Raw genomic sequence first — 72,089 nt, 5'->3', positions numbered from 1 at the left:
TTTAAATATGATATTATTTTATCTGTTAAACGTGTAATAAAAATACTATCTAGGGTGCAATCTTAATAAATAAGTCATTATTCGTCTTTCTTTCATACCGGTACTCATCCGGGTTGGGGATGAACACGTCAACAAAATCAGGATTAGAGATGAAACTGAAGGTCACTTGACTGATTCTTTGTACGTATTAAATCTACATACAAGCCGTGTTAAAATAGAAGACCTGTGAAATTTTGAACTGCATTTTTGTAGAATAAGACCATCTTTATTTGTATCGTAACTATAAATTCTTAAATCATAGACATTTTTTATAAATTAAGAGCGTGTGTCGTGTGGTATTTCTTTCTCCCGTTGCAACGCATGGGCCCTTTTGCTAGTTCAAATTTATAGAAAGTCATGCAACTATATAAATGATGTATCCACACACATTACCCGACTACTACATAAGCACATGTCATTAGACTATCAAAATTTGACTCGTTTAACTTACATGCTAACTATGAAGAAGATCATCCACGGTTGCTCTTGCCCTTAAATGCATTTTGTTTTCCTTCTCGCGAAAGAATCTTTCGAAAACTTACTATGGATTGAGTCGGATCTGCTCATCGTCATAGCTGTCCGACTTGTCGATGTCCTTCTTTTCCTCCTTGAGGGGTAGTCCGGCCTAATATTTACTGCACAACTTTATTTTTATAGGCGTTGTTCCAACTGCAGGTTTTTATTGGACATCAACAATTTTTCTTCAAGTGAATGACCTAAGGTTTATCAATCCGTGTGAGATGTAAGATGAAGATGACCTCTCTCAAACAACCCTGCAATCAAATACAAAAAATATCTTGTGTCTCCAACACACTCGATACAATGGTAAATTGTATAGGTGCACTATCTCGACGAAGAGATGGTAATACAAGTGTAATATGGATGGTAGAAATAGATTTTTGTAATCTAAAAATTTTAAATCAGAAAAGAAACAAACAGTAAACAACGAGAAAAATGTTATGTCGATGCTTGGAAAGGAGGCCTATGATTCATTCTTTCACTAGTGCAACATCTCACCAATGCTAGCATAATTGAATCATATAATCACCCCTCAACATATAACGAAGAATCACTTCAAAGTTCCTATCTAACGGACAAAATAAGATGAAACTATTGTAGGTAGTAGAACCACCTCAAAGTTATCATTTCCCATCAATCTATTGAGACATCCATTTAAGTGTCAGAAACAACCCTAGAGTTCGTACTAGAATAACACCTATGATATGCATCGATCAACTCTAATGTCACCTAGATACTCCAATCTCACCACAAGTATGTGTGAGTTTACTATTCTACATGCATCAAACAATTTCAGATTCATCATATTCAATCCATGCAAAGAACCTCAAAGACTACCCCCAAGATTTCCATCGGAAAAAGTAGGACAAGAACGTGTATCAACCCATATGCATAGATCACCCCCAATGTCAAGAGGGGAATCCGCAAGTTGATTATCATAACATACATCAAGTGAATCAATAGAACACCCCATTGCCACCACACCACATGCAAGATGCTGCCTCTTGAGCTTGCGTTGGTTTTTCCCTTGAAGAGGAAAGGGTGATGCAGCACAGGAACAACAAGTATTTCCCTCAGTTTGAGAACCAAGGTATCAATCCAGTAGGAGAATCGTGTCAAGTCCAGAGTACCTACGCAAACACAAAAGAGCTTGCACCCAACGCTATAAAGGGGTTGTCAATCCCTTCAAGATTGATTGCAAAGTGAGATATGAAGGCGGAAAGTGCAACGAAGTAAAAGTGTAAGGCTGGAAATATGGTGTGAAGTAGACCCGGGGGCATGTTCACTAGAGGCTTCTCTCAAAATAGCAAATAATACAGTGGGTGAACAAATTACTGTCGAGCAATTGATAGAACCGCGCAAAGTCATGACGATATCTAAGGCAATGATCATGCATATAGGCATCACGTCCGAGACAAGTAGACCGATACTTTCTGCATCTACTACTATTACTCCACACATCGACCGCTATCCAGTATGCATCTAGTGTATTGAGTTCATGACGAACAGAGTAACGCCTTAAGCAAGATGACATGATGTAGAGGGATAAACTCAAACCAATGATGAAAACCCCATCTTTTTACCCTTGATGGCAACAACACGATGCGTGCCTCGCTACCCCTTCTGTCACTGGGTGAGGTCACCGCACGGTATGAACCCAAAACAAAGCACTTCCCCCATTGCAAGAATCATAGATCAAGTTGGCCAAACAAAACCCACAATTCAAAGAGAATTACAAGGATATGAAATCATGCATATAATAGATCAGAAGAAACTCAAATAAGATTTATAGATAATCTGATCACAAATCTACAATTCATCGGATCTCGGCAAATACACCGCAAAGAAGATTACATTGGATAGATCTCCATGAAGATCATGGAGAACTTTGTATTGAAGATCCAAAAGAGAGAAGAAGCCATCTAGCTACTAGCTATGGACCCGAAGGTCTATGGTGAACTACTCAGGCATCATCGGAAAGGTCATGGTGTTGATGAAGAAGCCCTCCGTGTAGGAATCCCCCCGCCGGCAGGGCACCAGAACGTGCCCCAGATGGGATCTTGCGGCGGCGGAAAAGTATTTTCGTGGATCTCTCGCACAGTTTTGGATTTTTTCTGAATTTATAGGCGGAAGAGGTAGGGCCGACGTGCCACAGGGGGCCCACAAGCCTGCTAGGCGCGGGGCCCCCTGGCCGCGCCTAGGAGGCTTGTGGGGTCCCTTGGTGGCCCTGCCATGGTTCTCAAGTCTCGTGCGTATCTTCTGTTCCGGAAAAAATCTTTTCGGAAATTTTATTTCATTTGGACACCATTTAAAATCCTCCGTGAAAAGGGTCAAAAACACGGAAAAAACAGGAACTGGCACTTGGCACTGATTTAATAAGTTAGTCCCAAAAAAGATATAAAAGGCATACAAAACATCCAAAGTTTGACAAGATAATAGCATGGAACCATAAAAAATTATAGATACGTTGGAGACGTATCAAGCTTCCCCAAGCTTAACTCCTGCTCGTCCTCGAGTAGGGAAGTGATAAAGACTGAATTTTTGATGTGGAATGCTACCTAGCATAGTTGTCCTTTGTAACTTCTTTCATGTGACATGAATGTTCAGATCCATAAGATTCAAAACAATAGTTTTCTATTGACATGAAAACAATAATACTTCAAGCAAACTAGCAAGGTAATCATGAACTTTCGGAATAACAAGGCCAAAGAAAGTTATCCCTACAAAATCATATAGTATGGCTATGATCCATCATCCCCACACAACTAATTTAAATCATGCACAACCTCGGTATTGGCCAAGTAATTGTTTTTGCACTCTTACTTTCTCAAACCTTTTTCAACTATCACGCAATACATGAGCATGAGCCATGGATATAACACTATAGGTGGAATAGAGTGTGGTGGTGGTTGTGAGACAAAAAGGAGGAGATGGTCACATTGACTCGGCGTATCAAAGGGCTATGGAGATGCCCATTAATAGATATCAATGTGAATGAGTAGGGATTGCCATACAAAGGATGCACTAGAGCTATAAGTATGTGAAAGCTCAAAAGGAGAACTAGTGGGTGTGCATCCAACTTGCTTGCTCACGAAGACCTAGGGCAATTTGAGGAAGCCCATCATTGGAATATACAAGCCAAGTTATATAGTAAAGATTCTCACTAGTATATGGTGGTGAAAAAATGAGAGGCTCTCAATCATGAAGAATATGGTGCTATTATGAAGCACAAGTGTGGAAAAAGATAGTAGCATTGTCCCTTCTCTTTTTTTTATTTTTTTATTTGGGCTCTTTGGCCTCTTTTTCTCTCTCTTTTTTTTATTGTGGGCAACTTTGGCCTCTTTTTTTGTATTTCCTCACATGGGACAATGCTCTAATAATGACGATCATCACACTTTTATTTACTCATAGCTCAAAGCTCAGAACGATGATGACTCTATAGGAAATGCCTCCGGCAGTGTACCGGGATGTGCAACGATCTAGCTTGGCGTATGACGTTGAAACATCTCGCTAGCTATCTTACGATCATGCAATGACAATATAAGAGTGATGACACAAGTCATGAGACAGAACGGTGGGAGTTGCATGGCAATATATCTCGGAATGGCTATGAAAATGCCATAGTAGGTAGGTATGGTGGCTGTTTTGAGGAAGGCATATGGTGGGTTGGTGCATCGGCGAAAATTGCGCGGTACTAGAGAGGCTAGTAATGGTGAAAGGTGAAAGTGCATCTATACCATGGACTCAGATTAGTCATGAAGAACTCACATACTTGTTGCAAAAGTTTTTATTAGTAATCGAAACAAAGTGCTAAACGCATACTCCTAGGGGAAGGGTTGGTAGGTGTTAACCATCGCGCGATCCCAACCGCAACAGAAAGGATGACAATCAATAGATCAATTATGCTCCGACTTCCTAACATAGCGGTTCACCATACGTGCATGTTACGGGAATCACTAACTTCAACACAAGTATTTCTAGATTCACAACACCCTACTAACATAACTCTTAATATTACCAAATCCACGTCTCAAAACTAATTGAGAGGAATCAAACTTCTCTTCGTACTCAACGCACATGAAGATGGAAGTTTTTGTATCCTCTTTGGGTACCTATCACCTTTGGGACTACTTTCATAGCACAAGCCTGATACGTCTCCAACGTATCTATAATTTTTGGTGGTTCGATGCTATTATCTTGTCAACTTTAGATGTTTTATATGCATTAATATGCTATTTTATATCTTTTTTGGGACTAACCTATTAACTCAGTGCCAAGTGCCAGTTTCTGTTTTTTCCGTGTTTTTGGCCCATTTTCAGATGCAGTCCAAATGGAATGAAACTTTACGATGATTTTTTTGGGCCAAAAGAGACCCCTGAAGCTTTGGAAGAAGGCCAGAAGAGCCACGAGGGAGTCACAAGCCCTGACGCCGCCACCACCCCCCTAGGTGGCGCAGGGCAGGCTTGTGACCTCCTCGTGGGTCCAACCAACGTAATTCCACCACCATAAATTCCTATAAATTCAGAAACCCCCATAAAGAAACCTAGATCGGAAGTTCCGCCGCCGCAAGCCTCTGTAGCCACCAAAAACCAATCTGGAGCCCGTTTCGGCAACCTGCCGGAGGGGGAATCCATCTCCGGTGGCCATCTTCATCATCCCGGCGATCCCCATGACGAGGAGGGAGTAGTTCTCCCTCGGGGCTGAGGGTATGTACCAGTAGCTATGTGTTTGATCTCTCTCTCGTGTTCTTGAGTTGTCTTAATCTCGATGTACCATGGGCTTTGCTACTATAGTTGGATCTTATGATATTCTTCCCCCTCTCCCTCTTGTAATGAATTGAGTTTCCCCTTTGGAGTTATCTTATCGGATTGAGTCTTTGAGAACACTTGATGTATGTCTTGCACGTGTCTATTGATGTTTGCTGTGTATCCCTGGCAATTGTGCCAGAAATACTCCTACTACGGCACGTTGGTATTCCCTCAAAGCGCAAAGGTCGATGTAGCACAGCAACAGTAAGTATTTCCCTCAGTTTGAGAACCAAGGAATCAATCCGGTGGAAGAGTATCTCACTAACCTGCACAAACACAAAATCTTGCACCCAATGCTATGAAGGGGTTGTCAATCCCTTATAGATTGTTTGCCAAGTGAGAACTGAAAGTAACAAAGTAACAAAGCAAAGTAAAAGCAGAGTTGTAAACGATGGATGTGAATAGACCCGGGGCCATAGTGTTTACTAGTGGCTTCTCTCATGAAAGCAAGTAGACGGTGGGTGAACAAATTACTGCCGAGAAATTGATAGAACTATGCAGAGTCGTGACGATATATATGCAATGATTATTTCTATAGGCATCACGTCCGAAACAAGTAGACCGATACTGTCTGCATCTACTACTATTACTCCACACGTCGACCGCTATCCAGCATGCATCTAGTGTATTAAGTCCATAAGAACAGAGTAACGCCTTAAGCAAGATGACATGATGTAGAGGGATAATCTCAAACCAATGATAAAACCCCATCTTTTTACCCTTGATGGCAACTGCTTGATGTGTGCCTTGCTGCCCCTACTGTCACTGGGAAAGGTCACCACATGGCAGAACCCAAAACCAAGCACTTCTCCCATTGCAAGAATCATAGATCTAGTTAGCCAAACAAAACCCAAGACTCGGAGAGACTTACAAGGATATCAAATCATGCATATAAGAAATCAGCAAAGACTCAAATATATATCATAGATAATCTGATCACAAGTCCACAATTCATCGGATCTCGACAAACACATCGCCAAAGAAGATTACATCGGATAGATCTCCATGAAGATCATGGAGAACTTTGTATTGAAGATCCAAGAGAGAGAAGAAGCCATCTAGCTACTAACTACGGACCCGTAGGTCTGAAGTGAACTACTCACGAGTCATTGGAGGGGCGATGATGATAATGAAGAAGCCCTCCACCTCCAAATTCCCCTCTGACAGGGCGCCGGGAAGGGTCTCCAGATGAGATCTCGCGGAAACGGAAGCTTGCGGCTGCGGAAAAGTATTTTCGAGGCTCCCCTGATTTTTTGCGGAATATTTGGGAATATATAGTCGCAAAACCTAGGTCAGGAGGCGGCCAGGGAAGCCACAAGCTTGCCCACCGCCACCTCCCCCCTGGTGGCGTGGTGCAAGCTTGTGGGCTCCCAGGGGCCACCTGGCCTGGCCCAAAGGTTCCTTGGTCTTCTTACGTTCGGGAAAAAATCATTTCGGGGATTTTATTCCGTTTGGACTCCGTTCCAAAATCAGATCTGAAAAGAGTCAAAAACACGGAAAAACAGGAACTGACACTTGGCACTGAATCAATAAGTTAGTCCCCAAAAAGATATAAAAAAAGGTACATAAAACATACAAAGAAGACAAGATAACAGCGTGAAACCATCGAAAATTATAGATACGTTTGAGACGTATCAAGCATCCCCAAGCTTAACTCCTCCTCGTCCTCGAGTAGGGAAGTGATAAGAATGAATTTTTGATGCTTTCATGCTACCTAGCATAGGTGTCCTTTGTAATTCCTCTTATGTGACGTGAATGTTCAGATCCATTAGATTCAAAACAATAGTTTGCTATTGACGTGGAAACAATAATAATTCAAGCAAACTAGCAAAGTAATCATGAACTTTCAAAATAACTAGGCCAAAAGAAAGTTATCCCTACAAAAGCATATAGTCTGGCTATGCTCTATCATCATTGCACAACGAATTTAAATCATGCACAACCCCGGTATTGGCCAAGTAATTGTTTCACACCTTTACTTTCTCAAACGTTTTCAACTCTCACGCAATACAAGAGCGTGAGCCATGGTTATAGCACTATAGATGGTGTGGAATGTGGAGGAGGTTGCAGGACAAAAAGCAGAAGATAGTCACATTAACTAGGCATATCAATGAGTTGTGGAGATGCTCATCAATAGATATCAATGTGAGTGAGTAGGGATTGCCATACAACTGATGCACTAGAGCTACAAGTATGTGAAAGCTCTTAGAGAAAACTAGTGGGTGTGCATCCAACTTGCTTGCTCACGAAGACCTAAGGCAATTTTGAGGAAGCCTATCATTGGAATATACAAGCCAAGTTATATAATGATAATTTCCCACTAGCTATATGGTGGTGACAAAACGAGAGACTCTCAATCATGAAGATCATGGTGCTCAAAATGCACAAGTGTGGAAAAAGTGGTAGCATTGTCCCTTCTCTCCTTTTCTCTCATTTTTTTGGTGGGCTCTTTGGCCTCTTTTTTTATGGGCTTCTTTGGCCTCTTTTATTTCCTCACATGGGATAATGCTCCAATAATGATGATCATCACACTTTCAACTCAAAACTTGGAGCAATTATAACTCTATATGGAATGCCTTCGGTAGTGTACCATGCCAACGATCTAGCATGGCATAGACATCAATGGAAACATCATGCTAGCTATCTTACGATCATGAAAGGCAAGTAGACATGGTGGCACATGTCATGGTGGTAGTTGCATGGCAATATATCTCAAAATGGCTTTGAAAAGGCCATAGTAGGTAGGTATGGTGACTCTTTTGAGGGAGGCTAATGGTGGGTTTTGTGCACCGGCGAAAGTTGCACGACACTAAGAAGATAGTGATGGTGGAAGGTGAAAGTGCATCTAAACCATGGACTCAACATTAGTCATGAAGAACTCATATACTTGTTGCAAAAGTTTTATTAGTAATCGAAACAAAGCATTCAACGCATACTCCTAGGGGAAGGGTTGGTAGGTAGAAACCATCGCGCGATCCCGACCGCCACGCAAAGGATGACCTCAATATACTAATCATGCTCAGATTTCATCACATAGCGGTTCACCATACGTGCATGCTACGGGAATCACTAACTTCAACACGAGTATTTCTAGATCCACAACACCTTACTAGCATGACTTCAATATTACCATAACCACAACTCAAAACTAATTGAGATGAATCAAACTTCTCTAACTATTCAATGCACATGAAGGTGGAAGTTTTCGTATCCCTTTGAATAACTACCCCTTTTGAGACTACTTTCAAAGCATAGATCAACTACCAAGCCACGCACCGCTGCGCTCTAAAAGATATAAGTGAAGCACATAGAGCAAAAGTATCTAGCTCAAAAGATATAAGTGAAGCACATGTGAGCTGAATTGTCTACCAAAAGATATAAGTGAAGCTCGACAAAATCACGGTGTGTGCATGTCTCTCTCTCTAGGTGTGCAGCAAGGATGATTGTGACACAACAAAAAATAAAAGACTCCTACGATACAAGACGCTCCAAGCAAAAACACATAACATGTGGTGAATAAAAATATAGCCCCAAGTAACGTTACCGATGGATTGAAGACGAGAGAGGGGATGCCTTCCCGGGGCATCCCCAAGCTTAGGCTTTTACGGCATCCTTGAATCTCTTGGGGTGCCTTGGGCATCCCGAACCTTGAGCTCTTGCCACTCTTTATATTTTTGTCCATAAGAACTTCACCCAAAACTTGAAAACTTCACAACACGAAACTTAAACAGAAACTCGTGATAACATTAGTACAAGAAAGCAAACCACCACTTACTTAGGTACTGTAGCAAACTTAAATTCTACTTGTGCTGATGTTGGGTTACTGTACTTTCAATCTTCCATGGCTAATACCCCCCTATACTATCCATAGTTTCATCAAAATAAGTAACCAACACAACTAAAACAAAATCTGTTAACAGCAGACCAGTCTATAGCAATCTGTATGTTTCGTATACCTGTGTTACTTCACAAATTCTGAAAATTTCCCACATAAGCAAAAAGAATCAACTCAAAAGCTCTTACAGAAAAAAAAATGAAAATGCTTTTCGTGAGCAGCAAGTTTCTGTCTTTCCCAGCATGACCAAACGATCATCCTCAAGACTAATCATAACGGTTTTGCTTGGCACAAACGCAAAAAGAAACACAAAAAACACAAAAAACACAATAATAACAGAATTATGAAAGTGTGGTAAACACAAAATAGAAAGAAAAATGATAAATTCGTTGGGTTGCCTCCCAACAAGCGCTTTTGTTTAACGCCCTTAGCTAGGCATTCAATGATGCTCTCACAAAAGACAAGAGTTGAAGCACGACGAGAGCATCATAAAGCATGTGAAGATCACATCTAAGTCTAACATACTTCCTATGTATAGGCATTTTATAGGAAAACAAATTGGCAAGACAACCAATAGTTGCCCTATGGAAGGAAGAAGAAAAAGACAAAAGCAATCTCAACATAACGAGAGGTGATTTGGTAACATGAAAGTTTCTACCAAAACATTTTCCTCTCTCATAGCAATTACATGTGGGATCAAATTCAAATTCAACAATATAGCTATCCCATAGGATATTGTTTTCATGATCCACATGCATGCAAAGTTGACGCTCTTCAAAAATAGTGGGATTATCATCAAATAAAGTCATGACTTCTCCAATCCCACTTTCAGTATTGTTGCAAATATCATATTCATCATGAGGTTTGAACAAATTTTCAAGATCATAAGAAAGATCATCACCCCAATCATGATTATTGCAACAAGTAGTGGACAAAGAAAAACTAGCATCCCCAAGCTTGGGGTTTTGCATAATTTTAGCATGATTATCACTAATAGAATTTATAGTGAAACCATTGCAATCATGCTTTTCATCCAAGGAGCCCTCGTGAATCACTTCATGAATTTCTTCCTCACAATTTTCAGATTCACGCACATTACGCAAAACTCCAAAGGAATAGACAATTTCCCTCAACTCAATAGCAATTTGTTCCACACGAGTGGGTCTCTTAAAGAGACTAGCAAGTGGATGAGGATCCATATCACTAGATTTTGAGAAAGCGAAGATGCAAGCACATTGAAGGCACATGGCACACGAGCGAACAGAAAGCAAGCGAGAGAAAAGGGCGAACGAAAAAGGCAAAGGAGAAAGGCAAATGTGAAGTGGGGGAGAGGAAAACGAGAGGCAAATGGCAACAAAAGTAAATGCAAGAGAAGAGCTTGTGAGACCTACTTGGATAGATCTTGATTTCTCCTCCCCGGCAACGGCGCCAGAAATAGGCGTGTTGTTGGGAGAATATTCTTCACGATACTCCTCGGCAAGCGATCCTCTTCCCCGACAACGGTGCCAGGAATACTTCTGATGTTTGTTGTGTATCCCTGGCAATTGTGCCAGAAATACTCCTACTACGGCACGTTGGTATTCCCTCGAAGCGGAAAGGGTGATGTAGCACAACGACGGTAAGTATTTCCCTCAGTTTGAGAACCAAGGTATCAATCCGGCGGAAGAGTATCTCACTAACCTGCACAAACACAAAAGCTTGCACCCAACGCTATGAAGGGGTTGTCAATCCCTTATAGATTGTTTGCCAAGTGAGAACTAAAAGTAACAAAGTAACAAAGCAAAGTAAAAGCGGAGTTGTAAACGATGGATGTGAATAGACCCGGGGCCGTAGTGTTTACTAGTGGCTTCTCTCATGAAAGCAAGTAGACGGTGGGTGAACAAATTACTGCCGAGCAATTGATAGAACTGTGCAGAGTCGTGACGATATCTATGCAATGATTATTTCTATAGGCATCACGTCCGAAACAAGTAGACCGATACTTTTTGCATCTACTACTATTACTCCACACGTCGACCGCTATCCAGCATGCATCTAGTGTATTAAGTCCATAAGAACAGAGTAACGCCTTAAGCAAGATGACATGAAGTAGGGGGGTAATCTTAAACCAATGATAAAAACCCCATCTTTCTACCTTTGATGGAAACTGCTTGATGTGTGCCTTGCTGCCCCTACTGTCACTCGGAAAGGTCACCACATGGCAGAACCCAAAACCAAGCACTTCTCCCATTGCAAGAATCATAGATCTAGTTGGCCAAACAAAACCCAAGACTCGGAGAGACTTACAAGGATATCAAATCATGCATATAAGAAATCAACAAAGACTCAAATATATATCATAGATAATCTGATCACAAGTCCACAATTCATCGGATCTCGACAAACACACCGCCAAAGAAGATTACATCGGATAGATCTCCATGAAGATCATGGAGAACTTTGTATTGAAGATCCAAGAGAGAGAAGAAGCCAGCTAGCTACTAACTAGGGACCCGTAGGTCTGAAGTGAACTACTCACGAGTCATTGGAGGGGCGATGATGATGATGAAGAAGCCCTACACCTCCAAATTCCCCTCCGGCAGGGCGCTCGGAAGGGTCTCCAGATGAGATCTCGCGGAAACGGAAGTTTGCGGCGGCGGAAAAGTATTTTCGAGGCTCCCCTGATTTTTTGCGGAATATTTGGGAATATATAGGCGCAAAACCTAGGTCAGGAGGCGGCCAGGGAAGCCACAAGCTTGCCCACCGCCGCCTCCCCCCTGGTGGCGTGGTGCAAGCTTGTGGGCTCCCAGGGGCCCACCTGGTCTGGCCCAAAGGTTCCCTGGTCTTCTTTTGTTCGGAAAAAAATCATTTCGGGGATTTTATTCCGTTTGGACTCCGTTCCAAAATCAGATCTGAAAAGAATCAAAAACACGAAAAAACAGGAACTGACACTTGGCACTGAATCAATAAGTTAGTCCCCAAAAAGATATAAAAAAGGTACATAAAACATACAAAGAAGACAAGATAACATCGTGAAACCATCAAAATTTATAGATACGTTTGAGACGTATCATCTATATGTTGTGATCAACTTGCGGGTTTGTGACAATTGGGAACCTATGCCTATGGGTTGGCACACGTGGATTCATATGAGTACTTGATGTATGTTTTGGTGATCAACTTGCGGGTTCATGACATTGGTAACCTATGCACAGGGGTTGGCACACGTTTTGACTCTCTGGTAGAAACTTTGGGGCACTCTTTTAAGTTCTATGTGTTGGTTCAATAGATGATTCTGAGATTATGTGATGCATATCGTATAATCATGCCCACGGATACTTGAGGTGAAAATGGAGTATCTAGGTGACATTAGGGTCTTGGTTGATATGTATCTTAAGGTGTTATTCTAGTACGAACTCTATGATAGATCGATCAGAAAGAATAACTTTGTGGTGGTTTCCTACCCGACAATAATCTCTTCGTTTGTTCCCCGCTATTAGTGACTTTGGAGTAACTCTTTGTTGCATGTTTAGGGCTAGTTATATGATCCAATTATGCTATCATTGTTGAGAGAACTTCACTAGTGAAAGTATGAACCCTAGGCCTTGTTTCCACGCATTGCAATACCGTTCGTGCTCACTTTTACCATTTGTTACCTTGCTGTTTTTGTAATTTCAGATTACAAAAACTTATATCTACCATCCATACTTGATACGTCTCAAACGTATCTATAATTTTTGATGGTTTCACGCTGTTATGTTGCCTTCTTTGTATGTTTTATGTATCTTTTTATATCTTTTTTGGGACTAACTTGTTGATTCAGTGCCAAGTGCGAGTTCCTGTTTTTTCGTGTTTTTTACTCTTTTCAGATCTGATTTTGGAACGGAGTCCAAACGGAAGAAAAACCCCGAAATGATTTTTTCCCCGAATGGAAGAAGTCCAGGGGGCTTTTGGGCCAAGCCAGGTAGGTTCCAAAGAGCCCACAAGTCCCCACTCCGCCACCAGGGGAGGCGGCGGTGGGCAGGCTTGTGGCCTCCCTGGCCGCCCCCTGACCTAGGTCTTGCGCCTATATATTCCCAAATATTCCGCAAAAAATCAGGGGAGCCTCGAAAATACTTTTCCGCCGCCGCAAGCTTCCGTTTCCGCGAGATCTCATCTGGAGACCCTTCCCAGCACCCTGCCGGAGGGGACTTTGGAGTTGGAGGGCTTCTTCATCATCATCATGGCCCCTCCAATGACTCGTGAGTAGTTCACTCAGACCTACGGGTCCGTAGTTAGTAGCTAGATGGCTTCTTCTCTGTCTTGGATCTTCAATACAAAGTTCTCCATGATCTTCATGGAGATCTATCCGATGTAATCTTCTTTGGCGGTGTGTTTTTCGAGATCTGATGAATTGTGGACTTGTGATCAGATTATCTATGATATATATTTGAGTCTTTGCTGATTTCTTATATGCATGATTTGATATCCTTGTAAATCTCTCCGAGTCTTGGGTTTTGTTTGGCCAACTAGATCTATGATTCTTGCAATGGGAGAAGTGTTTGGTTTTGGGTTCTGACATGTGGTGACCTTTCCCAGTGACAGTAGGGGCAGCAAGGCACACATCAAGCAGTTGCCATCAAGGGCAAAAGGATGGGGTTTTTATCATTGGTTTGAGATTATCCCTCTACATCATGTCATCTTGCTTAAGGCGTTACTCTGTTCTTATGGACTCAATACACTAGATGCATGCTGGATAGCGGTCGACGCATGGAGTAATAGTAGTAGATGCAGAAAGTATCGGTCTACTTGTTTCGGATGTGATGCCTATAGAAATAATCATTGCATAGATATCGTCACGACTCTCCACAGTTCTATCAATTTCTCGACAGTAATTTGTTCACCCACCGTCTACTTGCTTTCATGAGAGAAGCCACTAGTAAACACTACGTCGCCCGGGTCTATTCACATTCATCGTTTACATCTCCGCTTTTACTTTGCTTTGTTACTTTGTTGCTTTCAGTTATCACTTGGCAAACAATCTATAAGGGATTTACAACCCCTTCATAGCGTTGGGTGCAAGCTTTTGTGTTTGTGCAGGATCTTGAGATACTCTTCCGCCGGATTGATACCTTGGTTCTCAAACTGAGGGAAATACTTACCGTCGTTGTGCTACATCACCCTTTCCACTTCAAGGGAACACCAACGCAAGGCTCCAAGGCCACGGGGGAAATCCTTTGCATACTTGCCTAGGAAGTCCCTTAAGGCGTAGCCGCAGCTGAAGGATTCCTGATGCCGTCGACACAACTATTTCTGGCGCCATTGCAAGGGATACACAGCAGTAATCAGAAGTATTTCTCGCGCCATTGCCGGGGAGGAGAAATCAAGATCTATCCAAGTAGGTCTCACAAACTCTTCTCTTGCATTTACTTTTGTTGTCAGTTGCCTCTCGTTTTCCTCTCCTCCACTTCACATTTGCCGTTTTCATTCGCCTTTCTCCTTCTCCATTTTCTCTTGCCGGTTTCTTGCTTGCTTGTGTGCTTGTTTGTTTGTTGAAGACATCATGTCTGAAAACACCAAACTTTGCGACTTCTCGAGCACTAATAATAATGATTTTATTAGTACTCTGATTGCTCCCGCCACTGGTGCGGAATCGTATGAAATCAACGCAGCTTTGTTGAATCTTGTTATGAAAGAGCAATTCTCCGGCCTTCCTAGTGAAGATGTCGCATCCCATCTCAATACCTTCATTGAGCTTTGTGACATGCAAATGAAAAGAGATGTGGATAATGACTTGATTAAGTTGAAACTTTTTTCCTTTCTCGTTGCGAGATCGCGCAAAAACTTGGTTTTCTTCTTTACCTAAAAATAGTATTGATTCTTGGGATAGGTGCAAAGATGCTTACATATCCAAGTATTTTCCGCCGGCTAAGATCATCTCCTTACGTAACAATATCATGAATTTCAAGCAACTTGATCATGAACACGTTGCACAATCTTGGGAGAGGATGAAGCTTATGATTAGAAATTGTCCTGCTCATGGCTTGAGTTTGTGGATGATTATACAAATCTTTTACGCTGGCTTGAATTTCGCTTCTCACAATATCTTGGACTCCGCCTCAGGTGGAACGTTCATGGAAATCACGTTAGTAGACGCTACAAAACTCCTAGACAATATCATGACCAACTACTCTCAGTGGCACACTGAACGGTCGCCTGCTAGCAAAAAGGTGCATGCTATAGAAGAGATTAACTCGCTTAGTGCTAAGATGGACGAGTTGATGAATTGGTTGCTAGTAGAAACGCTACCATAGATCCTAATGACATGCCACTATCTTCTTTGATTGAGAGTAGCAACGCTAGTTTGGACGTGAATTTTGTTGGTAGGAACAATTTTCGCAACAACAATGCTTTTAGAGGAAACTATGTTCCTAGGCCTTTTCCTAGAACTCCTCTAACAATTATGGCAATTCCTACAGCAACACTTATGTAAATCATAACAAATTACCCTCTGATCTAGAGAGTAATATCAAGGAGTTCATCAACTCTCAAAAGATTTTCAATGCGTCCATAGAGGAAAAACTACTCAAAATAGATGATTTGGCTAAGAGCGTTGATAGGATGTCTTGTGATATTGATGCTTTGAAAGTTAGATGCGCTCCTCCCAAGATCAACTTGGATGAAACTTTGAAAGCTATGCGTATCTCCATGAATGAGAGCAAAGAAAGAACCGCCCAAATTCGCGCTAGACATGAATGGTTTAAAAGGGTGCGTTCTATTGATGCAAATCTCGAAGATCTTAAAGTGCTTGGTGTGTCTCCTCTTGAATCTTTGTTTTCGCGTGTCAAACCTACTCATGGAGGGGCTGGATATGAATCCACTTTGGTTGAAAAATGCCCCAATGATTCAGAATGCACCTATCTTGATGACAAAGGTGTGGAGAGTGGAGTAGAAGAAGTCAAAATTTTGGATAGTAATGAAACTCCCACTTTGGATTTCAAGGAATTCAATTATGATAATTGCTCCTTGTTTGAATGCATTTCTTTGATGTAATCCATTGCAAACTCTCCACATGCTTATAGCCAAAGTAAAGCCTTTACCACGCATATGTAGATGTTATGATGAAATCTCTTGAAGAGAAGCTCGAACTAGAAGTCTCGATACCTAGAAAACTTCATGATGAGTGGGAACCTACTATCAAAATCAAGATCAAAAACTATGAGTGTAATGCTTTGTGTGATTTGGGTGCTAGTGTTTCCGCGATTCCAAAGTCTTTATGTGATATTCTTGGTTTTCATGAGATTGAAGAGTGTTCTCTTAATTTGCATCTTGCGGATTCTACCGTCAAGAAGCCCATGGGGAGGATCGATGATGTTTTTATTATTTCAAATAAGAACTATGTACCCGTGGATTTCATTGTACTTGACATAGATTGCAATCCTTCATGTCCAACTATTCTTGGTAGACCTTTCCTAAGGACTATTGGTGCTATCATCGATATGAAGGAAGGGAATATTAGATTTCAATTTCCCTTAAAGAAGGGCATGGAGCACTTTCCTAGAAATAAAATAAGATTTCCTTATGAATCTATGATGAGGGCTGCCTATCGTTTGAGCACCAAAGATGACTATACGTGATTCCATCACTTTCGCCTAGCTAAGGGCGTTAAAAAAAAGCGCTTGTTGGGAGGCAACCCAACGAATCTATCCTTTTTTCTTTCTGTTTTGTGTTTTTCACACTTTCATAATTCTGTTATGATTGTGTTTTTTGTGTTTCTTTTTGCGTTTGTGCCAAGCAAAACCGTTATGATTAGTCTTGGGGATGATCGTTTGGTCATGCTGGGAAAGACAGAAACTTTCTGCTCACAAAAAGAATTTTCATTTTTTTTCTGTAAGAGCTTTTGAGTTGATTTTTTTTTCTGCTGATTGCTACGCAAATTCTTCAGACTGTCATAATTTTTCAGAATTTTTGAAGTACCAGAGGTATACGAAACATACAGATTGCTACAGACTGGTCTGCTGTTCACACATTCTGTTTTTGTTGTGTTAGTTGCTTATTTTGATGAAACTATGGATAGTATCGGGGGGTATTAGCCATGGAAGATTGAAAGTACAGTAACCCAACATCAGCACAAGTAGAATTTAAGTTTGCTACAGTACCTAAGGAAGTGGTGGTTTGCTTTCTTGTACTAATGTTATCACGAGTTTCTGTTTAAGTTTCGTGTTGTGAAGTTTTCAAGTTTTGGGTGAAGTTCTTATGGACAAAAAGATAAAGAGTGGCAAGAGCTCAAGCTTCGGGATGCCCAAGGCACCCCAAGAGATTCAAGGATGCCGTAAAAGCCTAAGCTTGGGGATGCCCCGGGAAGGCATCCCCTCTCTCGTCTTCAATCCATCGGTAACGTTACTTGGGGCTATATTTTTATTCACCACATGTTATGTGTTTTTGCTTGGAGCGTCTTGTATCGTAGGAGTCTTTTATTTTTGTTGTGTCACAATCATCCTTGCTGCACACCTAGAGAGAGAGACATGCACACACCGTGATTTTGTCGAGCTTCATTTATATCTTTTGATATACAATTCATCTCACATGTGCTTCACTTATATATTTTGAGCTAGATACTTTTGCTCTATGTGCTTCACTTATATCTTTTAGAGCGCAGCGGTGCGTGTCTTGGTAGTTGATCTATGCATTGAAAGTAGTCTCAAAAGGGGTAGTTATCCAAAGGGATACGAAAACTTCCACCTTCATGTGCATTGAATAGTTAGAGAAGTTTGATTCATCTCAATTAGTTTTGAGTTGTGGTTATGGTAATATTGAAGTTATGCTCGTAAGGTGTTGTGTATCTAGAAATACTTGTGTTGAAGTTAGTGATTCCCGTAGCATGCACGTATGGTGAACCGCTATGTGATGAAGTCTGAGCATGATTAGTATATTGATTGCCATCCTTTGCGTGGCGGTTGGGATCGCGCGATGGTTTATACCGACCAACCCTTCCTCTAGGAGTATGCGTTGAATGCTTTGTTTCGATTACTAATAAAACTTTTACAACAAGTATATAAGTTCTTCATGACTAATGTTGAGTCCATGGTTTAGATGCACTTTCACCTTCCACCATCACTATCTTCTTAGTGTCGTGCAACTTTCGCCGGTGCACAATACCCACCATTAGCCTCCCTCAAAACAGTCACCATACCTACCTATTATGGCTTTTTCAAAGTCATTCCGAGATATATTGCCATGCAACTACCACCATGATATGTGCCACCACGTCTACATTGTCGTTGCATGATCGTAAGATAGATAGCATGATGTTTCCATTGATGTCTATGCCATGCTAGATCATTGCCACGGTACTCTACCGAAGGCATTCCATATAGAGTCATAGTTGCTCTAAGTTTTGAGTTGAAAGTGTGATGATCATCATTATTGGAGCATTGTCCCATGTGAGGAAATAAAAGAGGCCAAAGAAGCCCATAAAAAAATGAGGCCAAAGAGCCCACCAAAATAAAAAAAATGAGGGAAAAAGAGAGAAGGGACAATGCTACCACTTTTTCCACACTTGTGCATTTTGAGCACCATGATCTTCATGATAGAGAGTCTCTCTTTTTGTCACCACCATATAGCTAGTGGGAAATTATCATTATATAACTTGGCTTGTATTCCAATGATAGGCTTGCTCAAAATTGCCTTAGGTCTTCGTGAGCAAGCAAGTTGGATGCACACCCACTAGTTTTCTTTAAGAGCTTTAACATACTTGTAGCTCTAGTGCATCATTTGTATGGCAATCCCTACTCATTCACATTGATATCTATTGATGAGCATCTCCAGAGCTCATGGATATGCCTAGTTAATGTGACTATCTTCTCCTTTTTGTCTTGCAACCTCCATCTCATTGCACACCATCTATAGTGCTATAACCATGGCTCACGCTCATGTATTGCGTGAGGGTTGAAAATGTTTGAGGAAGTAAAGGTGTGAAACAATTACTTGGCCAATACTGGGGTTGTGCATGATTTAAATTCGTTGTGCAATGATGATAGAGCATAGCCAGACTATATGCTTTTGTAGGGATAACTTTCTTTTGGCCTTGTTATTTTGAAAGTTCATGATTACTTTGCTAGTTTGCTTGAATTATTATTGTCTCCACGTCAGTAGAAAACTATTGTTTTGAATCTAATGGATCTGAACATTCACGTCACATAAGAGGAATTACAAAGAACACCTATGCTAGGTAGCACGAAAGCATCAAAAATTCATTCTTATCACTTCCCTACTCGAGGACGAGCAGGAGTTAAGCTTGGGGATGCTTGATACGTCTCAAACGTATCTATAATTTTTGATGGTTTCACGCTGTTATCTTGCCTTCTTTGTATGTTTTATGTACCTTTTTATATCTTTTTTGGGACTAACTGATTGATTCAGTGCCAAGTGCCAGTTACTGTTTTTTCGTGTTTTTGACTCTTTTCACATCTGATTTTGGAACGGAGTCCAAACGTAATAAAATCCACGAAATGATTATTTCCCGAACGGAAGAAGTCCAAGGCTTTTGGACCAAGCCAGGTGGGCTCCACGGAGCCCACAAGCGCCCACTCCGCCACCAGGGGGAGGCGGCGGTGAGCAGGCTCGTGGCCTCCCTGGCCGCCCCCTGACCTAGGTCTTGCGCCTATATGTTCTCAAATATTCCGCAAAAAATCAGGGGAGCCTCGAAAATACTTTTCCGCCGCCGCAAACTTCCGTTTCCGCGAGATCTCATCTGGAGACCCTTCCCGGCACCCTGCCGGAGGGGACTTTGGAGTTGGAGGGCTTCTTCATCATCATCATCGTCCCTCCAATGACTCGTGAGTAGTTCACTTCAGACCTACGGGTCCGTAGTTAGTAGCTAGATGGCTTCTTATCTCTCTTGGATCTTCAATGCAAAGTTCTCCATGATCTTTATGGAGATCTATCCGATGTAATCTTCTTTGGCGGTGTGTTTGTCGAGATCCGATGAATTGTGGACTTGTGATCAGATTATCTATGATATATATTTGAGTCTTTGCTGATTTCTTATATGCATGATTTGATATCCTTGTAAGTCTCTCCGAGTCTTGGGTTTTGTTTGGCCAACTAGATCTATGATTCTTGCAATGGGAGAAGTGTTTGGTTTTGGGTTCTGCCATGTGGTGACCTTTCCGAGTGACAGTAGGGGCAGCAAGGCACACATCAAGCAGTTGCCATCAAGGGCAAAAGGATGGGGTTTTTATCATTGGTTTGAGATTATCCCTCTACATCATGTCATCTTGCTTAAGGCGTTACTCTGTTCTTATGGACTCAATACACTAGATGCATGCTGGATAGCGGTCGACGCGTGGAGTAATAGTAGTAGATGCAGAAAGTATCGGTCTACTTGTTTTGGACGTGATGCCTATAGAAATAATCATTGCATAGATATCCTCACGACTCTACACAGTTCTATCAATTTCTCGACAGTAATTTGTTCACCCACCGTCTACTTGCTTTCATGAGAGAAGCCACTAGTAAACACTACGGCCCCCGGATTTATTCACATCCATTGTTTACATCTCCGCTTTTACTTTGCTTTGTTACTTTGTTGCTTTCAGTTCTTACTTGGCAAACAATCTATAAGGGATTGGCAACCCCTTCATAGCGTTGGGTGCAAGCTTTTGTGTTTGTGCAGGATCTTGAGATACTCTTCCGCCGGATTGATACCTTGGTTCTCAAACTGAGGGAAATACTTACCGTCGTTGTGCTACATCACCCTTTCCGCTTCGAGGAAACACCAACGCAAGGCTCCAAGTCCACGGGGGAAATCCTTTGCATACTTGCCTAGGAAGTCCCTTAAGGCGTAGCCGCAGCTGAAGGATTCCTGGTGCCGCCGACACAACTATTTCTGGCGCCATTGCAAGGGATACACAACAGCGAGACCCACATGCTGATCATGTCAAAGTAAAGATGGTCGCTAGTCCTCCGCTCAAATTATGTCATGTACCACATATGGTGCACCGTGAGGCTCAGCCAGCCCGGTGGGAGGCGCTCCCGGCAGGCTGGGCAGCGCTAAACATTGATGGGTCATTTTCAACTCAAGATGGTATGGGCGGAGCAGGTATGGTACTCAGGGATGAAACCGGTGCAATCATCTATTCATCCTGTCGTGAGCTTAGACATTGTGGGTGTGCACTTGAGTCTGAAATTGCTGCATGTATGGAAGGGATTTTTCTTGCAACCGAGTGGACTACCATGTCGATTGTCATCCAAACAGATTGTTTGGATGTTGTCAAACTGATTACGGGTACTGATGATGACAGATCAGTTAATACAATGATGGTGCAAGAGATCAGATCATACCTCTTGCAGGAAGATAGGGACTTTTTAGTCAAGCATGTTAGACGGGAACAAAACTCAGTTAGTCATTTTTTAGCAAATTTTGGTAGAATAAAGAAGCGCACAGTCGTGTGGTTTCGGTGAGGATCAGATGAGATGTCTAATCTTTGTAAGGCAGACTTGATAGTCGCTTGATTAATAAGTTCTCTTTCACCTCGGAAAAAAAAAACTACCTTTGGTCTTGCCGCGTTTGGACAAATCTCGGTGTAACATGTGCGGTGCCGATTTTACAGTTCACACTAATCCACTTTCGAGTCATCTTGGATGCGACAATTTTATTTGCCGACATTTGCCGACTTGGAAGGAACGCATGTAGATTGGGTGCGCACTCTGTCACAGTCGCAGACACTCTAATCGACAGGATTAGACTTGCCTACATTGCGCTATCTCGTCAATATTCTTTCTTTCTTTTTCACCTTGTGAGTTTTGCCCGGATGCATGCATCTATATATCTCGAGATCTTATGGAGTTACTGTACAAATAACGGCCGAATGAGGCCAGCCTGGCTAGATGTCGAATGCCATAAACTCTGACGGTCTCTCAGTCTGTCATTTTTATTTAAGTTAAATATTAAAAAATACCTAGATTTTTTATAAATACTAGAGTATAACCCGCACGTTGCGGACGGAATTAGTTGATGACAATTTGGCTTGCCGATATGATAAGAAAAAATGAAAATACATGACTTGTTATATTTGATTGATTATGTATAGTTGTAACAATAACTTTTAATGTAAGTACAATAATTGAATGGAAAGTATTTTTGATGCATGTTTAAATATTATGATGGGTTTTTCCCCATGCATAATTGCATGTTTTTTTTGCGCAAATAAGGAGATTTATTCCAATAATATAGAGTTACAATCTTCAGCAATCATCATGGTAATGCATGGAGGCGGTCTACCTATCCAACAAGTAGTACTATCTCCATTTCTACCAAAGTTTACCAAACAATGGGCAACTTTATTTTGCTCTCTACTAATCTTAATAAAAGAAACCTTCCTATTCAAAAGAAAATTTTTAATATCAGAAACTAAAAGACCATACGCATATCTATCAAAAGTAACAGCATCAACCATCTTAATTGCAGACGCACAATCCGATTGCACCACCACTGGTAACGAAGAATGAGTAGCGGTGCACCTTATCTCAATCATAATTATATGATGAGGTGACATACTTACAAGTTGAGATAAATAAGTTACTAACGATGACTCCTTATATAGGATTTGTATTCTATATTTTCAAAATATTTTCATGGCATATACTTCTATAAGTTTTGGAGAATAATACTAAAGTTGCATGATGGCATGTTTTAGTGCTTGTAGTCGTTGTAAGGTGGTTTAGGAATTTGAATGTATTTTTTATGATTTCTTTGTGTGTTGTACCGACATGATTAAAGATGAATACTGGAAGTTTTCTCATAAAAAATGCATGTAAAACATTTATATTTAGAAGGTGGGAAAGTCCGCCGCTACACGCCAATGTTTTACCAGTTTTTCATCCAAAAAATCAATAAGCTTATCAGGAGACGAGAAAAATTTCTAAAAGAGAAAAGTTTTTCGGACAATCATCTCAGATAACTCTTGTCTTCGGAAGGAACAATGCGTTAGATGGCTAATGAAGATGGTTATATTAGATTATATTACCCTCTATCTACTAAAATCGTAAATCCAACCCACCAAAATACTGGAAATCTCATGGTTCATTTGTAGTCCGACATTGTCATTGAGTAGGAGAGACACCAACATGGTGTCTTAATCTCTCGGGCGCAAGACATTCCTAGTCGGGGAGGAGAACGGACGTTTGGAGGCCGAGCTTCATGGAATTTCAAATTTCAATTTTTTTAGTTTAAAAGATATTTGAAAAAAATTATAAGTAAAGGAGGATGTTATGTGTATCTTTGTAAAATTTTAGGATAAAATATCTTAAAATACGATCTACACAAAAAGACAAATTCATGGCTTGTAATGATGAATAATATAATGTCTTAAAAAGCTCCGGATTTGTTTTTTGTACAGCCTTCATTTTAACATATTTTTTCTGAAAATTTACACACATGTGTGTTACGCCCTCACTTATCTCTTTATTTTTTTAGAATTTTTTAAAATAGAAAAAATATGAATTTTCATAAATTTTGAATTTTGAATTTAAAGGCCTCCATGGAGGCCGAGCTCCAAAAGCAATTTCTGGTCGGGGTGACACTATTCTATTCCTCTCTCCAAATGGCTCCCTAGGCGGCGTACAGGCCTTCTCGTTCAGACGATATAGAACACGCATAGAAGGGATTACACACTTCACACACACACACATTGCTAAGGGCATCTTCAGAGCGGACGCGGTCGGGACTGCACGGTCTAGACATCTAAAGTGGACCTGTATCGATCCGTCAAGCGGTTCAGACGTATTTTTTTCAGCAAATGCATGACAAACATGGAATGGCTTTGTGAGAGTATGAACAGTTGCAACGCAAGACTCTAACACACCTGGCCCACCAAAACGCTTCCCGGACCCGTGCCTTCTTCCTCCCATTTTCTTTGCTTTAGTTTTTCTCTCTTGCCATCGTCGCCGCTCCACCACCCCGGCCGCCACGCCACATTACTGTCGAAACTCGACGAGCCCGCCACCTTCAGTTGTACTACCGGGCTCAACGTCGCTTCTCCTCTGCCACTGTTCCACACATCTCCTTCGATCATCGTGCAAGTAACATTCTCTCCTACGATGCTCATCATGCCCGCAACTATTCCTTGGATTGCCTGAGCTATTTCTTTGCCGTTCTTCTTTGAAGTAATGTACTCGGATATGGAGTATATATCTGAGCATTATGTTGATTTGTCTGATGGCTTGTCTGACGAGAAGGACTACACGGATGAGACAACAATGATGCAGGCGATGCTTGCACACACGGAGCATGTGGAGGAGCATGTTGTCAATTTCAAGGGATCGCTCAAGGATTCCGAGTGCTCAACTGCAAGCGGGCACGCGGCCATTTGAGGTTGATCGACGACTACTTTTCCCCCAATGCCCTCTTCGCTCGTAACTTTTGTCGGCGCTTTCGGTTGTACAAAAAAATCTTCCATCGTCTCTATCGTGGCACCCGGTCCTTTGATGACTACTTCATCTTGAAGAAGGACGTCATGGGAAGGATTGGTTTCTCTGTTTATCATAAGTATACGGTCGCACTACGGATTCTTGCATATGGCACGACCACTGATTCGTGGCACGAGTACCAGCGGATGTCCAAGAGCACACGTGGAGATGCCATGGTCAGGTTTGCAACTGTCATGGTCAAGGTGTTTGGACCTTGGTACCTAAGAGAACCAGCTGTGACAGACAACAAGAGGCTCTTGGCAATCTCGGAAGCAAGAGGGTGGCTAAGTATGCCCGAATCACTTTACTCCATGCATTGAAAATGGAAGAACTACCCAAAAGACTTTACATGGACAATATCAGGGTCATGTTAGGAAGCCCACCGTCATTCTTGAAGCAGTTGCATCACATAATCTTCGGATTTGACATGCCCTGGTCTCATAATCAATGGCGGAGTTTGAGCCAAAAACAAGGGGCATGGGCTTGAGGGGGGCAACCTCATGATTTTCAACTGATTTGTAGTGAAAATAGGCCTAATATAAATGGATATAGGCTTATTTTTTTTTGAGCGGGTGGGGGGAGGGCATGGCCCAGATTGTCCCCCACCAAGCTCAACCACTGCTCATAGTGGCAACTGCTACATCGATCACCATTATTTGCTAGACTACTGAAGAAAAAGTTCCTCCATGCCACAATACCTTTAGTGGGCATGAGTACACCATGGGATACTATATGGTTGACGGTATCTATACTCCTTGTGATACCTTTGTGAACATAATCTCTAACCCAGTTGGTTAAAAAAGTCTCACTTTTTTCTAAGACTAAAAAAGTCTCACTTTTTTCTAAGACAAGAAGCAGCTAGAAAGAATGTTGAGAGGGCTTTTGGAGTTCAGCACACACATTTTGCAATTGTTCGTTGACCTACTAAACAATGAGATCCGGTAACCTTGTGGGGGTGATGACATATTGTGTGATCATGCAAAACTTGATTGTGGAGGATGATGGTGAGGATGTTGTTGCAGATCTTCAATTTGAGAACATGGATGACCCTATCAAATCCCGACCCGAATCCGGCAAAATTTGAAGAGTTTGTTCAAATGCATCAACAAATTCGTCATCGAGCAAGTGAAGGGTGGTCTAATTGTGCATGTGTGAGCGCTTAAAGGGGATAAAAATGTTGGAGTGTAATATTTGTAACTTTTTTAAAATTAAAATTAGTGATGCCTTTGAACATTTGAACTATTTTCGACTATATATGCGACTATATCAACATGCGGACCTTAAAAAAATATAGGTTCGAACATATGCGACTAGCTTTGGATGGTCGACTCCGGCATCGTGTCTGCGGACTTAACCCTCCCCCACCACCCCACCCCACCCCCTCCGACCCCTTCGCGCCGTCCACGGACGGATACTAGGGAAAATTTGTGAGTCAGCGTTGAAGATGCCCTTATCTCATTTAGTTGTGCTACTTCCACACTATCCTATATTGATTACAACATGATTGCCCGTATGATGGAGGAGGCTTGTGGAATGATGTCTCTTGTGAACCTACTCCGGGTGAAGGGCGATAATATTTTTGTTTCATATGTGAATTTTTCTTTCTTTTGATAAGAGATATTTCATTGAATTGATATATCAAGATGATACAACCGTATCGTAAGGATGCCTAGCCTATGCATAGCACGATGCACGGCCAACAAGTCCAGCACACTCAAAAGAAAACATCGGTTTACAACAATAATAAATTAGTTAAATCTAAGGTGGGATAGATCCTAGCCGGATATTACACCGCCATCCATGGAGGAAGAAAATCTCTCTCGCCGTATGATGCATACCGGTAGACGCCATTACAAAAAAGTCTCTGTCCTCCGACCTCTACATGGTAGACCAAGTATGTAGTCATCGGATACTTGCATGAATGAGATGAAACACATTTATTGATAAACCACATCATTCTTACTAAGCCACAACACCTAGCATAAAGCAGCCACACCCACGATAATATGTGCAAAAAATTATTTATCAATACCTAATCAATTGCCGAACATGTTACATGCATTATGTAAAGGGTATAAATTTGAAGCTACTTGAACTATGGCCCACGGTGCACCAACAAACTTACACTCGAAAATAAATGTTTAATAGACTCGTCATGTTGGTAAAAACACATATCTTGCTGCCTTGCCAAAATGTGGATATGCTAGATATGTCTAGTTTCTCATGTGTGATTTTGTGTGTTAGCGCACTTGACATGATGCTTTCCTCGATGATTTCTCGGATCCGGCTTATCCAAAAATTGCTTAATAATCCAGGAAGTTGTAGCCCGCACAGGTAACCACTCGAGGTTTGACGCCCGATATACCTTAAGGAGACATATTATCTACTTTAACTAGGATAACACTTCCCTTAACAGCAATACATTTGTGACGATTTTATCAATCTACTCAATAAATGTTATACAAATGTGTACGGTGAAGTACCTAGTGTGCCCTTGCATATGTATTGTGCTTTGTTTCAAAAATAGACTACCGAGACGTTTAGGTCCGCACAGGTAACATATTGGATTCATGAGGAAGTGTTGCTTCTGACTATTTTTCATGGAACACATCCCTTGTTTAGTTTGTGCCCAAGTTCCTACTCCCTCCGTTTCCAAATATAAGACATTTTAAAGATTGCAATATGAACTACATACGGATGTACATAGACATATTTTAGAGTATAGATTCACTCATTTTGCTCCGCATGTAGTCTTCTAGTGGAATCTCTAAAAGGTCTTATATTTTGAAACGGAGGGAGTAATTTCTAATCCATGCCAGTTCAGCTGGTTTCGATTTTGTGAAGTGGCGCATCAGAAAACGCAACCCCCTCCGTTCCCTATTACAATATGTTTTATCATTTTCTAATTCAAATGTATTTTGACATATTTTAGTGTGATTGGTCATTCATATTATTTCGTATATAATCTATATTAAAATACAAAACTTCTTTTATTTGTGAACGGAAGGAGTGCTTTGGAAACCATCAAGGCCGAAACAAATGCTAGGAATCTGAAACGACTCTTTTTTCTGTGAACCAAGCATGTCCTACCATTTTTTCTTCTTGAGCTCAGACTCTGAGTTTGTTGGCTTCCACGAATCTTAGCACAACTTTTGTGATATAGATTGAATCTACTTCCAATTCATCTTGGATACGGCAAAACTTCTTATTTTACATGGATGCGGCAAAACTTTACTTGCCGGCAGAGTGAAAACAACTACAACTGATGGGCAGGTTTAGACTTACACTACACTATCTTGTTAATCATTTTCCTTTCTTTTCTGCTTTTAACAAATGACAATGACAGAATGCGACTAGCATCTACTCTTCTACCTCTAGAGTTACTACGGCAGAGTGGTAAAAGTGTCACCAGAATTAGACAACATGTGATTCAGTATGTGTATATCTGGTCTAGTGCTACAATAGTCAGCTAGGGCCGGTGGTAGCTTTTGCTTTCTTAAGTTCAGGGCGTTTTCATTGTGGCTCATCAAAAGGTTCTTATCAAATGTCCGCGGACACGTATGGATGTGTTCGTAGACATCCCAGCCAATCAACCGTGTTCCTCAAGGAGCTATGACTAACACTGGATCAGACAAACCGAGAGAAAAAAAAATGATGAGCGAGAGAGGCGTGGGATGTGGCGAGACATGGTCCGGCTGGAAGAATGTTTGAACTTCCGAGAGCTCCCCTCGGTGTAGTGACCGTTTACAGGACTTTTGGCCCTTTCCAGTGCACCGGTGCTAAGGATGTCACGTAGGTAAAAAAAAATGATGTGACGAAGCAATTAAAGCAAAAAAGATACCATCATGGTTACCTCAGGAAAAAAGATGTTAAGAACGTAAACTTATGTAAAATCACTACCAACCAATGCATGAAGAAGTTTATTAATTATTAAACAATTTCATAAAAAAAAAGCTTAGCAACAAAAACTAAACACTTATGAATTGGTTAGACTAGTTGTTAAAGTTTTTAATTATATTTAACACCTTATCTAAACATCGTCGCATTGAAAGATGCCTTAGACATCTAAACCAGTTCACAAACATTCAATGAATAGCATTGAAGGCCTAAAATATCTGGATCGTCAAGTATATACAGTTTTAGCGACCCACAACGTTAGACATGTCCTCAGACTTCGAGTTCGTTGGCTCCCGAATTTTCACACGTCACGCTAATGTAATTTTCCATCATCTTCTTTTTCTTTTGAGGATTAATTTTCAGTCATCTTGGATGTTGCAACTTTTATATTTTACATGGATCAGTCGATGCGGCAATCTTTTCTTTTTGACATGAACATAGCAGCTCCATTTGCCGGCAAAGTGAACGCAACTACAACTAAGCGGCAGGGTTAGACTTACACTACCGTCTCGTCAATATTTCTTCTTTCTTTACACCTTTTGGCAAACGACAATCTTTCTTCTTTCTTGACACCTTTTGGCAAACGACAGGATGCGCCTAAGCATCTACTCTACCTTCCAAAGTTAATTACCACCGGCAGAGAAAAAAGTGTCACCCTAATTAGAGAACGTGCGATTTAGCACGTCCGATCTAGTGCTCGCTTTCCCTTTCCCTTTTTGCGCCTTGTTGTCGACGGGAAAGGCGTGCGTACACAGGTTGATTAATCCGGGCGGCACCGGCGCACCGCCGCTGGAAAAAGTGGCCTCGCCCGGTCACGCTCCACCCCAAGCCCGACGGCACCGGCATACAAGATCTTCCGGAGATTCCGGCCGGAGTGGACCGGATCTCCGGTGAGTGCCACTACTTTCCGCCCATGCGCGCGACGGGGACGGGAGGAACCAAAGACCAAAACGTGCTACCTACGACATATATATAGACACCGATCACATGCCGCACGGTTCATGATCCGAGCAAGCTGCACCGCACAAACTCTCGCCCAAACGGTGCCGCTCCACGTGCCCCCCCCTAGCTCACAAATGTGATACGGTTCCAACGCGGCTCATGGTGCACCGGGGTGGACATTTTTACTGTTTTGATTAGCATATGATTTTATCCTACTTTAAAAGGAGTTTCGGATCCGGCTATTTTTGAAACACCAGTAACCGTGACGTTTCGGTCACACCGGAGACGCTACAATCTCCGGCATCTGGCCCTTAGGTCAGTTTGTTTTATAGGCCAAGTGTCAAATTGTAGACGTTATGATCCTTGGTGTTTTGGTCCAAGACCACCTCAGTTTCTTTCTCCCTCCGTTACTAAATGTAAGTCTTTTTTAAAAAATTACTGTGGACTATATAATGATGCATATAGACATGATTTAGCGTGTAGGTATATTCATTTTGTTTTATATGTAATCTACAGTAAAATCGCTATAAAGACTTATATTTAGAAGCGGAGGGAGTATGTGTGCATGCATGTGCCAAGCGGAAATGGACTAAACCACCATAATGCATGTGATGTTTTAGATGTGGCCATAATGTAAAGTATTTGGTATCTTGCACGTGACCCTGGTGTATTGTGGTGAAAGATTGCTGTAGCTTCCCGGTGTACAGTGTACTGTAAAAAAACAGTATATAAATTGTAGAGCTATTGAGGAACATTGAGGGATCACACTTAAGTGTCCTCTTCCATAATCGTACACCCTATAATCAAATATTCGAATTCAAAAAATTACATGCAACGTAAAACTTAGTCTAGTTTCACCGATGCTCGTTCGTTTTCAAAGTAAGTATCCATGTCCGCTTGCCGTGAGAGACCCGCAAGTCAAGATTCGGCCGTCGGCTCTTACCTTGGGGTTAACGCGTTACCGAAGGGGTTGCGTCATGAACAAGCGCCTCCAACTGGTGGATCCAAGTGCAATTTGCGAGGACATTATGGACTCCCATCGAAACGTACCCGATCGTAGTAGATGAAATCCTCACATGAGTGGCGGAGAGCAATGTGGATGGTCCTCTCCTCCTCGGGCGGCATGGGATGAGGTCTCGGTCCATAGAACGGGAGAGGTTAGATTCAGATATGCTGTCGCCATGCTGGAGAGGCGAGAGACCGTTGGATGTGTGCTTGGGGACGAAGTGGAGTAGAGTGAAATGAAATCTCTAGGTCTTGGACCGGGATATGGAAAGGGACAAATATATGTGAGGCCGGATGGACTAGCTTAAGCCGAATGCGATGTAGCAACATACCAGATATTTCCATGTTCATCCGAGATATGAATTAAAATATAAAGGGTGTCAGTCAGTTTAACACATGTAGTTTTTTTTTGAAATGTCTATCTAGTTAAAAGTCTTTTGACCAATCAATGGTGGGTCAGTCTGCCCAGGGTATAAGAGAGCCCGAAAACGCACTGCCTACGATATATAGACATCTATCACATGCGGCACGCTCAGATCACTTGCAATGCATTGATGTTAAGATGAGGTGCTAAGCACATTAAATAGTTTAGTAATTATAGTTCTTAATGCATAATTGTTTAGCTTATTGTACTTTCTCCGTCACGGTTTAGAAGGAACAGTTAAACTTGCGTGGGTTTTCAAAATAGACAAAGTTTAAGGCACGAAAGCAATTACTTCTATTAATTAGTACTAGTACTATTAATGCATGCGTCCTACTAATTTGCTGCTCACGCATTGGTACTAGTATTTTCTCAGTTGATTAGGCGCATTAACATCTACACCTACTACATCTCACAACCAATCGATGACTATCTTGGTCCCAGAGATTTTTCAAGTGTACCTTCTAAACCGTGACATGCATTGATGCAACTAAAGTTGTGCATGCATTGATGCATTTCTTTTATTTAATTGTTTTACCTGGGTTCACGCTTAGCATTATTTTTTTCTAGGATTACCACATTCATATCTTTCTTATTAATTAGGTTATCACATCATATTTTTTTACCTATGTGACAGTTTTAACATCTGTACGAGGTGAAGCATTGGGAGTAGCCTTGTGCACCGCGCAATGCTTGCCGAAACAGTGCCACTACTCCACGTGCCCATCCTAGCTCACAAACGGTCCATGGCGCACCCGGCAAAGGAGGATCGGTGTCGATCAGTACTCGGTGACGGACAGCTCTGAGTCGAGTCAAGTCAAGAGCTATCTATCTAGCTAGCTAGATGAGCACCGCGCATGGGCTGTACTAGATATGTGTGGAGCTCCACGTACGAACGACTGCGACGGACCTGGGTGCGCATGTAGCTAGGAGTACAAAGATAGGTGCGAGCCGGGGCCCATGCATGCGAGTGACCATGCAGCAGAGGCCTACTGTAGATCGTATTGGCTGGAGCGTCTGGTTATTGGACGTACACGTAGGTACGAACTAGTGCGATGAGGTGGCCAGATAAGCACGCACGCACGCACGCACGTGGTCGTGACCGCTGAAAGGGAAAAAGCACGCACGTGCTACTGAATCGGTCGGTCCAGCAGCGTACGTGCCCTCGCCCGTGCCGATGGATGGGTGAAGACGAGACTCGGTCGTGGTATCGCTCTCTTCCACCAAGTCAGACGATGGGGACGCGCACGCGTAGCAATCCAGAACGATCGCCACAGGTCATGTAGACGCGCTTGACCGTCACGCAGCTTTCGGTCCACCCTCCGACTTCTGTTTTGTCGAAACCAATTAGTTTTTTTTTTTTATCAAATGTCGAAACCAATTCGGTTGGCAGTTACTAGGCGCCTGTGCATGGGCCTAAAATTTCGGTCGGCCGAGTGTGATCCGTCGGATGCGATCCGCATGGGCCATTGGATCAGACAAAAAACGGTTTGCCCTTGAGCTTCTCCTTCCTAGCACTGGCCCCGCATCTCGTGCAGCACCACACCGCCCTTCGCTCCATGCTACTCCCTCCCTTCCTAAATATAAGTCTTTCTAAAGGTTTAACTAATGGACTACATACGGATGTATATAGACATAATTTAGAATATAGATTCATTCATTTTGCTTCGTATGTAGACACCTAGTGAAATATCTTAAAAGACTTATATTTAGGTACGGGGGGAGTAGATAGTTGTTCTGCTCGTCGCTACGCTCGTTGTCATTGCCGTGGCTCGCTGCAACCCATCATCAACATTTCGCTGCGTGTGAAACAGTGTCGGGGTTTCATGAATGGATGTAGCAAAAATGTCGTTCATAGAAGCAAGAAATCAGTATCGTTGCAGCTCCTCGTGGCGATGGTCGCAGCTCTGGGGCAACGGCCGCAGCTTTTGATACCGCTGATCGCCGGTGGAAGCACCTTTGACGACGCCCCTCGCAAAAGATTTTTACTCTCCCTAAGAGCATCTCTAGTGGATGGTGTATATGGAGGTGGATGGTAAATATACACGTTGCTAGTAGAAAAATGCCTCCCAGTGGAACGTGTATACGGACGTGGAAGTTATACACGTCCATCCACGAGGCTACTCGTCGTGCAAATAAACACGAGCTAGCCACGCTCGTGGGTGCGGGGCGGGGTGCGCGGCGCTGTGCGGGGCGGGCTGCGCGACGGCGGGGCGGGCTGCGCGGCGCCGTGCGGGGCGGGGTGCGCGACGGCGGGGCGGGGTGCGCGGCGCCGTGCGGGGCGGGGTGCGCGGCGCCGTGCAGGGCGGGCTGCGCGACGGCGGGGCGGGGTGCGCGGCGCCGTGCAGGGCGGGCTGCGCGACGGCGGGGCGGGGTGCGCGGCGGCGGGGTGCGCCGCGCCGTGCGGGGCGGGGTGCGCGGCGGCGGGGTGCGCGGCGCTGTCCGGGGGCGCTGTCTCGGGCGAGCGGGGCGTCCGGCGCGCGCGCCGGGCTCCGATCCGCGCGGCCCGGGCGGGCCCTTCCTCCGGCCGCCGCCCGCCGGTCCGCCGCCGCCTCCTCCTCCCTGAGAAGCAAGGCCGGGGCTCCCTGTGCCCGGACGCCCGCCCGTCCCGCCCACGCCGCCTGCGGCCCGGCCGCGCCGTCCTCACCCCAGTTTGGCCGGATCTCCTGCTGCAGGGCTTCGGGTACTCGTCGGAGACGAGGTTGGGACCGTCGCTGTGGTGGTCCACCGGTCACCCTAGAGATGGGAATGGAACGAGGGAGGCACCCTCGAGTCCATGGACATCTTGGATGCCACGGGGAAGGCTGCCGGCGACGAGGGAGACGGCTGCAATGCGGCGAAGCTCGGGGAAAAGAATGAGGGGAATATACACGTCCTAATTTACACGTTCTACTGAAAAACTAGACGTGTATAATTTCCACGCCGTGTATATGGACGTGTATATGAACATATACACGTCTAAATATACACCATCCACTAGAGATGCTCTAAGGTGTGTTGATAGTACTAAAATAGTTGTCCGGTTGTAGCAAAAGAGTGTATCGGCTCCAGGAAAAAAACCTCGCCGCTCATGAACGTCCTCATCATTGTAGCAAAAATGTTAACCAGTTGTAGCTTCGGTGGATGATTGTTGCAGCAAAAAAACGACGTTGTTGTGGCAAAAACAATATCAACGTTGGCCCGAGACTGTGTATGGTGGTAGCAAACCCGGTCGCCAATAGTAGCAAAAAATGCCATGGTTTGCAGCCAAAAAAGAACATTGTTGCCGGTCGTCGAGGTCGCAACATCTTCACGAATGATGTAGCAAAGAAAATATCACCGCCGCCCGTAGTAGCAAATGAAGCAACTGGTAGTAGAAAAATGAAACATTGGTTCCAGCAAACAAAGACCGCGGCAAAACCAACTTTGGTTCCAACAAAAAGGTGTATCGGTTGTAACATCCCTTGTTATCGGATGTAGCACCTGACACGACGGTTGCGGCATTCAATAAAAAAAGGTGAAGCTCTTTATGGGCACATCCATGGTGACTGTTGCATCAAGGCCACCACAAAGATGACTGAAAAAATGGCGTCCCTGTCGCATCGGTCCAGTGCGCCGTCTCCAGCGCCGACGTCCGACCCATGAAGACATCCCTCGTCGTCTTCGGCGGCTATGGTGACTCGGTGCGTGCCAGGTAAGAGGAATCAGGCTCGTGCATGGTCAGGGGAGATGACGATGGTGTGGAGGCGAAGATGCCAAAGGAAACGAGCGGCGAAGGTTCATGTGCGAAGCAATAAGGTTTGACCCCTTTTGGGGTGCATGCATAAGAGCAAGTACAATAAGGTACAGTCAGCAGGCTGTAAGGATTAAAATACTATATTTCTGCTGAGTTGGATGAGAGAGAAGAGGAGAGAGAAGGTAAGCGGGCTCTTCGTGAAGAGCCAGCTCTAGCACGTGCTCCTAGGTGCTTTGTGAGAATGAAACATGGGCCATATATGATAAAAGTAATACTCTTTTATAGCTAATTATTGTACAAGCTAACTATAAGGTGGGCTATAAGACTGCTTATAGCCAGCTGTTGGCTATACTATTAACCATGCTCTAACCGCATGATCTGTTTGGATCCAATGTAGCGCTTCGACAGAAGACTCGACCGGATTGCCTGGTACAAACGTTCCCCAATCAGGTTTCGGTATTTAAAAACAATGAGCTCATAAATCCATGGACCCAGTAATAAGTAAACCAGTGGTGGTCCGTAATGAACAGTAAAATTTTATAAAATAAATTGAAATGCAAAAAATATGATATATGTTTTTGGTCACACACATGTTTGAACATTCTACAACCGTACAAATTTGCATGTAAAAATGACAACCGATGTTCTCGTGACAGAAAAACAAAACTGGTATTCTAAAATGCTCATTTTTGAAGCACTCTCGGGTGTTTGCTTTCTTTTACCAAAGCATCACGAATGGGATCTTTCCACGAAAGCAACACCTAATATAATCATGTATTGTGGTAACATCATTATAAAATTATAATTCGGCATTAGCTATGGCAAGCTAACATATTTTTAATATCCCTACACCACTATATAGTAACAATAAAATACAAACACAAGCAGTTAAAGACAACTATAACATCAATCACTTAAAACGGAGAAATATGTAAATATCTAAATTCACCCATACTTCTGTAACTACAACTATTCTGAAACATTACCACATAACATATAACTCAATAATTAATGTATTCGGGGTCACGACAAATGTTTGCGGGTATCCTTGGAGGCATCGTTGTGGGTCCTATGATCCTCTCTATGTGCCACAGCTTCGTGTGAAAACCCTAGCCCCTCTCGGGCTCGGCAGCCGCTGAAATTTTGGAGCTGACGAGCTAACCAATAAGTATATTGCGAAGAAAATTTTCATAAGTTTTCACAATTTCTAAATGTTTTTTTTTTTGTGTGTGAGTTCATCCAATGATCTCATCTAAAAGCCAGAGTGTAAGCCTGTTAGGGGCTGCTTGTACAAAAAAATACGTCATTGTTTGAGAAATTTCCAGGAAACACCGTAGGGTCACAGACAACAAAACAGCTGCATACTTTAACCCCCTAACCTGCTTACGACGCAAGTCAAGCATGTAAGTAAAACCACCTCATGCCTGCATTTATTTATGTTAAAAAAAGAGTACGTGAAAGCATCGAAATGCTAACAGCAATAAACTAGAGCCTGACAGATCACTTAATCAATCGAGCATCTAGAGTTGAAACGGGTATAGTATAGTATCTTCTCTCTCCTTGACTTTGTGGCAACAAGCTACTAGTAGCTTAGCTTGTCAGGCAAAAGATAATGTTGGTTTACCAACCGATTGTGTGTCGATGGGTACAATGACAGTGTATCCTTGCATTTCGTTCGCTTTCGTTCACCGCTGGCGAGGCATCACCACTTCACTGGAGACAATATGGTGATCGCCTCACGTCATCGGCGTAGATGTCGCTCGTCCCTAGCTAGTGACATCGGATGCGTAGTACGTTCATGGTGATGGAATATGCTCCCTGATCTCGAGGATATCTACGCTGACGAGATTTGTCAAGCTCAGAGAAGGTTGACTCCCAAAGTCTTTGTCGCCGGTAGCTGTCTTCTGTACGTAGCTGACGTAAAGCCTGACGTTACTGGAAACTGGAGGGATTTCTTTTTTCTTCTCAAGTCTGAAATCCAGAAACACATAACTAAAAATCCTAATACAGCTAAAAAATCCTAATACAACCATGAAATAACTAAATTGGAGGGATTTTCACAAAAGAAAGTCCTAATACAACTAAAAATCCCGACCTTGTTTTATCACGATCTGCCTATTAATGCAGTAGTTTGTTGACCCTTGATCTATTTTCTTTTGTGAAAGAACTTCCGATGTATTCATCAATGTCATGATAGTACAAGGAACTCCAGAAATAAATAAAAAATCAAATCCTTGAACATATGGCGACGAAAAGATATCCTTGATTAACGAGCCACCTCCTTACCATGTACTCCCCCCGTTTCTAAATACAAGTCTTTTAAGAGATTTCACTTGTGGTCCACATACGAAACAAAATGAGTGAATCTACATTCTAAAGTACGTATGTCTATATACATTTGTATGTAGTCCACTAGTGAAACCTCTAAAAGGAATTATATTTAAGAACGGATGGAGTAGTTTGTTACTGTGTTGTTATCACCGAGATGGCCAACCTGACCTTTTGTTCTTATGAAAAATAATAGTAACAATGAATAAACGAAAGAACCGACACCACCATGTGAAACAAAGGGCCCTTGTATTGTAGACATAAAAGTCAAAAAGAAAATAGAAGCCACCATTTTGTCATCAACAATGTCACAGAAGAATTTTTGATCGAAGAATTTCAAGAGGAGAAAGTATAACACTGTCAACGCCCTTAAAATCTGGTTTTGTATCAAACTTATCCGGTTTTGAGACTTGAAGGACCTAATGTATACCAAAAAATCTTAAGGGACCAATTCTATATTTTCCGGAAACTTGAGGAACCAAAAGCATACTTTTCTCTATACTCTATAGAACTTGCATGAGGTACATTAACAATTCACAAGTAAACTGCTTTTTTATACTTAAAAAGTACAATGCATAAACAAAAGGCTTCCACACTATTTTTTGTAAAACTTGCATGAGGTATATTAACAATTCACAAGTCACATTTAAAAACCAGGATGAACCAAAGAAAACCAATAAAAACAATGAGAAAAATGATAAAAATCGTAGAACAAACTTGCACGCAGACACAATACTGGACTGCGGTGGATCGGTGCTATTGAGAAACCTTGAGCATATCCTACTTGGTGCTTTGGGCGTTCGTTACTATCAATTTTGGAAACGGGCACATCATGACCTTCACGCTGGGCTGGTCAATTTAGCTATTTTTTCTTAAATTTTAGATTTCTATTCAATGTTTGTGAATCATTTTTAAAGTCAACCAATTTTGCAGAAAGTTCTGGAAAATTTATGAACTTTTTTCCAAATTTGTTATATTTTTTGCAATTTCAATGAATTGTTTTTCAAATTTAATGTTTTTTGTGTATTAATGAACTTTTTAAAAAATCATATTTTTTTGTATTAACAATTTACGTTTTATATCTTGGCGGTTCTTTTTTGTTTTTTCTCAATTGTGAACATTTACATGTACATGATCCGTCCGCCAGCGCGTGGCTGCAGGGAGCTATCTCGTGCTTGAATCTCTTCATAGGAGTTCCTGTATCATGTTCAGAAATGATTGGAAGGACCAAATATTGATTCGGATTTTTTGTTTGTTTTATTATACGTATTCCTTTAATTTTATTGCATCCCTTTGATTTGTTATTTTTGTATAAAGTAATCCTTTGGCTTTCCTTTCATTACGTTAATTTACCTTTTCTCTGATACTTTATCTTTTATCTCGGCTATTTTTCTATCGTCTATAACATAATATTCAGCATATATTTAAAAGTATTAAGTGTGAATGTAAAAAAATGTTGAAGCTCTATTATACTGTCTATAGCGTTTTCAGAATTATTTATTAAGTGCTCTGAAAATTCACAATTATTTAAAGGAAGTCATTTTTTATTAAGGAATGTTCGTTATTTCATACAACCAAGTATAGTACGACTTACGACCCTGTTTATTTAGGAGACTTTACATAATGCACTAAAATTGTTTTATGTTTTTTCTAAATTATTATTTATTTAGTAAAATACTTATTGTGTATTATAAATGATCATTAAGTATATGAACCTTGAAGGAAATGTTTTCAGAAATATTCCTGATTTACTTCAAAACAGTTGACGTGTATTGAAGGAAATTTTTTATGTGTGCAAACTATTAATGTTGTATGGAACAAAAAATCAGCATGTTTTTAAAAAATGTTCGATTGTATTTGAATTTTTTTGCTGTATTAAAAAAAGTTTGTAATGTTTTGAAATATTCAACTTATATTTTCATAAATGTTTGTCATGTTCTACAACAATATATTTCGTGTTTTGAAAAAACATTATCTTTTTCTAAAGAATGTTCACCATGTTTTCCAAATGTGTTCAATGTGATTTATGAAACATTAATGATGCATTTCGAATTTTTCGTAATGTATTCTAGCTATATGTAAAAAATATTCCTCCTGTTTTAAAAATGTTTCATCATGCATTTAAAAAATGTCCATTGTATACTTTAAAATGCTTAGCGAGTATTTAAAGCATGTTCATCATTTTAGAAAATGCTTATTGTGCATATAGAAAAGTAATTGGTGTATTTCCTAAAAAATGTTATTATGTACCCTCTCTCTGTTTCAAAATACTTATCATGCTTTTAGTTATAAAATTAAATAGAGTCCATACCTTATTTAGAAAATGTTGATCCACTTCGGGGTGCACCTACAACTGCATGAACAGTAAGTAAAAAAATACAAAAAATTGAAATTTGTAGACATCAAACAAGATCATTTTTTATTACCATGCTTTTCTTTCAAGAATAACATTCAAAGTGCTCACAACCGAAATAACAAAACGAGCGTTCAAAGTTTTGTGCTCTTTTGAGCAGTGATTTGTCTTGTGAGAGTCCCTCACATGCTATTTGCTCACAAAGTTTTGCAAAAAAAAAAAAAAAAAAAAATCATCCTGTTTGATTTTTTTCTTAAATAATTTTTTATTTTTAAACTTTTTTACTGTTCATGTGGGTGCACCCATATCCAGGAACAGCCACGCCTTTCTGCATTTTTTTCAAAAAGGTTCTTGGTCGTTTTGCTGTGCTTTCTTTTAGCGTTTTTGTAGTGCTGAGTGAATTGGGGCTGCCTTTTAGAGCATCTCCAGCTGACCACGTATAATGTTTCAACCCATAAAATAACTGTCAAAATAAGGGTCGGGACGGGTAATGCTGCCACACCAGACTCTACAAACTCGTTCGACCCGTAAAATTATTTTAAGGGGCGCGGCAAAATTCCCTCCGTGACCTGCGAAAACACAGGTTTCCGCCTCGCCTATGCGATGCCCTGTATCGCAGGAAACGGTTGGCGGGATGGACATTTCAGCCCGCGTCCTTTCCCCACCCCTTCCACCGCCGCGCCGCCATTTGTTCCCCCGGTCGACCGCCGGCCGTGGGCGCCGCTATTAGCCGAATCTTCGGGGCGAATCGCGCCGCTCGTTCGCCGCTTCCCTCTTCCGCCGAGCCGCTGCACCGGTTCCTTTGGATACGCCAATCCACGGCGGCGAGAGAGCCACCGCCGGAGATGGAATTGAGCCTGTGCGAGAAGTTTTTCTCGAGAATTCATCCTCTTCGCATGACTCGGATGTTGAGAGGATGCTTCTCACATTTCGCGAGCGGAGCTTGGTGATGGCCCTGGCCGTGAAGGAGCACGAAGACGAGAACCGAAAGAGGCGGCGTTGATCGACTGTCGGTCGTCTTTTGCATTCCTCAGAATCGCCATCTCGGCAACGAGATGCTGATGCGAGACTACTTCGTCGTCAATCCAATATACCTGTCGTACCTCTTCCGAAGAAGGTACCGTATGCGTAGATCCCTCTTTGTTATAATTGTTCAAGCTTGCGAGGCGAATTGTCGATATTTTACTCAAAGAAGGAATGTCGCGGGCTTGAAGGGATTTAGTGCATATCAGAAAATCTCAGCAGCTATGCGGGTAATTTCATACGGCGTTCCGGCTGACTATACCGATGAGTACCTTCGCACTGGGGAAGATAGTATAATTGAGTCAGTGCATAGGTTTGCCAAAGTGATTGTCCGTGTCTTTGGTCCTGTATATCTTCGGGCGTCGAACGAGGAAGACACAAAAAAATTGATGGCATTTAATGAAATAATAGGTTGGCCTGGCATGCTAGGAAGCATAGATTGCATGCATTGGACTTGGAAAAATTACCCAAAAGCATGGCAGGGAATGTATTGTGGCAAGTCTCGTGATGCAACAATTGTGCTAGGGGCCATAGCTTCACATGATTTATGGATTTAGCATTGCTTTTTTGATATGCCGAGTACTCTAAATGATATAAATGTGTTGCAACAGTCTCATTTGCTTGCTAGACTTGCTAGTGGTGATGCTCCAACTTGCAACTACACTATTAATGGGCATGAATATACAAAAGGATATTATCTTGCAGATGGTATATACCCTTCTCGGTGCACATTTGTGAAGAGCATCAAAGACCCCATAAATAGGAAAAAGTCTGAATTCGCAAGGGCACAAGAGGCAGCCCGAAAAGACATTGAAACAACATTTGGGGTTTTGCAATCAAGGTTTGCCATTGTTGGTGGTCCTGCTCGGTTTTAGGACAAGCGATCCTTAAAAAACATCATGACATGTTGTGTTATTCTTCACAATATGATTCTCGAAGATGAGAGAGACATGAACTTAGAGTTCTTCTATAACAATGTGGGCAGCCGTGTCAAATCAGCTAGAGACCCTAACCGAATCAGAGCTTTTCTTCACACCTACAGGAAGATTGAAAATGCAAACACCCACTGTCAACTTCAGAAAGATCTCATTGAGCACCCTTGACAAAGTGCTGGGGAATAGTAACATTCCATTTTCCCATTCATTTTCATTTCATTCATGTGTGATTTATTTACGGGACAAGTTTTGTATTCATGTGTGACATTCATTTAGTTTGCTACGGTGATTTGAATAATTATTATATTTTGAATGATTACTGTATTTGTAATATTAATATTCTACTTATTTTGCACATGATGAGTAATTCTCTGATTTACGAGTTATTTGGTTTACGGGTCGACAGGTTGACGTCCGAGCAGACCCCGCATTGACGACCCGTATAGCAGCATCTTATGCGAATATGCTTTTATACGAGTCTGTTTTGAGGAATCTGTCTGTTCGTACCCGCGCCAGTCCATAAAACTCGTTTTTGGCGAACTGTAAATGACATCCGCATTACATGGAGTCTACTAGAGATGCTCCTACACGAGGCCGCTTGGTTCGTCCGGCTTGGATTACCGATCACTACGACTGACAGCTAGGCTAATTATCATTTTTTTGGCCCTGGTTTTCTTATCATATAGAGTATCATCTTAAGTTATTATAGGATTCCAAAGTTACGTCCTCTTTTACGAAAAAGAAAATGGATTTTCCCCAACTTTTTGCCAAAAGGAAAAAATCGATCCTCCTAGAACTTGTACGCGTGCACACGCCGGGAAGAGAAGAGGTTGGAACAGAAAGCCGTGTCGATCTGAAACGCCCTTCACATTTCCCACTCGCACAGTCCGATGGAACAGGAAACGAGGAGCTGCTTTTCCTCTGCGCGCCCGACGCGTTTCGTCGCCGACGATAAAAGCGCAGAGGGAGCTGGCCCTGTAACCCAGAAGCAAAATCCAAACGCCGCTTCGCCCCCCTACACCCAACCCAACACCTCCTGCTCATGCTCATGCTCATGCTCGCGCCTGCGTGGCACCATAAATATCCCTTTCGCCCCTCTCCGCCACCTTCTTCTCCAGAGGATCGTTCCGTTCCTCTCATCTCATCAAGACATCGGCACACCACGGCCAGGAAGGACCCGGGGAAACGACGACATCAACTAACTCATGTATGTACTCTCAAGGTTTCGGCTCCACAGGGTTTATATCTATATACGCCGTCCGCATCGATTGCTTGCTGCTGCTTGCAACTCCATGGCCAGCTTATTCTGGGCATTTTCCTCCAAAGCCTGGAGACTCCATCTCAGGGGCGGCCGGTGCCGGGCAGTCCAAGAAATAGGTCCGTCTCCACTTCAACCGCGTCGTCCTGGCCCTGCTCCGCCATGGTCACCGGAGCAGGGGGCGCCTCCAACTCAAGGTGCTGCTCCTTCTGGCACTGCACAAGGTAGCCAAGGAAGCAGATCAGAGGCTGCATCATGGATAGGACGTATGATCTCTGCCTGGGATGCACATAGGAATAGGATATCACATGAGGTACGCGTTTAGAGTAATGGTAGGTTTGGCCACCAGGCAGCAGTTTCGCTGTCCATCCATCTTTACCTGGATATACAGATCTTCATTGTCCTGCCGCAACTTCGTCTCCTGCTCCATCCATGTCCATGTGACAAATCAACAGCGCCTTGTGAGAAACTCTGTCTATACACATTCCCTCTTGTTTCAGGTTCCATGGGGTAGCGAGGTTACCTTGAGCCTCAACGCAGAGAGCTGCTCTTCAAACCGCCGAGTCTGGCATGCAAGATGAATTAAGCAGCATTACATGGTTGCGTAAGCTTATGTTGCACAGATAGATTATTATTGCTCCTTCATACTGTGCTAACCTTCATTGCCCTGATGCCTAGGAGGCTTTTGTCAATTTTGACCTCCAAGCTTTGCAGTTCTTCAATAGAGCATTCTTCCAAATTTTGACCCAAAAGTTTCCTGCGTCTCAGCGACACCAGATGGTGACAACTCAGTTTTCGCTAGTTACACGCATAGCAGTCTCTTGGAAAGCCAAAGTGGTTACCTTTTGCAAGCTTCAAGGGTATCAAGCTTCTTTGACAAGCCCTCGGCATCAGCTTTTATTTTCTGCAGTTGAGACCAAGTAGCTTTTTCAGATTGGTGGCCTAATAAATGTTCACAAGCATAATCCTGAAGTAAGTTGTACTACCATGTAGTAATATGTATGTCTACCATGAAATAACTGCTGAAATGTATTATCGTATCATCTTCTTTAAATGTCAGTTATACTAATTGAACAGTGGTGCTTTAACATTACAGTAGCAGTATCATCCGCTGGGAAATGGCTGCAAACCTAACCCAGCACTGAAAACATAGGCCTCTTAGTGCTGAGTTGCTGACTAGCTTAATCTCTCGGTGAATACACCATATCTCACCGTTTAACTACATAAGTATCTCCAAATTGAAATTATGTAACCAAATGTGAAGTAAGCACAAAAAGCAGAACTATGTACCTCTATATCTTGCTGTACCGTCTGTCTGTTGATATTATCCTTTGTGACTGTCTTATATCGTTCAATCGTGTTCTTCATGCTGAGTTGGAATTCAAAATGTAAAATATATACAATATAATAATAACAGTTAATTTAGACAAGCACAAGGCATTAAATATGTAATACCAACATAACAAATGATGTTGTGTTTCCCTGCATTGATGTCATAAATATAAATAAAGTAAAGCATTAGTGAAACCGTTCCACGACTGATGTGGGGTTTTCACCTTATCTATCTTGCTGTGATGATCTAGATAGAAATACAATACAATAATTATGGAAAACAGAGTTGAACATCAACTATTTACTCCTGTTTGTTTCACATGGGACTAAAAGGGAGTTTTTTAGTCCCTACACCAAAAAGTCCCTGAAAACAAACACCCCTGATTGATTTGATTATCCAGCAGTCAACGTGTACCTGTCCAACTACCGGGTAGGCCAGTCCAGTGGTTGGACAAGCTGAGAAAAGGTGGTAACAACCGATGGTCTTCATTGCAAGGATATATTTTAGGGCTAGTCAGTTGTCAATTCTAGAATAATTCACTTATCCCATTATACATAGTAGAGTCATTCCTGTAGGATCAACACTTCTATCAAGTAGTGATACACATTTAGCCAAGCATCAACAATAGATGGTTTTGTCCATCCGTGATAAATTTTGCAAGTGTATAAATTCAGAAAACAATAACGGCCTATACAATTCAGTTTGAATTGCAGAAAATTCACCAGAGTTTTAAGGTCACATGTTCTTTCAAAACAACAAAACTGCCACATAATTATGTCCTTGCAAGAAAACACAAAAATATTTGACATTGTTATGGTTTGGTCATAATTCTTACAATAAAATCTAGTATATGATTTTAAAAGCCAAAATTAAACTTTAATCCTACAAAAAGAGGAAAATTTTGATATGGTAATACCATGTCCTTGTAAGAAAACAAGAAAAATATACAACATAGTTGTGATTTGATCATAATGCTTACAATAAAATTTATGTTGTAGGTTTAAAAAGTTAAAATTTAAATTTAGTGTTGCTAAATTTTGTGGACACAGTACGAGCATTGGTTTTGCAAGAATTTTACGCTTGAATCTTTAGGTTTCTTTCCAATGCATAGCTGTAGTAGGAGAAATTGCCCTTAAACTCTAAACTATCACTGCTTTTTCATTTAGCTCCCTTAACTTTTTTTGTCTCATTCAGGCCGCTCACAACTTTTCTATCATAGTCACATTACTCCTTGCACTGTTAGACTAACAGAAATATTGAGGGTTCTGATAAGGTGCAAATAGTTAGTAAGTTCTAATGCAATTTTCTGTTGTAATGAAAAGTGTGCAACATCATGGTGTGATGAAACTAGTAGGAGTATGCAAATTGTATTTCCATGGGACGAATGCAGTATATATAAGCATACAAGTGTGGCAAATATGCACAAAACCGCTTGTAGAACGGGGATGTTGGCGGGTGAATCAAAGAAGGTGGACATGTTAATCCAATATTGAGGGGGGAATCTGACAAGGTGGAAATCATTAGTAAGCTCCAATGCATTTTTCTCTTGTAATGGTGCTTCTTATATAATGAGAGGCATTGCACAAGTGTCCAACATCATGGTGTGATGAAACTGGTAGGAGTATGCAAGTTGTATTTCCATGAGAGAGAGAGAGAGGGAGTGGTGCATGATGAGATATCTGGATGAGGTGACAACAAGATAGACAAGACTTCCAATAATATGATGATGGCATGTCGGATCAAACAAATGCTCACCATCATAAGCATGTAGGTGAACATTCAACTCCACGCAATCTCAATAGCACACTCATTAGGAAGAGCATTACGACCAAGAAAATCATTGATACATAAACATGCGTTCACAAAGGTAATATACTCAGAGTCATCACCAATGATGATCAAGATCCCAACCACAAGATGAAAGGTGGAAAAGTGCGGAAGATCATGATCACTCTTTCCAAAACCAGTAGAAGTGACCGCTAAGAAGAAGCGCTAAAACCAGGCACGAGGAACTTGCTTAAGGCCATATATAGAGCGACAAAGACATCACACCATACCATCAAGAAATACCTAGGTGGTGGATGCATGCATACCTACTCACGCAACTCAACGTTAAGAAAGATTGACATCAAGTTGAGAGATAGACTAGAGGCAAACATAAGCCCCAACAAAAAGGGTGAAAAAGGAGTGGTCATGTGAATCACATGACCAAATGTCTCATTGTAGTCACAACATGAACCAGTTGAAAACCACGAGTCATAAAATGAGCCTTGTAGAGCTCAAGAGAACCACGAGAGCAATACTTAACCTTGTAGACCTGCTCACGGTACTGGGAGGAACACGAGAAGGAAGGGAAAAAGATCCCACATTCAAGTGAATTCAGTCAGGAATCTCCTCTACCATAACATGCTTCAATTCGGGATGAACTACATCACAATAAGAAGTCGGCTCGAGAAGAGCGGCGCCAGAAAAAACGTAGCAATCGACAACCAAAAGCAAGCAGGCGTGGAGACCAAGGGCAAGAGGTGGTTGTGCATCAGCGCCAATGGATGGTGAAGCGGTCAAGGAAGAAAACTCATCAATAGAAGATGGATCATCAAAAGGTGGAACGTCACGAGAAGGCGACCTAGCAAAGAGGAGAAGACGGTGTGTGAGGAGAGGACGGTGTGGCCCCGACCATATGGTCATGCACAACGTGTATGTAAACCTCCCATCTTAATTTTTCCTCCTTGTTCCTCCTTTAAGGAGCAAATGGACGGTGGAGATGCTCTGACACAACCCCCAAGTGCCTTTGGATGTGATTTAGAGGGGAATGATGAGTTGCTCATTGGATTACGGTTAGTTGTCACTTGGAGACGGTATAAAGATCGAGTTAATCCACTTTGTAGTTGATTCACCTCCCCTCTTTTGATTCAGAGTTTGGAAGGTGGATATAACTCTCCCAATTCATTTCATTAACTTCTCAATAATCAAACAAAACAAGCCACACCCAAATAGGTTCTAAAATGGAAAAGTCATGCTCTTTTTCAACATCGCATCTAGATCTCCTTGCAGAGAGATAAAGGAGTGGGAGGGGCAAATGGAGGGTGGTGATAGCATTGGCAAAAAAGTTGCCTCCCTCAATAAGCTAAGCCCAACGATGCAAGGCCAAGGATGAGGTAGCGGGTTCGTCACTAGATTTGGGGTATGGTGTAGGATAGAAGATGAGGCTGGGATGAGATTGGAGTGGTGCGACAGTGAAGATAGTCATTGGATGGAACTAGAGCGATTTTATTAGCAATAATATAAGGAAAAAATGGACCATGGTGGTAAGAGAAAATGATTAAGGGGTAGCAAGTAATTTTAAGCGAGAGAGAGATGTTGAGCTAGGGCGATGATGGTTGTGAGAGAGAAAGGCGGTGCAGGTGGTCCATTTTCAGGTGAGATGGGACATGTTGTACAATGGGTGACCAAGTGAAATTTGAAAGTGGTTGATGTTGTTGAAGTGTATATGTGAATTGCCTAGTCCTTTTCATCAGTTTGGACTTTTGGTTGCGTTAGCTAGTGCATGAAGTTTAACATGTTATCAAAGACCAAAGTCTTGAGTTCAAGTCATGGATTTTGCAATTCATCAAAAATTTGTTGCTGCTCCCTTTGACCACGTATAGGCCTCTTGAACCATACATCTTATTCTATTCACGTGTGACGCGGGAAGTCACACGTGAGAGAGAGTGTAGAAGTGTATATGTGGATTGCCTAACCCTTTTCATGAGTTCGGACTTTTGGTTGTGTTGGCTAGTGCATCAAGCTTAACAGATGTGAGATAAAGTTGAGGGTGGTTCATGTTAATAAAAAATTACTTTAATGCACTATATGTATCATATTTATAGAAATGAGTCATCGAAATATGAGGAGTGTGTGATCGTGATCCCACAATCGAAACAATGACCAGCTGGTTCGCAACTTCCACAAGACAGACAAACAATATGAGCTTAGGAATGCTCAACACCAACATAGTTTTGTCATAGGAATGCTCAACGCCAACATTGTTTTGTCATGGCAACAAGTAATTCATTGTGACACAGAAGTCAAGAAATTTAGTACCAATTTCTTCAATGCTTCTACCTATGGTGTGACAATATTTTGCTATAGGTTTGCAATTTATAAATTTATGATTTTGTCCGTTCTTTTTGTCGACCCTCTTAGCTATGACCAGTTTTCTTTTTTTCTGCAGGTTTAGTATGATGTCTTGGATTATCTCCGTTGCATAAAGTTACAATAGCATTTATAATGCTAACTTATGGAGTACAAGTAGATTCCAGGATGAATTTATCTTGATTGCATAGAGTACTAGAATAGTCTTATAGGTTTGTCAAAGCTTTTTTGACTAGAGCTAGGAAGGATGGGAAAAAGAGTTACAAGATCATTTTGCTTTTATTGTGAACTAGCCCAAGTTGGCACGAAGAAAAACCCTCACAAATCACTACAATTTGTATGGTCATGCATACCATTATATTTGCAGGTGGGTATGGATGCCATGAAAGCTATGTATTTAACTATTCTCGTTATGAAGTTAGGGACAAGCACCTCACTCTTAGTTTCAAGATCATCTAGTAGCACCTATGGCATAATATATAGAATAATGTTTCTAATCATGTATACAATTTCCAAAATATGTGTGACACCTACTTTCTTATTTACTACTTTATATGAACTATTGTGTCGTATGACTATATATCGTTGTACAAATAATCTAGTTTTATGACTATACTTACTATCTTGTATGAACTATTTGTGTTGTACGACTATATATTGTTGTAGGAACTAATTAAATTTATGACTATATTTTGTTGTATGAAATATTGAAATGCAGTTGTTAGATAATATTCATTAGATATAATTCTCTTGTGGACTCACTTACCCAATAATGCATGGTCAGGAAGAATGTGTGTGTGTATGTGTGTCAGAGAGAGAGCAAGAGTGAGGGAGAGAGCGAGAGAGAGAGAGAGTAGTAAACATATAATAGCCTGAAAGAGCCTTTCACTCTATTTTATAAATAAAGCCACACGGCCCATCGATACAAGGTGATGAGAAAATCCTACTAATTAAAGACAAAACAAGAAAAACAACGTCAATAATACATAAGGATTCATCCTACTTTATCCTCGTGTCCCCATGATGTTGCTACCAAAGAGAGCCCTCTGCCCTCTCGCTTCAAACTGAGGAGCGCCAATGTTGTTTTCGAGCAGAAAGAATTAGGAGAGCTGACAATAAATTCACGTGTAAATGCGAGGAGGGAAGCAAGCCCCGAGAAGTATAACAATGCAATGCTCCACCGTCGCCATGTTCATGAAAACAAACTGGGTTTTTTGCGTGGAGCCCGGACGATAAAACCCACAACAGCACCCCGAGGAGGGCCGTGACACCTACAGGAGTTGTGGGAGCACAAAGATTTCATTCGATACTTCCTCGTGCCTCGTCGAAGGACCCATTGCCACCAGGCCCACTATGATCCGAGCCTCCAAATCCAAATCATGGTTCAGCCGCCATCGGCAGCGATGACCTCGCCTGAAAAACCCATTGTTGTTCCCCTAGTAATCCACACGACCAAGGAGAAGAGCCAACACTGCCACCATTAGGTTCGTCGGAGAGCCATCCACGCAGATCATCTCCTAGTGCTAACGCCGCGGCATCAGATGTCCCAAGCCCTCGCACCATTGCACCACCGCCAGTTTCAATGGTCAGCGGCACCCGGTGTAGGCCACCACAACACCTAGTGAATAATAGGGTCAGTTCTTTTGGTAGCTTAAAAAATAAGCCATCCCTCCCAGCTTAAGAAATAAGCCACCCCCAATTCTTGGGCTTCTAGTTATGGGAGAACTGGGTGCCCCAACAAATGAGGGCAACTTACTGTTTAAATCGCCAACAGAATTGGGCCCTAAAATGGCCCTGGCCCATTAGACAACACCATCAGAGGGGGCTCAACCTCCAGACAAGAACACAGTGGCCATAGTCCTCCGTGTTGCGTCCACCCCATGTGAGACAAAACAAACATCCTTGTAGTCACCATTTACAAGGTAGGTGGGATGCAAAAAGCACCTTAAAACGAAACCAATCTCAAATTGGTATACCATGGAGGCCCATCACGAAGAAGGCACGACACAAGGCACGTCGATGTCGTGCCACAGAAATGTAGTGCCAATCCATGGCTCTTAATGTGGTAAGTGGGAAACATGTCTTGAAGTGAGTTGTGTGAGCCAAATGCATATCAACAACTCAGATTAATCCTTTCAAATTGATGAGGAAAAGACAAACACATAAGAGAGTTGGTGTGAGTGCGGGGTCTAGTCAAAATGGGATAGTGCCTACGTGTATTAAAGGTTCACCATGACGAGAAGCCTAAGAAGAAATCACATGAATGCATCTATCTATATGGGAGAAATTGAAATAATATTATCAATATATATAAATAAATGCACCATTATTCTCCATGTATAACTTTGCTGGAGAGTATATCTCCAAGATGTTGTGTGGGGTTCTTGCTGAGAAGGGTACTCTTGCTCAGAGTTCTTGTCCTGGTGCTCATGCTCAGAATGACATGGCTGAACGCAAGCATCGTCACCTTCTTGAGACGGCTTGTGAGATGATGTGTGACAGCCCGGTGCCGCGTTCCAGAAGATTCCCCTCTCTTTCCGTTTTCATCATGTGATTTATTTAATTTGTCGCGTCATCATCGCATCATGCGCATCATCAGCATTGCATCGGCACCCCGTTGCCGCCCGTTTTCAAAACTTGCATCCGTTATTAGTTGCCGGTTCGCGCCGTTGTCCGTTCTGAGTCCGACCGCACACACACGCGCCCGCGGCACCGTCGAAACCCTGTTTTAAAGTGCGTGTAAAACTCTTTCTGATCAAGGTGAAACTTGGCACGCGGTCGCGAATAGATAGAGCTAGGCCGCCTGTCGAATTTCGTCGCGATCGGAGACCGTCTGGTACCCGAACGGTCGTCCGTAGCGGCACCGTATTCGGTCTACCGTCGGACGTCTGTCGGTGTTTATAAATTCGTGCCGCGCCGCCCGCTCCCCCTCTCGTCTCCGGTAAATACCTCTACACGGCCACGTAGCACGTCCCGCGTTCGGAATCGTCCGAATCCGACCCCGCGGTTGGATCCGGATCGCGATTCCGGTTAACCGAGCCCCCTTTTCTCTATAAATACCCCACCCATGCCATTAATTAGACAGCCCCCTCTCATCTCTCCTCGGAATCCGCGCCCCACCTAAACCTAACCCTAGCCGCGCCACCCCACTCTCTCTGTCCCGCGGCCGCCGTCGGCCCGCGAGGCCCGCAGCAGGCCCGCACCTGGCCCGGATCCAGCGCCGCCGCCCCGCGAGCTCCCGTCCATGGCAGCCCGACCCCGAGGCAGCAGCCAGCCCCGCCCCTTCCTGCTCGCGAGCACCTCCCGCTGGACGCCTTGGCCGACGAGGCCCCCTCCTGCCGCCGCCACCGGAGTGCCTCGCCGGAGCAGCCGGCTGCCTTCCCCGCCCCGGACAGCAGCGCCGCCCTAGACGCCTCCACTTCGCTGCGCAAAGGTGAGCCGCGCCGCCATGGCCTGTCGCCGGCGTGCCGCAGCCTCCCGCGCCAGATCCGGCAAGGACTGGCCGGATCGAGGCTCCCTTGCGCCCGCGCCGGCCACCGGAGGCGCCGATCTGGAGCCCTGCCTCGCCGGCGTTGACCCCGCGCGTGGGAGCCGCCCGAGCGCGCAGCTCCTCCCGCCTGGGCCTCGGCCGCTCCAGCGCCCCGTGGGCCCCGCGCCGGCCCAGCTTCCCCAGCAGCCCGAGGCGGCCTAGTTCGCCGCTCCAGGCCGGCCCAAGCCTCCTCCAGGCCGCCTCCTCTCCTAGCCCGTTGGCCCAAGGTGAGGTCCAGTGTCCCCGTTATTTGCCGCTCATGCGAGATTTAGTTGTCCAGCGCCCACCGGATTCGGCCCGATAGACATTTAGTTTTATTTTTCCTTTTTCGGTTTAGTTATTTTCAGGTTTAGCTAATTATTTTAAACGCCCGTAACTTTTGTTCCGTTAGTCGGATCGAGGTGATCTTTATATCGTTTTGGTGTAGAATTTCATGAAGAATATGATTTTGAAACTTGCATATTTATTTGACGCCGTTTAGAGTGCCTAACGCGTGGATTTACGTGCTGTCTCCATAAGTAGGTGCCTGCATTTATATTCCTCGCGTGTTTGAATTACTCGAATGCCATGAGATAAATGCCTATGGTTTAGGGGGTATTTTTGCATGTATTTTAGTGCGGTCAAGTGTATTTTTGCGTGTAGGGATTGCCCGTTAGATTATTTTTCGTGTCTAGGTTTATTTCTCCCGCATTATTGTGTGGCAATATTTTGTTTTGCAAACCCCACATATTTTATATGTTTCTGTGCAATTAGTTTTAGCTTTTGAGCAAGTTAGTTCGCGTGATATTTTGCCGTGATGCCCTTTTGTTTAATTCGTAGGATTTATTCCGTGCCTCGTTTGAATTAGTTGTCAACTAGAGAGTTGATCTCGGATGTTTTGATTAGCCCCTGGTATTTTTAGTTGCAATAGAAATGCATGTTTAGGTGTTGTTTGACTGCCCTCAAGTTGCTTGAATAGTGCTGTTTCAGAGGAGCTGAAATATTTCTAAGTCTGGAATCTGTTATATTTTGTTGCTGTCTTGTTTTGCTTACATCTTGTGATCTGTAGCTCTTTTGGGGTTGGTCCAATGGAGTTAGTTGTACCCCTTATGTTTGTCTAGCATGCTGTAAAGTTTCATGCCATTTGGAGACCTGTAGCTATAGGTTTTGCTGCTGTAAATATTGCTTCAGGCTGAAAACTGCACTTTCAGGAGGTGTTATTTTCACTAAGTCTGAAATAGTGTGTGGGATGCCATTTTGTGTCTTCTTTTCCTAGTGCTCCTTGCTTCCACGCTAGTTGTTGTTAGATGTTTGTAGTAGTGCTTTTTGCCCTCTTCCGTGCCATGCCTTGCTCGAGCTCATCGGAGTTGTGTAGCCGTAGTTGTGGGGCGTAGAAGTTGCTATGTGGCTGTTTTTGGCAGATTGTAGTGTTTTCTTGTTTTGCTCGTAGTTTTCGAACCATAGCTCCGTTTTGATCGTGCCCTACTTGAAACTTGCTTAGAATCTTGTGTAGTTTCATTTCCTCTTGCTGGTTGTTTGTGTTGAGGTGCCCGTAGCCGCCGTTGCACACATTTTGCATTCATGCCATCATATCTTGCGGTGCTTGTATCTTTTGATCCGTAGCTGCGTTGGAGATGTTCTTTACGTGTAGGTTGCTTGCCTTGACGCGTAGAACCACGTGAACCTATTTGTTTTGCTGCTTAACAACCAATTAAAGGTGTTAATTCAGATCTGGACAGAATTATAAATTAACATGTGAGGTCGTTTCGGAGGTGCTATATGTCATTTCCGACCTCATTTAAAATGCCTAGATAGGTAGCTTAATTTCCGCTTCACCTCTTGCATGTTTGACAACATTATTATTGCCGTGTAGATAACCGGGAGTGAACTAAATAATTAACGTGGAGTTTCGTCAATATGCAACTCGTGCATATTAAACTTCACTTAATGTGTAGTGTTTGTTTGTGTGATTTGTCATGCCGTGACTTGCATGTATTCAGTAGCTCATGCATCATTTGTGTTGTGCATCGTGTGGTGAATATCGTGTGTTGATGCTTGTTTCTGTTTCCCTCCATCTCGATAGAGTTCCGCAAGCGTGTCGGAATGTGAGGACCCGTTCGTCCACGTTGGTCCGTCTGCTTCACCGAGTTGTTCTTCTTTCAAGCGGGATCTCAGGCAAGATGATCATTTCCCCAGATACCATTACTATCATTGCCATGCTAGTTTGTCGCTTCTATCGTTTATGTCTCGTTGCCTACCACCTGTTAAATTCAGCCTCTCAACAATGCCATGAAACCTTCAACCTGTTCAACCTAGCAAACCACTGATTGGCCATGTTACTGCTTGCTTAACCATGTTGTTAGCATTGCTAGTTGCAGGTGTAGTTGCTTCCATGTGAAACATGGGTTCCTTGTTATATCACCATTTTAATGCTATTTAATTTAATGGACCTATATACTTGGTAAAAGGTGGAAGGCTCGGCCTTTCTAGCCTGGTGTTTTGTTCCACCTTTGCCCCCTTTAGTTACCGGCTACCGGTGTTATGTTCCATAATTGAGCGCTCCTAACACGATCGGGGTTGTTATGGGGACCCCCTTGATAATTCGTTTTAGATTAAAGCTGGTTTGGCAAGGCCCAACTTTGGTACTATATTTGCCTAATAACCTAATAATAATGCATAGGGACCCGCCGGTACCCGCGGACTAATTTAATCAACCCCCGGGCCAGTGCTCCTCATGAGTGTTGGTCCCACCTGAGCGATGTCCGGCGCCCCTCTGGTCACCCGGAGGTTTAGCGATCCCGACGTCTAGCTCATCCGACGTGTCCTGAGAACGAGGTACGCGACTCCTATCGGGATCGTCGACACGTCGGGTGGCCTTGCTGGATTAGTTTTACCTTTGACGAGTTATCTTGTGCATCGGGATTCCGGTGATGCTTTGGGTAATCTCAGAGTTGAGGTTTTCCACTAGGGAATCCGACGAGATCGCGAGCTTCGTGATTGAGGATTTCCATGCGGCTTGTGGTAATTTGTGATGGACTAGTTGGAGCACCCCTGCAGGGTTAAATCTTTCGGAAAGCCGTGCCCGCGGTTATGTGGCAACGTGGAAACTTTGTTTAACACTGGTTCTAGATAACTTGAAGTTAATTTAATTAAAACTTGCCAACTGTGTGCGTAACCGTGACTGTCTCTTTCGTGAGTTCCTTCTCCGATCGAGGACACGGTGGGGTTATGTCTGACGTAGATAGGTGTTCAGGATCATTCATTTGATCATCAGTAGTTCACGTCCGTTATGCGTAGATCTTCCCCACCTTATTTCCTGTACTCGTAAGTTAGCCACCAAATATATGCTTAGCCGCTGCTGCAACCTCACCACTTAACCATACCTCACCCATCAAGCTTTGCTAGTCTTGATACCTTTGGAAATGAGATTGCTGAGTCCCCTGTGGCTCACAGATTACTACAACACCAGTTGCAGGTACAGGTAAAGGTTACTTGAGGCGAGCGCGTTGATTGTTCATTTGGAGTTGCTTCTTCTTCTTCTTCTTCTTCATCGATCTAGGATGGGCTCCAGGCCGGCAGCCTGGGATAGCAAGGATGGACGTCGTTCTTCTTTTGCCGTTTGTTTTCGTCCGTAGTCGGACCCTGCTCTTACTCTTGATGATTATGTAATGTACTGATGTGACTCTGAGGTTACTTGTGGCGAGTGTAAGCCAACTCTATATATATATCTCTTCTTTTCAGTACATGTACTTGTAACGATATCCATTCTTGCGACACGACGAGATGCGCTTCTATCCCTGACGAGGCCTTCGTGCCAAATTGAGGATAGGGTCGCATCTTGGGCGTGACATGATGATTGCCGCCTCTCTTCCGGCTTACTTTTGCGCTGAGGCTGTCTACATTTCCACCTATCTCATCAACCTTCAATCGTCCACTGCTCTGCAGGGTGGTGTTCCTTTTGTGCATCTCTTTGATCGTTCTCTTGATTACTCGACGCTTTGTTTGTTTAGTTATGTTTGATATGTTATTCTAGCCCCTTGTGATGCACCAAATTGCCAGCTCGGTCTATTGAGTGTGTCTTCTTAGGCTATAGTGATGAGCATAAGGGTCATCGTTGTTGGGATTCGATCACTCGTCGGATGCGTATTCCACGGGGTGCGACTTTTAATGAGTCTTGTCCCTTCTACCCGTGTCCATCTTCCTTGACCTTTTAGTGGAGTATATTTCTTTCCTTGCTTTTCCTGACACACCTATCACTCTCGTAGAGCCCTTATCAATACACGTCATTGCCCTTGCTTCTTCCACTATTGTAGGTCCAATGCCACCATCTCCTATGGTTTCCTCACGTTGCATGCCACAAGATTCTGCACCTACATCCCTTGTGACTTCTTTGTCTCCATCCCCTAAGTCTACCTCGGTGATTCTTCCTCGTATTTTTCCATCCTTTTCTCAGTATTATACTCATCCTCCATGTGTTGTGGATGCATCTACTGATGGGACATCTACTTCTGATGTGCCATTTTCCTCCTCTCAACCTAGTTATGGCTTGCGTCTTCGTCCTATGGTTTCCTCACCTCAATAGTCACAGGATTCTGCACCTACATCCCCGGTGACTTCTTCTTCTCCATTCCTTGAGTCTACCTCGACGATTCCTCCATGTATTCTTCCATATTTTTCTCTGTATTATACTCGTCGTCCACGTGTTGTGGATGCATCTACTGATGAGACATCTACTTCTGATGTACCATCTTCCTCCTCTCAACCTACTTATGGCTTGTGTCCTCGTTGATGAGACATCTACTGATGAGAAATCTACTTTTGATGTTCCACATGTTAACCGCCTTGGTTTTCCAAGCGTTGGTGCTAATGTTCTTTAGCGACTTCTTATCGTCAAGCTGTTTTCACCCCGAATGGCAGTTTGTGATGGCAGAGGAGCTTGCTGCTCTTAAGCGCACCGACACATGGGACCTTGTTTCCCTTCCTCTCGGTGTTCGTTCAATCACTTGTAAGTGGTTCTACATGGTTTAGACCCGCTCTGATGGTTCTCTTGAGCGCTACAAAGCTCATCTTGTGGCTCGCGGATTTCACCAGGAGCATGGTCATGATTACGATGAGTATTTTGCTCTTGTGGCCCATCTGGCCACTCACACACTTCTTGGTGTGGCCTTTGTTCGTCATTGGTCTGTGTCTCAGCTTGATGTTAAGAATGACTTTCTTAGGTTTACATATAGCCCCCACCTGGGTATTCTGTTCCTGTTGGCATGGTGTGTCGTCTTCGTCGCTCTCTATGGCCTTAAGCAAGCCCCTCGTGTTTGGTTTGAGTGTTTTGCCCCTGTGGTGAGTGCCGCTGGTTTTTTAGCAAGTGCTCATGGTACATCGTTGTTTGTCCATCTTTCAGGTCATGGTCAGACTTTTCTTCTTCTTCTTCTCTATGCTGATGACATGATCATCACTGGCGATGACCCCGAGTATATTGCCTTTGTGAAGGCCCGTCTTTGTGAGAAGTTTCTTATGTCTGATCTTGGATGTCTTTGCTACTTTTTTGGGACATAAGTCTCTTCTAACTATAATCCCTTTTTTATTTCCCAGGAAAAGTATATCCAGGATCTTCTTGCTCATGTCGCTCTTACTGATGAGCACATTGTTGAGACTTCGAGAGAGGTCAATGTTCACCGCCGTGATACTAATGGTGGCCCCTTGTCTGATCCAATGTGTTGTCGTCATCTTGTTGGGAGTCTTGTTTATCTAGTTGTAACTCGTCAGGGTATATCTTATCCGTTCCGTATTCTGAGTTGTCTGCTCCCACTTTGATTCACTATAGTCACCTCCTTCGTGGTCTTCGATATCTTTGCGACACGATGTCTCACCGTCTGTTTCTTTCCTTGCTCCAATTCCATACAACTTTGGGCCTATTTGGATGCTACCGTGACTAGTAATCCCTCATATCGCCGTTCACTTTTTGCCTGAAAGACGAAGAAACAGAGTGCAGTTTACCGTGTGAGTGCAGAGGCTGAGTTGCGAGCCATGGCTCTTTTGACGGGAGAGGTGACTGGATTACCGTGGTCACTTCAAGACTTTGTTGTTTTTGTCACTACAACTACTCTGCTATTGTCTGTTAGTACATGTGTTATTAGCATTGCGAGATCCTGTGAAGCATGAGCTCACCAAGCATATTGGTGTGCACGCTTGTGTGTAGGATCGGGTTATTGCTCTTTTGATGGGAGAGGTGACTGGATTACCGTGGTTACTTCGAGACTTTGTTGTTTTTGTCACTACACCTACTCTGCTATTGTGTGGTAGTAAATGTGTTATTAGCATTGCGTGAGATCCTGTGAAGCATGAGCTCACCAAGCATATCGATGTGCGCGCTTGTGTGTAGGATCAGGTTATTGCTCTTAAGTATGTGCCTTTCGAGTTACCGTTGGCAGATTTCTTTACAATGGCCCAGATTAGAGCACAACATGGCTTCTATCTTTCTACCTCGGTGTTGTTTATCCACCATGAGAGGGGAGTGTTAGAGTACTATTTATATAACCATGTAGCCTTTTTTATTTATCCTGTTATATAAGGGGTTTTCTGCATATCCTATAGCTGCACATGTATATATACTCGCATATGGCCTCATGGGAATGCAAGTTGCATATTTTTAATAGTACTCATTATGGCTGCAACAAGGATTGGTCATCCCAAGTGTGATTGCTTCATGAAGAAGGGACACATGCACGGGCTCGTGCTTCTACTTTGACATTCTTAGACATCACCTTGTCTAAGCAGGATATTGTCAAACTTAAGCGTTTTCTTGCCGCTTCAAGTTCTTCTTTGATGGGTGTTGCAGGTTCCGTGATTGATGCTTCTAGCACTGAGCTACCACCACCTACATCATGCCATATGTCTTCTAGTTCTTCCACCTTGTCTTCTCTTAGACTTTCACATTCTCACAGCTAATGGTAATCCTCCTTCTGTTGCTAGTCGAGGTACTCTTAGAATTTCTTGTTTTTGTGCTTGATGTTGCTCATGTTCCTTGAGTTACCTTGAACCTAGTTTCTATTGGTCAACTTAGTGACTTTGGTTATCACATCAGTCTTGATTCTTTTTCCGTTCAGGATCATCACATACACTGGTTGGGGTTGGCCCTCACCGCCATGACTCTCAGAAACTTTGGGAGTTAGACGTGTTCCTTCCGTTGCCATCACTACCATCAGTCACCCTGCTTCCGTGGTATTAACTACCAACTCCTTCTAGTAGTTGGTATCATGTTGGTCGTTGAATGCGCATTTCTCGAGATATAAATTTTGATGAGCCTCGTTCCATCCACTCATGTACATCTTCCTCAACCTTTTTAATGGAAGATATATTTTCCCACTTTCCCAACACATCTCACTTTGGCCCACCATCCCACCCCTCCAATCCATTCCACCTTTGCAGATCCAACACCGTCATCTCCTAGGGTTTCCCCTACTCTCTTGTCACATGATTCTGTACCTTCATCTCTGGTGGATTCTCCATCTCCATCACATGAGTGTACATTGATGACTCCTCGTATTCTTCACTCTTTTCCTCACTATTGTACTCGTCATTCACATGTAGTGTATGTCTACTGATGTGTATCTACTTCTCAGCCAACTTAGGTCTTTGTGATAGGCCTCGCCTATCCATTGACCCCTATGATTTTTCTAGCGCTGCTATTGTTGAGTTGACTTCATATCGTGATGTTGTTCATCCTGAATCGCAGATGGCAATGGCACATGGAGATTGTTGCTCTTGAGCGCACTGGTACATGGGATCTCATACCATGATTCTGCACCTTCATCTCTGGTGGATTCTCCATCTCCATCACATGAGTGTACGTTGATGACTCCTCGTATTCTTCACTCTTTTCCTCACTATTATACTCGTCATTCACATGTAGTGGATGTCTAGTGATGTGCATCTACTTCTCAGCCAACTTAGGTCTTTGTGATAGGTCTCGCCTATCCATTGACCCCTATGATTTTTCTAGCGCTGCTATTGTTGAGCCGACTTCTTATCGTGATGTTGTTCATCCTGAATGGCAGATGACAATGGCACAGGGAGATTGTTGCTCTTGAGCGCACTGGTACATGGGATCTCGTTTCTCTTTCTCCGTATGTATGTCCTAACGCTTGTAAGTGGATCTACAAGGTTAAGACTCTCTGGGTTCTCTCGAGTGCTACAAATCTTATCATGTGGCTCATGACTTTCAGTAAGAGTATGGTCGTGATTACAGTGATGCTTTTGCTCTTGTGACCCATACAACAATTGTTCGCACATTTCTTGTTATGGTGTTGTTCACCATTGGTTTGTATCTTAGTTGATGTAAGAGTGCTTTTCTTAATGTTGAGTTGGATGAGGAATTAAGCAACTCCCTCATGCCTGGTTTGAGCCCTTCGCCTATGTGGTGACTGTCACTAGTTTTTCGACGAGTGATCATGATATTGCGACGTTTCTCCACCTTTCTGCTCATAGTCGGACTCTTGTTCTAGATGTTGATGACATGATCATCACTGGTGGCAACCCTAAGTACATTGCCTTTGTGAAATCACCTCTTAGTGAGCGATTTCTTATGTCTGAGCTTGGCCCTCTTCACTACTTCCTTGGAACTAAGGTTTCTTCTACATTTCAGTTTTCTTCTATCTTTAATGGCTTCTTTATTTTCTAAGAGAAGTATATGTAAGATCTTCTTGCTCGCCCTACTCTTATTAATAGTGTATTGTTGAGAATCCCATGGAGCTCAATATTCACCTCTATGCTTCTAATGGTGACCCCTTGTCTGTTCCAATACATTATCATCATCTTCTATCTTGTCCATATTTTAAATCACTTTGTTTCTCCACGTTATAGTCATCTTTCTCCATGTTACGATATCTTCATGGCCCGATCTCTCACCATATTTTATTTCCCCTCTCTAGTTTGTTACAATTTCAGGCCTATACAGATGGTACGACAGACATGACTTGGTTATGATGGTTACTTCAGGAGTTCGGTGTTTCTATTTATACAACTACTCCCTTCTTGTTAGTCATTACAGTACATGTGCTATCGACAATGTGCCCGACCCTGTGAAGAATGAGCTCACATTATTGGTGTTGATGCTTCTTTTGTGCAGTGTGGTGTGGAGGATCAGGTTATGGCTCTTCAGCATTTGCCTTCCAAGTTACAGTTGGTGGATTTTTTTCACAAAGTTCTAGACTGGAGCACAACATGGTTTCCATCTCTTCAAACTAGTATTGTTGGTCCACCTAGAGTTTGAGGGGGTGTTAGAGTTGTATATATTTGTCGTGTAATATCCCCCCGTTGTATAAGGGTTTCATCTTTCATGCATATTTAGCACACTTGTGTGTGTGTATGTGTGTGTGTGTGTGTGTGTGTGTGTGTATATATAATATCGGCTTATGGATACCAGCAAATACAAGTTTAGTATATTTCCTAACAGCATGATCCAACGAGGTAAGGGAAAACCTTTCTATTTCCTATGCGTAAAATTAAAGAATTTTTTTTGTTATTGCATGCAATTAGCACTGGAAGGAAGTTAGTATATAAATTCAGAACATGCCCAAAAACGGAGATCATATTCTTCTTGAAATGAAGAGAATAAATCTATTATCTAAATCAGCACGTAATTTGTTCTTTTGTGGCCTACAGTTAGGGACTGCAAAATCTGCTCCATGACTAATTTAGTTTTCAATTGTCACCCTACGACCATGATCTGCCTTATCTGAATATAATAGTGGACGCCCTACAATCATGGAGATTGTTTGCCTCGATTTTGGTATGGCTGTTACCTACAGACAAAACCATAAAATATCTGCTAATAAAAAAACTGTAAGTTTATTTCCCTAAGAAAGCTGTATAATCTAATAAGAAACCATGTTTTGGAAGCCTGACAAGTTTAGTGTTGATTCAGTTAGCTATTATGACAGGAAGCTATTCCTTCCTGCATACAACCACCTTACATCTCAAACAATTCTTTTCTGCAGCCCACACTAGCACCTTACATCTCAAACAATTCTTTTCTGCAGCCCACACTAGCACCTTACATCTCAAGCAAGAACATATTCATAACAAGTTCACTGCCCCAAAACTTCAATTACTGTGTATTTGTTGCACCAAAATCCGAACAAGATTATCAGTCCCTTGTAAGCTGTTGTGCCATTTTGGGGGTATTCTTCTAATACAAAATGACACACGTTTGGGGGCTTGTTTGAGAGCAATGGAAAAGAATCTGTTCACAATTCCAATTCCTAGTAAATTAAATGATGAGTTTTGTTTTGTTTGCTTTAAAAAATGAGACCAATCATTTTATTAAAAAGAAACAACCAGACACACGTCCTGCGAAGCCTAGGGCTTGAACGCGGGTGGCAGGCTGGGCGGCCACTGCCTAACTGGTGGACTTCCAGTTTCTTATTTAATTTAATTTTGAGGGGAAATGTTCTGTTTAACTTCTGCTCCATGGTGTAAATTGTTTAAACTACAGCAGATGAAGAAGGAGAAAAAAATGCTGGTTCGCTAGTTCCACAGCTAACTAAGCATGAGCAAAAGTACTCTCTAGACAGTTCAAGTACACCATATCACATGCGCCGGTTTCGTTTCTGGGCAGCAAATTAGCTCTAGCAGCAATACCAAACAGTGCCTGAAAACCGATGTCCGGACAAGCATGTATTGCGTCCCAGCGAATTCTAGCCTGGCCAATGGTAGTAGGGGTATATTTTTTGCCTTCCTTTCATCCCAAATTCTTCTACTGGCTAGTACTACGTCCATATATTGATAAAAAAAATAGGCCAATAGGGCACTGAGTAGGCTACATGTACTAACCGTCCTTCCGTCCCGAGGCACTTAAAAGCTTACCCCAATTCGCAGCGATAGCAGGACGCACGGAGCAGATATTTATCAGTTTAAAAATGTTGGTGCTCGCTGGAACCGAGGCAAGATTCTGGCAGCGATATGGAGGAGTGGGGAAACTTGGAGCCAGTCATCGGCCAAGTGAAGTGGATGGACAGGAACGGCGCATCACGGGCGGAGGAGACTAGTGGAGCAGAGGCTTCCGGCGCCACCATTGGGCAGTGGCCGGCGAGAGTTCCCTGCGCCTGCTACTCCTACTGGAGTATAGGAGTTGGCGCGGGGAACAGGCGAAGATCCGTGGGATTTCTCGCAGGGACACACTAAACTAAAACTAAAACAAAATGGGATTCCCACGCGCATTCTGGCCCAACCAGCAATACTACTTAGTAAACAAAGACAAGGCGAATTAACTAGTCGCCTAATCATCGGGTTACCTGGAGCTGGCGAATTCGTAGAGCCTGCCGCGGGGGGAGAAGACGACGAGGGCGACCTCGGCGTCGCAGAGGACGGAGAGCTCGAAGGCCTTCTTCAGCAGCCCCCCGCGGCGCTTGGAGAAGGTCACCTGCCGGCTCGTCGGATTCTCTATCCGCTTCATCTGCGTCTTCCCCCGCACCATTTTTCCTCCTCCTCCCGTGCCGCCGCAAATCTAGCCTAGAACCAAACCAGACTCAGAAAACCTCCCCCGATCGGCCGAGCTGCGGAACGAACGCAAACGAAAACCGCGAGAGGAGAGGGGAGATGAATGGATGGATGGATGGATAAATAAATAAAATTGTAGAGTAAGAGGTGGGTACTGTTGTCCCAATTGGGGCGGCGCGTGCAGGGCGAAAAGTGGAAACCCACGCGAGGAGGAAGGGGATCTGGCCAGGACGGCAAGAGGGGACTCACCAAAAATGGCAAGGGATGGAGGCGCGGTGAGGCCGCTGCGGTGTAGGGGTCGGCCGTAGCTGGCTGCTGCTGCCCCTCCTCTCCCACCCACCCTCGCCCCTCCTCCTCCTCCGCCTCCACCTCGGCTTTCCTTTTCGGTCCCTGACGCCGTTGCCGCCACGCCGTCACCAGTGGCCGATGGGGAGGCACGGCGCGACCGGGGCAGCCAGAGCAAAAGGAAATGTTCCGCGCTTGCTAGTGGGGGTGGGGGTGCCGTTTTATGGAGATCCGGGGATGGGCAACAAACGGCAAAAATTTCCCTAGGGAGAAAAGTGGGTTTATCCCCCGCGTCCCACTGGCTGTCCATTTCCGGGAAGTGGAAAAATAAAGTCCCGGTCAGGCTCAGCCCGTCGCTCCTTTTGCGGTGACCCACCCTGGAACACGCAATATTATATTTTCGCTCCTGGGTGGATGGACCAGTTCCCTTCACGGCCTCTGCCTGCAGTACGGTGCTATAAATTCGACACCGATTCAATGAACTTAGGTTATGGTTCGTACTCCTACTACACCTTTTACTTAATCAAGAAATCCAGCCACAAATTAGTACTAAAACGTTTACTCAATTATTAGTGGTGCACATCCCACGATCTATCTATTGGTATCATGTTTATAAGGCGTAATTGTATGTTGTGGTCCCATGACCTGGACCTAGGATCCGATCCGCACCAACGACTTGTGTCGCACTAATTAACCCCTTTTTTCGCACCAAGTTTTGACAACATCAGAAATGAGTATCTAGCATCAGGATTGAGAAATGGACATTTGGACTATATACGTGTGTAGGCGAAAAGAAAGTATGGCATGGTAGTAGCATTCATTGTTTTGAGTTTCGCCCCAATGCCTCTGGCATAAGGGGGCCTATCACATGGTGACCCTTTACGAAGCGCGAACAAGTTAGTGCATAACATATTTTATGTTCATCACAAAACCTCGCCAAGAAGGCAAGATGTTCCTGCAACATCATAAAAATAACCATTGATCTGATTTATAAGAAAAACTAAGTCGAAAACTATACAATTGCATGATTAATTAAGGGACAATCAATAAGAAAGAACCTGCTCACAAGCACAAAAAGGCCACAACCGACCAACTGAACCATCATCGCCTACTCACCCACTACTCGAAGATCAAGGGGGGTCATGTCTGCAACAACGACGCTTGTTATCATCATGTTTCTTCTTCGAAGGCATCTTCAAAGTTCCTTCATTACATCTTTGACGTATGGACTTTTGCACTATAATTTGCAAAGTTAATTGTGCACAACATTTTTCTTCAGGACAGTCACACACTCAAAGAACGACGGAGACTCACCTTGCAAAATAAGAGAGAGAGAGAGAGCGAGACTTTGTTCTATTGTAGCTCTTTCTCAAATTTAGGAATGTGTTTTTGGAAATACTAAGGACATGTGCCTTGCTAGATTGCAATGTGCTCCATCCATCCGGGTTGATTAGGCCCACTTATATTTTGAGCCAAAGTTTAACAATACATTTGCGTAATGAATATGGGTTATAAAAAAATCTATCACTGAAAACTTCAATCAAATATGAATCCAACAATATAATTTTTATGACATGTCAGTTATAATTTGCAAATAAATATATATCAAATTACATTTAACACTAATAAACCCGAACGAAAATAGTATGCCCCTAGTTTTTCGGTTTGCACGTGCAAAACTCGTAATAATTAAATCTTATTTTTAGCGTGCCGGTGCGAAACATGCCATCAACTCTCTAAGATCATATGCATTCGGATACACCAAATCAGACCCCTTAAACGCCCCACGGACGCGCCATGGCACGTCCGAGGATAGTGAGCGGTCATGCCTCAAACCTTGATTCGCACAACCGGGCACCTCAATTAACAAACCTCAAATACATACAAGGACATGCAATGTAAACGTAAATGATGCAACAATTTCATCCGGCTATTACATCAGAAGATGCCATCAGACTAGCAAAATTTGGCATGTTTTATCTACATACTAGCTATAAAGAAGATCATCCATGGTTGCCCTTGCCCTTCAGGTGCCCTTGCCGTCCTTCTCACGGAACTAGCACTCAGAAATGCAGAACAGATCCAGATGGATCTCCTTGCCGTCGGAGCTAAGTGATCTGTCGAAGTCCTTATTCTCCTCTTTATAAGTATATGAGTTCTTTATGACTAATTTGAAACCATGGACATACGAAATCTCACCTCCTCATATTTTGCTAGCCTCTTTAGTACCGTGCATTTCCCATTCTCACCTCGAGGATCGGTGCGAACTTCGACGGTGTGTCCAAACCCTGTGGTATGATATGCTCTATCGCTCACAAACCTTTCTTTATATTCCTCAAAACAACCACCATACCTACCTATCATGAAATTTCCACAGCCATTTCGAGACATATTGCCATGCAAATTCCATCGTTACATCATATGACTAGTTCATTCATCATCATATTGCTTTTCATGATTATATAGAGCTGACATAGCATTTGTGGCAAAGCCACCATTCATTATATTACTGGTACATGTCATGCTAGATCATTGCATATCCTAGTACACTGTTAGAGGCATTCATATTGAATAATAGTTCTTCACATCGAGCTTTCATGAGTTGTAAGTAGATAAAAGTGTGATGATCATCATTATTAGAGCATTGTCCGAGTGAGTAAAGGATGATGGAGACTATGATTCACCCACAAGTGGGGAAGAGACTCCGGACGAAAACTGGAAATGGGGGAGGCCAAATGAGCCCACCATAAAAAGGAGATGAAAACAATGAATGAGAGAAAAAGAGAGAAGGGACTTTGCTACTATCCTTTACCACATTTGTGCATCAAAGTGGCACCATGTTCCTCATATGGACAGTCTCATGATATGTCATTTTCATATGCTAGTGGAAATCATATTATCATTATTATAAACTTGGCTTGCATATTTCGATGACGGGCTTCGTTAAATGCCTGAGGTCTTCATGAACTAGAAAGTTTGATGCACATCCCACTTAGCTTCATTTGAGATTTCATACACTTATAGCTCTAGTGCATCATTTGCATGGCAATCCCTACTCCTTGCATTGGCATCTACCGATGGGCATCTCCATAGCTAGTTGGTACGCCTAGTTGATGTGAGACTATCTTCTTCACTTTTACCCCTTTGATATCTACCACCATATTCTATTCCACCTTATGCTATGTCCATGGCCCACGCTCATGTATTGGGTGAAAAATAAAAAGTTGACTCACTTTTAAAAAGCATGATCCAATTGCCTGACTTGGACATCATGGTGCTTAACATTTGTATTAATATGGTGAAGATGGAGCCATGCTTTGCTAATATGAAAGATCAATGGGGGTAAACATTCTTTTAGGATCATATACTTTGAAAGATTGATGATTTCGTTGCTTGTGCTTATGATTATTACTATGTTTATGTTTGTTAACTCATCATTTCTTAATGAGCATACATGAAAAATATTACATATTGGATAGCATGTCACATTTTTTTTATCATTTACCTACTCGAGGACGAGCAGGAATTAAGTTTGGGGATGCTTGATATGTCTCCAAGGTATCTATAATGTTTTATTGTTCTATGTTATTATATTATCACCCTATGATACTTTTTGGGTCATAATTCACCAATTTATATTATTTTTTAGCACTAACCTATTAAACAGTGCCCAATGCCACTTGCTATTTTTTGCGTGTGTTTTGTTTTCCAGGTTTTTAGTACCAAACGAAGTTCAATTGTCATGAAACTTTTTAATGTTTTTTCTGGACCAAAAGAATACTTGGTAACCTCGGGAGGAGTCCTGGAGACACACGAGGGAGGCCCAAGGTAATAGGGTGCGGCCACATGCCTTGTCCCTCCCTGGTGGCCCTTGAATTTCGGGGGCGGGTGACGTCATTGGTGGACGGAGTAAGGATTTATGAAGACCTTTGAAGCCGACATTTCTACCTCGGAATGCAAGGCGTGAGTTATACACGAGCCGCCAAGATACAAGAAAAGACTATTAACATGAATAAATTCAAGTCAATCTCGGGCCTAATGTTGAGGATATTATCTCGTCATATAACTCGCCCTATGAGGCTGGGTCAAGTTGGTAGCGGCTCAAGGTTCATACTCATGCTGGGCTTTGAGATGCAAGGAAGGAAGTGCAAGGCGGTTCATTGAAGAGAGCCGGCGATGGCCCAGGACGCAAGGATGGCGAGTCTTGGCCCACAAGGGAGGAGGTCACCAGGAATTTCCTTGCTTAACAGAGAAGGCGAGTTAGAAACATGACAATTCACGAGTTACAATGTGACCCGGGCTCTTGTAAACCTAGAGTCTCGACCTGTATATAAAGGCGAGTCTCTAGGGTGATAGGGGAAGGTTACAATCAACTGAGAGCTAGGTTAGGCGAAATCGCACCCTTGTAATCGATTTCATCATCAATACACACCAATCAGGACGTAGGCTTTTACCTCCATTGAAGGGGCCGAACCTGGGTAAACTCGTCTCTCATTCCCGATCAACCCCTTCGAGTTGCCACATGGTTGCGATAGCTTCACCACTAAGTCATTTCACGAGGACACTTACCAACATCAATAATTCAACTATACCGAAACGTCATCGAACCTTAAGTGTGCAGACCATGCGGGTTCGAGAACTATGTAGACATGACCGAGACACTCTCCGGTCAATATCCAATAGCGGGACCTGAATGCCCATATTAGATCCTGCATATTCTATGAAGATCGTTATCGGTTGAACCTCTATGTCAAGGATTCAGTTAATCCTGTATAACATTCCATTTGTCCTTCAGTATGTTTACTTTGCCCGAGATTCGATCGTCGGTATCTCCATACCTATTTCAATCTCGTTACCGACAAGTCTCTTTACTCGTTCCGTAATACAAGATCTCATTACTAACTCCTTAGTCACATTGCTTACAAGGCTTGTTTGTGATGTTGTATTACCGGGTGGGCCTCGAGATACCTCTCCGTCATCTGGAGTGACAATCCCAAGTCTTGATCCATGTTAACTCAACGGACACCTTCGGAGATACCAGTAGAGCAGCTTTATAGTCACCCAGTTACGTTGCGACGTTTGGTACACACAAGGTATTCCTCCGGTGTCACTGAATTACATGGTCTCATGGTCATAGGAATGTATACTTGACATGCAGAAAATAGTAGCAATAAAATAACATGATCACATTCTACGTTCATAGTTTGGGTCTTATCCATCACATCATTCTCCTAATGATGTGATCTCGTTATCAAATGACAACACTTGTCTATGGCTAGGAAACCTTAACCATCTTTGATCAACGAGCTAGTCAACTAGAGGCTTACTAGGAACAGTGTTTTTGTCTACGTATCCACACATGTATTTGCGTTTCGATTCAATACAATTCTAGCATGGATAATAAAAGATATCTTGAAACAGGAAATATAATAATAACTATTTTATTATTGTCTCTAGGGCATATTTCCAACACTTATCGCTAGGGGTGTCCACCATGTACACATCGTAGGTGGAGGTTGTTGTCCATCGTCCACTTGTGGGAGTAGCAAGTGCGTCAATTTCTGTATATGTATCTTCGGCCTCATCCAAGGAGAAATCCAGCATATCGGTTAAATCTTCGATAATGGCTATCAAGTGCGTAGTGTGTGGGAAATCAAATTCCATGTGACCAGGCTCGTGGCCGAACTTAACATAGGTCGAGGCCAGGTCATACGAAATTTCCATAGTTTGGATCCAGGCCAGCGTCTTATCTGATAGCGAGACGTCGACCGGACTAGTCTTCGGAGTTTTGGCGGAGTTGATCTCTGGTGTATCGGCACAGGGAGTGTGCTTGGCCTGGTTTAACCCCTGATCTTCGAACACCATGATCGGATCTGTGCCCAAGACCGGATCCTATGTGGGTACTGTGCCGGACACGATGTCGGGGAGGAAACACGAAGTCAAGGCTTCAGGGTTTTCGGGCTCATCGAATGAAGCCGAGAACCCAGTGAGGACTAGATTTCCCTGGGCATCGACGGCATAATCTAGGTCACGGAACTTCATTCCCTGACCCAGGGTGAATCCGACGATCTCGCCAAGGTGACCAACCGCCTTGACATGCGGAACAATGCTACTGAACGCAAAGAGCTAGACGGGGATGAAGATATCCCCGGTGCTGATGCCATCACTGGTGACCAAGCGAGCCATTGATCCTTTTGGCGGTCCTATAGTGGAACCCTCAATGAAAGCACCAATGCCGGTGTCAAAACCGGCAGATCTCGGGTAGGGGGTCCTGAATTGTGGATCTTGGATGGACGGGTAACAAGAGACAGGGGAGACAATGTTTACCCAGGTTTGGGCCCTCTTGATGGAGGTGAAACCCAATGTCCTGCTCTTGTTTATAATGATGATGGAGTATCAAATACAGAGTCGATCTACCTCGAGATCATATGATGTGGTCTAAACAATAGAGTACTGATCTTAACATTCCCTACGAGCTAAAACACTCTAGTTTATATAGATAGCAGGGTACCTAGGTTTACACAAAGTCGGTTACATCAGGAAGTAAACATGCCGAATCCATCACCAGGACTTGGAATACACACCATGGCATAGGAGGTTTCCGTCTTGGATACGGTGTATCCTTGTAGTTTAACCCTTCAATGATAATCATAGGGCAGCCCATGAGTCCGGCCCGTGAAGATAGGTGAGCGACGAGGACCCCTTAGTTCAGGACTCCCTCGGTGCCCTCAACTTGTGGTGTAGTGGGTGGTTGGTGGGTTCCTGAAAGACTCGGATATAATTTCCTTATTTCTATGGGTCCTTTGAATCACTAAGAGCATCTCTAGCACATCCTGTATACTGGTCAAACCCGTAAAAAAAGAGGTGTATACAGTGTTGGTCGGAAAAATGGCGCGGAGCAGACCCAGTAGAATTTGTTCGGCCCTTAAACTTTGGTAAATCCATCCGCGAAAACCTTATATGTACAGTTTCAAAGGCAATATATAGTTTAGCCCATAAACTGGTCAAACCTTGTCGGAGTAGACTGCCACCGCGGAACTGGCCGGAATGTACTTGAAACTCACCGGAATCCGTCGCCGCACGTCGAAGAAGTCGCTGCACGACAGAAATTGTCGCCACCGGTCCGAATTGCGACCGGTTAGACCTCCACTACCGAGGCGTGGCCGTCCAGTGGCAGGGTTGAGCAGGCCACCGACGGCCCAAATCAGGACGGGACGGCACCGGAGAAGAGTGAGGCAGGGGTGGGGGATATCATGTGGCCATGTCGAGGAATGCGCCTTCGGCGGCGGGCAGTGTCGGGCTCAAACCGGGGGCGGGCAGGCGGGCCAGGGAGCGCACGGTCGGGGCGGGCGGCGCAGGGCTCCTCCACTACATGCGTGGCCCGGAACAGGCGGTGCCAGGACTAGGCGGGCGACGCTGGGGCGAGCCGAGGCGCTAGGGAGATGCATGTCGTGGCCGGAGACGGATCGCCGGGACAGGAGGAATAAAGAAAAAAGAATGAGATACAGTGGAATAGAGTTCCATTTAGGGGGTCTTATTTGTTCGAGGCAATTTCGCCCCGTAAAAACAGTTTACGGTTCCCCTTATATGCGTTTTTAAGGGTCAATTTTTATGGGGTTTGCTATAGATGCTCTAAGCATCTTTAATAGATTAGTGGATTTTTTGCACACAAAAAAATCATACTTGAAAAGAGTTTCAAACATATAACTTTTATAACATACATGAATATAGTTTTAATCTCATCAATGTCAAAGTAAATCTCAAAATATGAATTAGACCTTCCAAACGAAAGGGAAGGCCGTGTTTTAGATGTAGTTGAAATAAAGGGGGTGCCTACTTGTTTTAATGAGCCAATACAAGAAAACTATGGTTTTAGGAATTGATGAAGTATTTATCCACGATGGATTCACACATATTAATGTATTGTTTCATAAGGTCTTGTTGAATAATTAATAAAATGATTGTATACATCGTCCCGATGCACAGTCCGAGGTCGTCCTCCTTTTTGAGAAAAACAAATTGTCCTGACGCACCAAATACTAAGGCCGCCCTTTAGTTCATAGGATAATGATATCACGGAAATAGAAAACACATAGAAAGTGAGATAACATGTATCTCAATTGTTATAGAGAAAGATATGTCATTTGATTCATAGGACAATATTTTTCCATTGAGTTTAGGTTAATGTTTTTTTTGAACACAATGCAGATGCAAATGCTTATATATATGCACATACACCAGTGGCGAAAGACCTAGTAGCCCAAAGGCACGGTGGCCGCCCTACATTGATTTGGCCGGTGCAGGCTAGGCGCAAGGCACAACGGCGTTGTCGGTTGCGAGTGATCAAAGCCCACCCTACCTTAACTTTTGTCCATTTTACGCCACAGTATACACTTACATCTATGAACACACGTAGCATGCACACTCTGTCTTTATAAGTAGCTCCGAGAGAATGAACCCACACATAATTTTGGGATCGATAAAGTCGTCACATACGCCTTCATAGTTGACGTGAACATCAACCCCCCCCCCCCCCCCTCCGCCCCAGCTTACATCGCGACAAGGCGTGAAATAAGTTCAGGAAAATGTAAGCACTAGTGTCAAGTTTAGGGTTTAAATTCTGATGGACTGGACATACCAAGGTCTTGGTAACTATCCAAACATAAGTTTTTTTAATATATGAATGATTGACTTCTATCCTACATAAGAATAAAAACTCATCTCCGCTACTATTAAACAAACGAGTTGGACATACACATTAGATCTCAATCACATGGATCAGATTATCTCAATGTTGTATCATATCAAATTCACCCATTTACTAAT

The 72,089-nt window shown here is 43.0% G+C and overlaps 1 protein-coding gene across 3 annotated transcripts; it reads right to left on the bottom strand.

Moving 5' to 3' along the window:
* Positions 1-42,443: 42,443 nt before the first annotated feature.
* LOC123449878 (MADS-box transcription factor 50-like) lies at positions 42,444-63,457 on the bottom strand. Of its 3 annotated transcripts, none has more exons than XM_045127236.1 (8): positions 63,228-63,457; positions 62,774-63,034; positions 43,798-43,876; positions 43,350-43,411; positions 43,165-43,264; positions 43,031-43,072; positions 42,887-42,928; positions 42,444-42,722 (listed from the first exon to the last, which is right to left on the bottom strand). In XM_045127236.1, the coding sequence occupies exons 2-8, from the start codon at positions 62,953-62,955 to the stop codon at positions 42,591-42,593; spliced, it is 639 nt and encodes a 212-aa protein (XP_044983171.1). In that variant the 5' UTR covers positions 62,956-63,034; positions 63,228-63,457; the 3' UTR covers positions 42,444-42,590. The 3 variants fall into 3 exon arrangements, with proteins under 3 accessions (XP_044983171.1, XP_044983170.1, XP_044983172.1); XM_045127235.1 differs by having other exon boundaries at positions 62,774-62,990; XM_045127237.1 differs by lacking the exon at positions 63,228-63,457 and adding an exon at positions 63,134-63,221 and having other exon boundaries at positions 62,774-62,990.
* Between the last annotated feature and the right edge of the window lie 8,632 nt (positions 63,458-72,089).

This window comes from Hordeum vulgare, chromosome 4H (genome assembly GCF_904849725.1).
Source record: "Hordeum vulgare subsp. vulgare chromosome 4H, MorexV3_pseudomolecules_assembly, whole genome shotgun sequence".
NCBI lineage: Eukaryota > Viridiplantae > Streptophyta > Magnoliopsida > Poales > Poaceae > Hordeum > Hordeum vulgare.
This window is presented reverse-complemented; position numbering and strand designations above follow the sequence as displayed.

What these genes read in the sequence shown, in the direction of transcription:
- LOC123449878 (XM_045127236.1), bottom strand. Translation starts at nt 62,955, where the DNA reads ATGGTGCGGGGGAAGACGCAGATGAAGCGGATAGAGAATCCGACGAGC. An exon ending in CGGTACAGCAAGATATAGAG is followed by an intron (nt 43,412 to 43,797) that starts GTACATAGTTCT and finishes TCTCAACTGCAG; the next exon opens with AAAATAAAAGCTGATGCCGA. An exon ending in ACCCTTGAAGCTTGCAAAAG is followed by an intron (nt 43,265 to 43,349) that starts GTAACCACTTTG and finishes GCTGAGACGCAG; the next exon opens with GAAACTTTTGGGTCAAAATT.